General features: G+C 42.0%; 1 protein-coding gene across 1 annotated transcript; it reads left to right on the top strand.

The window, feature by feature from the left end:
• The first annotated feature begins 36,648 nt into the window (after positions 1-36,648).
• Positions 36,649-66,158, top strand: LOC138648655 (galanin peptides-like). The gene is made up of 6 exons (XM_069738444.1): positions 36,649-36,828; positions 38,491-38,571; positions 42,348-42,402; positions 53,926-54,012; positions 60,778-60,855; positions 65,917-66,158. Exons 1-6 carry the CDS (start codon positions 36,745-36,747, stop codon positions 65,976-65,978), a joined length of 447 nt encoding a protein of 148 aa, XP_069594545.1. The 5' UTR covers positions 36,649-36,744; the 3' UTR covers positions 65,979-66,158.
• Positions 66,159-72,089: the final 5,931 nt, after the last annotated feature.

The following is a 72,089-nucleotide window of genomic DNA, read 5'->3' as shown; positions in this document are numbered from 1 at the left end:
GATCGGCCGCGCTCACGGGGGGAGCGCGGCCGATCGCGGCCGGGTGTCAGCTGCTTATCGCAGCTGACATCCGGCACTATGTGCCAGGAGCGGTCACGGACCGCCCCCGGCACATTAACCCCTGGCACACCGCGATCAAAGATGATCGCGATGTGCCGGCGGTGCAGGGAAGCATCGCGCAGGGAGGGGGCTCCCTGCGTGCTTCCCTGAGCCCCCCCGCAGCAACGCGATGTGATCGCGTTGCTGCGAGGGTCTCCTCACCTCCCTCCCTGCTCGAGCCCCGGATCCAAGATGGCCGCGGATCCGGGTCCTGCAGGGAGGGAGGTGGCTTCACAGAGCCTGCTCAGAGCAGGCACTGTGAAGGCTGCAGCGCTGCATGTCAGATCAGTGATCTGACAGAGTGCTGTGCAAACTGTCAGATCACTGATCTGTGATGTCCCCCCCTGGGACAAAGTAAAAAAGTTAAAAAAAATTTTTCCAAATGTGTAAAAAAAATAAAAAAAAATATTCCAAAATAATGAAAAAAAAAAAAAATATTATTCCCATAAATACATTTCTTCATCTAAATAAAAAAAAAACCCAATAAAAGTACACATATTTAGTATCGCCGCGTCCGTAACGACCCGACCTATAAAACTGGCCCACTAGTTAACCCCTTCAGTAAACACCGTAAGAAAAAAAAAAAAAACGAGGCAAAAAACAACGCTTTATTATCATACCGCCGAACAAAAAGTGGAATAACACGCGATCAAAAGGACAGATATAAATAACCATGGTACCGCTGAAAGCGTCATATTGTCCCGCAAAAAAAGAGCCGCCATACAGCATCATCAGCAAAAAAATAAAAAAGTTATAGTCCTGAGAATAAAGCGATGCAAAAATAATTATTTTTTCTGTAAAATAGTTTTTATCGTATAAAAGCGCCAAACCATAAAAAAATGATATAAATGAGGTATCGCTGTAATCGTACTGACCCGAAGAATAAAACTGATTTATCAATTTTACCAAACGCGGAACGGTATAAACGCCTCCCCCAATAGAAATTCATGAATAGCTGGCTTTTGGTCATTCTTCCTCACAAAAATCGGAATAAAAAGCGATAAAAAAATGTCACGTGCCCAAAAATGTTTTCAATAAAAACGTCAACTCGTCCCGCAAAAAACAAGACCTCACATGACTCTGTGGACCAAAATATGGAAAAATTATAGCTCTCAAAATGTGGTATTGCAAAAAATATTTTTTGCAATAAAAAGGGTCTTTCAGTGTGTGACGGCTGCCAATCATAAAAATCCGCTAAAAAACTCGCTATAAAAGTAAATCAAACCCCCCTTCATCACCCCCTTAGTTAGGGAAAAATAAAAAAAAATGTATTTATTTCCATTTTCCCATTAGGGCTAGGGTTAGGGCTAGGGCTAGGGTTAGGGCTAGGGTTAGGGCTAGGGCTAGGGTTAGGGCTAGGGTTAGGGCTAGGGTTAGGGTTAGGGCTAGGGTTAGGGCTAGGGTTAGGGCTAGGGCTAGGGTTAGGGCTAGGGTTAGGGCTAGGGTTAGGGTTAGGGCTAGGGTTAGGGCTAGGGTTAGGGTTAGGGCTAGGGCTAGGGTTAGGGCTAGGGTTAGGGCTAGGGTTGGGGCTACAGTTAGGGTTGGGGCTAAAGTTAGGGTTAGGGTTTAGATTACATTTACAGTTGGGAATAGGGTTGGGATTAGGGTTAGGGGTGTGTCAGGGTTAGAGGTGTGGTTAGGGTTACCGTTGGAATTAGGGTTAGGGGTGTGTTTAGATTAGGGTTTCAGTTATAATTGGGGGGTTTCCACTGTTTCGGCACATCAGGGGCTCTCCAAACACGACATGGCGTCCGATCTCAATTCCAGCCAATTCTGCGTTGAAAAAGTAAAACAGTGCTCCTTCCCTTCCGAGCTCTCCTGTGTGCCCAAACAGGGGTTTACCCCAACATATGGGGTATCAGCGTACTCAGGACAAATTGGACAACAACTTTTGTGGACCAATTTCTCCTGTTACCCTTGGGAAAATACAAAACTGGGGGCTAAAAAATAATTTTTGTGGGAAAACAAAAAGATTTTTTTATTTTCACGGCTCTGCGTTATAAACTGTAGTGAAACACTTGGGGGTTCAAAGTTCTCACAACACATCTAGATAAGTTCATTGAGGGGTCTAGTTTCCAATATGGGGTCACTTGTGGGGGGTTTCTACTGTTTAGGTACATTAGGGGCTCTGCAAACGCAATGTGACGCCTGCAGACCAATCCATCTAAGTCTGCATTCCAAATGATGCTCCTTCCCTTCCGAGCCCTCCCATGCGCCCAAACGGTGGTTCCCCCCCACATATGGGGTATCAGCGTACTCAGGACAAATTGGACAACAACTTTTGGGGTCCAATTTCTCCTGTTACCCTAGGGAAAATACAAAACTGGGGGCTAAAAAATAATTTTTGTGGGAAAAAAATTTTGTTTTATTTTTATGGCTCTGCATTATAAACTTCTGTGAAGCCCTTGGTGGGTCAAAGTGCTCACCACACATCCAGATAAGTTCCTTAGGGGGTCTACTTTCCAAAATGGTGTCACTTGTGGGGGGTTTCAATGTTTAGGCACATCAGTGGCTCTCCAAACGCAACATGGCGTCCCATCTCAATTCCTGTCAATTTTGCATTGAAAAGTCAAACGGCGCTCCTTCCCTTCCGAGCTCTCCCATGCGCCCAAACAGTGGTTTACTGCCACATATGGGGTATCAGCGTACTCGGGACAAATTGGACAACAACTTTTGAGGTCCAATTTCTTCTCTTACCCTTGGAAAAATAAAAAATTGGGGGCAAAAATATAATTTTTGTGAAAAAATATGATTTTTTATTTTTACGGTTCTGCATTATAAACTTCTGTGAAGCACTTGGTGGGTCAAAGTGCTCACCACACATCCAGATAAGTTCCTTAGGGGGTCTACTTTCCAAAATGGTGTCACTTGTGGGGGGTTTCAATGTTTAGGCACATCAGTGGCTCTCCAAACGCAACATGGCGTCCCATCTCAATTCCTGTCAATTTTGCATTGAAAAGTCAAATAGCGCTCCTTCCCTTCCGAGCTCTCCCATGCGCCCAAACAGTGGTTTACTGCCACATATGGGGTATCAGCGTACTCAGGACAAATTGGACAACAACTTTTTGGGTCCAATTTCTCCTGTTACCCTTGGTAAAATAAAACAAATTGGAGCTGAAGTAAATTTTTTGTGTAAAAAAGTTAAATGTTCATTTTTATTTAAACATTCCAAAAATTCCTATTAAACACCTGAAGGGTTAATAAACTTCTTGAATGTGGTTTTGAGCACCTTGAGGGGTGCAGTTTTTAGAATGGTGTCACACTTGGGCATTTTCTATCATATAGACCCCTCAAAATGACTTCAAATGAGACGTGGTCCCTAAAAAAAAATGGTGTTGTAAAAATGAGAAATTGCTGGTCAACTTTTAACCCTTATAACTCCCTAACAAAAAAAAAAATTGGTTCCAAAATTATGCTGATGTAAAGGAGACATGTGGGAAATGTTACTTATTAAGTATTTTGTGTGACATATCTCTGTGATTTAATTGCATAAAAATTCAAAGTTTGAAAATTGCGAAATTTTCAAAATTTTCGCCAAATTTCCGTTTTTTTCACAAATAAACGCAGGTACTATCAAAGAAATTTTACCACTATCATGAAGTACAATATGTCACGAGAAAACAATGTCAGAATCACCAGGATCCGTTGAAGCGTTTCGGAGTTATAACCTCATAAAGGGACAGTGGTCAGAATTGTAAAAATTGGCCCGGTCATTAACGTGCAAACCACCCTTGGGGGTAAAGGGGTTAAGCCAGTACATGTCCGGGCCCGTCTGAAGTTTGCTAGAGAGCATTTGGATGATCCAGAGGAGTTTTGGGAGAATGTCCTATGGTCTGCTGAAACCAAACTGGAACTGTTTGGTAGAAACACAACTTGTCGTGTTTGGAGGAAAAAGAATACTGAGTTGCATCCATCAAACACCGTACCTACTGTAAAGCATGGTGGTGGAAACATCATGCTTTGGGGCTGTTTCTCTGCAAAGGGGCCAGGACGACTGATCCGGGTACATGAAAGAATAAATGGGGCCACGTATCGTGAGATTTTGAGTGCAAACCTCCTTCCATCAGCAAGGGCATTGAAGATGAAACGTGGCTGGGTCTTTCAACATGACAATGATCCAAAGCACACCGCCAGGGCAACGAAGGAGTGGCTTCGTAAGAAGCATTTCAAGGTCCTGGAGTGGCCTAGCCAGTCTCCAGATCTCAACCCTATAGAAAACCTTTGGAGGGAGTTGAAAGTCTGTGTTGCCAAGCGAAAAGCCAAAAACATCACTGCTCTAGAGGAGATCTGCATGGAGGAATGGGCCAACATACCAACAACAGTGTGTGGCAACCTTGTGAAGACTTACAGAAAACATTTGACCTCTGTCATTGCCAACAAAGGATATATTACAAAGTATTGAGATGAAATTTTGTTTCTGACCAAATACTTATTTTCCACCATAATATGCAAATAAAATGTTAAAAAAACAGACAATGTGATTTTCTGGATTTTTTTTTCTCAGTTTGTCTCCCATAGTTGAGGTCTACCTATGATGTAAATTACAGACGCCTCTCATCTTTTTAAGTGGTGGAACTTGCACTATTGCTGACTGGCTAAATACTTTTTTGCCCCACTGTATACATTATAGTCCCCATTATAGGGAGGTTCTCAAGTCTGTTTTTTTTAAACAACTTTTTCTTTGATTTTCCAAAAAATATTGCAAAAAAGAGAGAGTGAGCATTGTCTCAAATGCATAGGACATATGTAAGAGAATGGTCAGCCATAATATATTGAACAGCCATGTTGGCTCTAGCAGCCATCTTGTGGAAAGTTAGAAACTAACTGATTTTGCTTCTAAAAAGCTAATAAGATGTCCCCCTGAAAGCCCCAAGACAGATTGGAGACACAAGATAAGATCATAACCATTAGCAGGTATAGTGGACATACACACAGGTTAAATGGATCAGCTGCGGGGCAATGAGATAATAGAAACATGGTAACATATGGTGGTAAACAAGTGTATTTGTTGTAGTGATATTGGAAAACACTCATACATAGTTGTCAATATAGTAAGAATTACGGGGAAGGCTTAAGAGGTGATGTGATTAATGACAGTAGCCAAGACGAACATGGAGATTTACGAGTTCTAAGGGTACCGTCACACAGTGGCATTTTGATCGCTACGACGGCACGATCCGTGACGCTCCAGCATCGTAACAATATCGCTCCAGCGTCGTAGACTGCGGTCACACTTTGCAATGTACGACGCTGGAGCGATAATTTAATGACGTATGTGCGATGTAGAAGCCGTTGGTTACTATGCGCACATTGTATACAATATCGTGCACACCTTTGTTACACCATGCGATCATGCCGCCACAGCGGGACATTAGACGACGAAAGAAAGTTTCAAACGATCTGCTACGACGTACGATTCTCAGCGGGGTCCCTGATCGCAGGAGCGTGTCAGACACAGCGAGATCGCTGGAACGTCACGGATATATCGCTGGAACGTCACGGATCGTGCCGTCGTAGCGATCAAAGTGCCACTGTGTGACGGTACCCTAATGCAGTTTGGGGAAAAGAGCCTTAAAGTCATTACACTTAACTATTGTGTGCCTTTGTCCTTGAACATATGTTTTTCTCTGCAGTATGATGTTATCATGTATATGCACTTTTGCTGCAATGTGCTTTCTTTGTCTAAACCATGTATAAAAAGTCCCTGTTACAGTTGTTTGGGGACATAACATCGCCATTCTGCCCCCAGGCCACACCATGGCCAGACCACTGCCAGACATCCCAGCGTTACGTTGCCTGTCTGGACCCCTGTTTGCGCCTGCATGCTTTGTCTCACTGACTTTCCATGAAGCTGTTCTGCTGTGACATCTCTGAAAAAAACTTCAGTCTCAGCTTGATAAGAGGATTGTCTACATGTTCTTAAACATACACTTGGTTCAGGTAAATTCAGTAAGGCGTAATAAAAATTAAGAGGTTCATCTGTCCCTTTAAGCTTTCTATTACACTGACAATGAAGCTCTTTGTTTCATTAAACTGTCATCATTGTGTGCAAAATATTTGTTACAACGAGCACAGGTAATAAAGAAAGAAAGAACTAAAAGCATAAAACAGCCAATATGTTTAGGCTCACCTGGTGAGGTGGATCATCTAAACTTCAGGTCCAGGTGGGCACAGGGATCCTAGGTGTTGGTGGAGCAAGCAGGAAGGCAAATGGGAAGCGAGAGCATGGCTCAAACAGGAACCTTGGGAGCAGCAGGATGAGGTGAAACAAAAAGGGTTGAAGCACAGTATGCCCAGAAGGTGGAGAACTCCAAATAAAAGTATTAAAGGGGTTGTCCACTACTAGAGCAACCCGCTCTTGATAAAAAGTCTGTAATGTCTGCAATCAAATTCCAAGGGGTAGAGGAAAATTATAATATTCTAATCTTCATTTCTTAAATATTGGTTGGCTTGCAGTTCCCAAGCCTTCTCTACTTCTATCCATGTGAATGAAATATTTAATTTGGAGAATGACCTCCATCCTCGAGTGAACAATAGGTTTTAATCAGTTGGTTTGTGATAAGCAGCCATTATCTGGATGGCTATGAAAAAGCTAACTGAAGTTTATCTCGGGACGGTTACCATAATTGCTGGAATATACTGGCTGTGTCACACAGCCAACATCTGCCTCTAACAGCCAAAGCCCTGCCTGCTGCTTTTGACCTTCGTCAGCAGTATTGAAAGCTTGTGGATCGTGAGGGAGAGGGGAAAGATGCTGATCCACGCACCAATCAGGTCCCCGTGATACAATTGCCTGGTGCCAAAGGGCTGCCATGATAGCCGGTGGGCTGCTGTGACAACCGGGGGCTGCCGTGACAACCGGGGGCTGCCGTGACAGCCGGGGGGCTGCCATGACAGCCGGGGGGCTGCCATGACAGCCGGTGGTCTACTGAAGACTCCCACAGTGCCTTTCAAGATTTTGCATTTATGAAAACCAGCCCGTGGAATTGCTGTGTCCACAAAAAAAAAAAAAAGTCAAATCTATCAAATTATTAATTAGCCAAGTAACATTGCTAATGCCAAAGTATGACGTTTTCTTATTAGTAATGTACGGTATTTTTCGTCTAAACCCAGTAATTTTCAACTAAATTATTTGTTACAAACTTTTTCCATTTTATGCCCAATCTAAAATGAGTGATAGGACAGAGGTGGAGCCGTCCTTATCACCTCCGTGCCATGATGTGTAGCAGCATGATGAGGTCATCAAGCTGCTGACATCATTCTGCAGCCATCAATGCTGCGCCAAAGAAATGGCGAAGATGGAAGGGAAGAACTCTATGGACTGGAAAACTGAAGGGACTTGTTAAAGATGGTGGGGTGTTGGTGTGAGGGGACAGTATGGTGGAGGAAGTGTTCAGAGGGGAGAAAAGTCTGTTAAGGGATGCAGAGTAGAGAAGTAGTATAGAGACAGGCTCGGACTGGCCCACAGGATAACAGGTGAATCCCCCGGTGGGCCCATGTGAAAGTCTGAGCACCCAACCCCACTCTATGGGCAGTACTTAGCATAATTCACTCCTTACAGAAAAAAACAGCATATTAACCAAACTACCCAGTTCATATAGAGATATAGGTAAATATGTGAACGAGGGTAGTGCAATATTTGTACACAGGTGAAAAGTGTCCCCCCCCCCCCCCCAAAGTCAGCGTTACTGTTGGGCCCCTAGTACCCCAGTCCGACATTGCATAGGGGGACAGTATCTAGCGGTGGGATTGTGGACGTGGACAGAATGGAGGCCATATAATTCATGAGGACGACAGTTTGGTGGTTATAGTTTATTGGGGGGATGCTGTGGAGACAATGCATTATAATAGGTACAATGCGGGGGTTATATTTTGTGCTGGAAGCACAATGAAGGGAGATTTTTCAGGGGCATGGGAGATATTATAATGCCTCAGGAATAAAAATAACACTTATTTTTAAGGGTAGCATGTCAGGATGGGCTGCAGAAGGCCAGAGAAGATGGAGTTCTGCTGAAGAACTGTGGGTGTAAAATCTCATGTACTAAAGGGATGAGAATGACTCTAAATCAGAGAAAACATCACATGTAAGGTTATTTGTGATATTGACTAGGTCTCATCAGTACCGTGGTTTCTTTATGGTCTGCAGTCTGATGATGTTTGGTAACAACAGCTCATAGGATCTCTATCACTGTTGCAGGTTCATACGATACTTAGGGCTGCATGTACTGACAGTGGTTCTGTAGAGGTGTTCATGTACTGATGGTGGTTCTGGGGATCTGTTTATGTACTGACAGTTGTTCTCGTGATTAGGCCCTGAGATTTTAAAATGTGTGCACCCCTGCTATAAATATACAAGGTAATCATATACAGGTAAAAAAAAAGTTGCAAAGAACTAGTGTTTATAATTTTTGTAATATAGCTTATCAGTAAAATATGTTCCCTTCTAATCCTTTCCCTATGTTCATTCGCTTATCATTCACGCTGAAAAAAAAAGATAAAATAAGACCAGGATGGACTGAAAGGATTATATTGTCTATCTGTAAAACTATAGAATGTGAAGGAGAAGGTAAGAGCAGAGTGAGGGGCCGGGTTATGGGGGTCGCTCACACGAATGTATAATATGGCCGAGTGTTATGCGATGTTTTATCAAGCACTCGGCCCAATGTTATACTATGGGGCAGTGCAGATCTGAGATTTTTTTTTCTCATGCCGATTCAGTACAACAAAATAATTGCAGAATGCTGTGAATGCATCCAATAACCGGATCACACACACACATACAAGTCTATGGGTGAATGTGAAACATCAGATTGCACTTGGATGCCATGTGAGTACAGTCCGATGTACAGGCACAGAAAAAAAAAAATGGAGAAATTAACTTCTCCATTCCTGTGATCCAATTCTCTAATTTGAGAAAATCTCAGCACAGCAAGATGACACACGGCTTAAAATCTATCAGAGTTTGAGCCGAGTGTCGATAGTGTAAACGGCTCGATTCTCTCACATGAGAGAATTAAAGGCCGCTTGACCCTGGAAATTAAGAGATTGGCAGAAGCACACATATACTTATTAGAAAGTAGCAGCATGGGTCTATGTCACTCACTGCTGGATTCACGGCTACTCTGCTTTGTATTGCTGCATGATGTCACCCACTGCTGGATTCACAGCTACTCTGCTCTGTACTGCTGCATAATCGTCATGTTAATGCTGCTTCTGAGCATGTGCTACATAGAGACAGAAGAGTAGATATTCCTCAATCTGAGTATATATATATATATATAAATATATATAAAGCTGAGAGAGTGTGTGTGTGTGTGTGTGTGTGTGTGTGTGTGTGTGTGTGTGTGTGTGTGTGTGTGTGTGTGTGTGTGTGTGTGTGTGTGTGTGTGTGTGTGTGTGTACGTACGTCCGGGATTGGCATCTGCACCGTCGCAGCTACAGCCACAAAATTTTGCACAGTCACACGTCTGGACCCCGAGAGCGTCATAGGCTATGTTGTGAGGTGAAATTTTAACCCCGAGCGTTCCAATTCACCAAACAATTTTGCCCCTATCTACATAATGGGGAAAAAGTGAAAGGAAAAGTGTCGGAGGCAAATTGACAGCTGCCAGATGTGAACAAGGGGGACTTAAAGAGTGAGAGCGATGGCGCCAAAGAGTATATACCGTACAGTTGCTAAGGTGGGGCCCCGACATGGGATACTCACCACACACGGGAATATGAACACACACACAAAATGCGCCACACACTACCACGTGCTCGAACACATATTACCCTCAGCACACATTTCACCACAAATACATCAACCTTGCCACATAAGTCGAAACACAAAAGTCGCCGCTCAAAACTCGCCACATGCAAAACTAGGCTCACGCAAAACTAGGCTCACGCAAAACTCGCCACACGTGCAAAACTCACCTCATGGAAAACTCGCTACACGCAAAACTTGCACACGTGGAGAAATTGCCACATGCACCAAAGTTGCAACACATGCAAAAGTTGCCTCACACAAAACTTGCACATACTCAAAACGCACCACACATAAAACTTGCCACCAGCATCGGACTGGGGTGTCTGGGGCCCACAGGAGGAATTGACCCTAGGGGCCCATTCTACAGCTATATCCAAATACCTATATTGTTACAGATACAATAAATGTCATAGGGGTCTATGACTGGCACTACCTGGTCATCACGGCAGATAACTCATCACATATGTCGTTTTATGAGGTTGGCATCAGTTATGGAGCTGTTGTGATATCACAGCCCATTGTGGTCAGGGGAGATGCTGTAATATTTCGGGTGAGTGACATTACAAGGGGAGTCATTGAGGCACACAGCTTCTGACAGTACAACCTTTCCAAACATGTAAAACGCAGTATAATCACAATTATGTATCACTCAGTTGAAAGGGATTGCCCAAGACCAAAGCCGCCCATCAGTGCTCATAACAATGGGATCCAGCCCCAACATCACTGGAACGCTGCCAGTGCTGGAGGTGAATATATTTATTTTACAGTAGACAATATAGTATTTATGGAAGAGTTGTCCAAGTAGTGCTCAGCCCCTTTACGGATAGGTGATCAATATCCAACTGGCTGGGGACCCCCACTGATCAGCTGTTAGCAGCCCCCACTACCACCGGAAGTACTCCTGTACATGCTTTGTATACTATGTATTCACCTTTCCCAGCTATTGTAGCTCTGCTCCCAATCACTTTAATAAGAGCTGAGCTACAATACTCGAGAATGGCCACTACGTGTACGGACCTGTGTTGTTCCAGCTCCGCAGGGACCTGGTAAAAGCTGACAGGTGGGTCATCAATATTGTAGCCTTGGAAAAAAACCTTAATTTGCTTCTGAAGTTCTGATCATAGCAGCAATCTGGTCATCTGTACCTTTAACCATGTCCTGGCCACACAGGCACACACACACACAGACACGCAGGCACACACACACAGACACTCACACACAAACATGCAGGCACACACACACAAACACACACACACAGACACACACACACAGACACGCAGGCACACACACACAGACACACACACAAACATGCAGGCACACTCACACACAAACACACACACACAGACACACTCACACACAGACACACAAACACGCAGGCACACAAACACAGACACACACACACAAACATGCAGGCACACTCACACACAGACTCACACACAGACACACTCACACACAAACACGCAGGCACACTCACACACAAACACACTCACACAGAGACACACACACAGATACACACACACAAACACGCAGGCACACACACACAGACACACACACACAAACACACACACACAGGCACTCTCACACAGGCACACTCACACAGGCACACTCACACAGGCACACTCACACAGGCACACACACACAGACACACAGACACATTCACACACAAACACGCAGGCACACACATGCAGGCACACACACACACACAAACATGCAGGCACACTCACACACAGACTCAGACACACTCACACACAAACACGCAGGCACACTCACACAGAGACACACACACAGATACACACGCAGGCACACACACAGGCACACTCACACAGGCACACTCACACAGGCACACTCACACAGGCACACTCACACACAGACACACACACAGACACAGACACATTCACACACAAACACGCAGGCACACACACGCAGGCACACACACACACACACACAAACATGCAGGCACACTCACACACAGACACAGACACACTCACACACACACACAGAGACACACACAGATACACACACACAAACACAAACACGCAGGCACAGACACACACACACAAACACACACACACACACAGGCACTCTCACACAGGCACACTCACACAGGCACACTCACACAGGCACACTCACACAGGCACACTCACACAGGCACACTCACACAGGCACACTCACACAGGCACACAGACACATTCACACACAAACACGCAGGCACACTCACACGCAGGCACACACACACAGACACGCAGGCACACTCACACACAGACACGCAGGCACACTCACACACAGACACGCAGGCACACTCACACACAGACACGCAGGCACACTCACACAGCACAGCTCACCTCCCTGCAGCCTGTTCTTTGCCGGCAGCTTTCTATGTGAGACAACACGCTGGATGATGACGTCATCCAGCTGGGCTCTCACACAGGGAAGCAGGACGCCGGAATGTGCTGCTGCTGCCAGGGGGTGAACTGCTGTGTGTCTGACTCTGTGTGGCTGTGCCTGTGTATGTGGTGCGGACGGTGCTTTTGCGGTGCTGTGTGTATGTGGTGCGGTGGTGGGGCTTTACATGCGGGCAGCGTTAGCCTCACCCTGCGGCTAACGCTGCCCGCTATTAAAGAGAAATGGTATTCACGCTTCTCCACGCCCATAGGGGCGTGGGGAAGCGTGAATATTCATTTGGCTTTAGCAGCGGGGAAAGGATTCTGTCTCCAGCTGCTGCTAGGCTGGCACAGAGCGGGCCCCCTTGACTCAGGGGCCCCATAGCCAGTGGCTTGGGGCCCCGGGAGCAGTGGGGGCCCTTGAAGCATTGGGGGCCCTAGGCAGCTGCTGGCAAGTATGCCAGCAGGTGTCAGTGCCTGGGCCCACCGGAGAATCCTCCGGTTCTCCGGTGGGCCAGTCCAAGCCTGCTCGCCACGAGCAAAACTCGCCATGTGCAAAACTTGCTGCACAGAACTTGCTACACTAACCTGTCACATGCAACTCGACACACAAAAAGTTGCTACACGCATGTCGCCACACAAAACTCATCTCACAAAAGTCGCTACATGCATGTCGCCACACGCAACTCAACACACACAACTTGACACACGAAACTCGCCGTAAAACACACCCAAGTCTGGTATTATCCTTCAAAATAAAAATCTGATTAATAAGCAGACAAACTACAAGAGCAACAACTGTACCATATAGGAAATACGGCAGCTGTCAGTCACATGACCTGTCTATTATGTGTATGTGTGAGGTAATATATACTGCCAGGGGGGAGGGCTTCCTGTTGGCTGGAGAGTTATCAGGCTGCCAATAGCAACCAATCACAGCTCAGCTTCAATTTTGCTACAGTTAATTAATCTGAGCTCTGATTGGTTAATATAGGCAACAAAGGACATTCTCAGTATATAACAAAGCTTGTTTTAATATAAAGATGTTAATGTTTTCAAGTGTTGATATAAAAGGTTCATCCTGTATTCAGATGAGGCCGACCGCTGGCTTCGGTCTTGATGTTGTACTTGTAATGGACTTGCTTATTGTGATTTTAATTATAGTAATTATTTCTCGATCCTTTTATTTAGTACCTGAAACATTTTAAGTTAATGTTTGTTTTCAACTTTGTACTTAATTACTGTTGATTTTTAATATTTTAATTGTATAATTATAATTACCATATGCCTTTGAACCCAAAATTATAACACTTGGAGGAATACATGAAAAACAGGGGATGGAACCTCCTGTAGTACTTTCCAATATACTGTCATGAGAAAAATGTAAGTACAGCCCCATAGAATTGTGTGGTTTTATGTATCAGGACATAAGAAAAAAAAAAAACCATCTTGTTTTTTTTTTTAAAGGGCTTTAAAATTTGGAAAATTATGTTAAATAAAAGAAGAAGAGCAGGGAAGAGCAGAAGACAGCAGCTGGTAAGTATATTACTACGGACAGGGAATTCACAAATTTTTTGTTTTAGGCATTACTACTAGTGCATGATGAGCGAACGTGCTCGGATAAGGTGTTATCTGTACATGCTCGTGTACTAACCGAGTGTCTTCGGCGTGCTCGAAAAATATATTTCGAGTGCCGGTTTGTTAGGCAATCCCTGCATGGGTTGCTGCTGTCAAACTGCTGCGAGACATGCAGCCGCGGGGATTCGAACATATTATTCGAGCACGCCGAAGACTCTCAGTTAGCACCTGAGCATGCTGAGATAACACCTTATCAAAGCATGTTCACTCATCACTAGTTACTACAAAAGCCATCAGAGAAAAATTTACAAAGTTGTTGCAAAAGGCACACAAAAATTTTATGATCATATGATAATATGTGTGCATGGGGCATATACAGTATCTATTGCTCAAATCACTCTGCCTCCAAGGCCAGGGTCCACACCGATCCAATTAGGCTAATCACACTCCGAGAAGACTCTGAATACACAGTTCATTAAATTGGGGAAAGTAACAAATCTACACTGATTCAATAAAAGCGATTATTCCAGAATTTGATCTGAAAAGTTGATAAAGTTATGTCCAATGTGAAGTTGTGCAAAAATATTGTGACTTTTGGCGTTTTCACGTCAGTTTCGTCTCCGCCAAAATGGATGGTGCTGGGTTGAGACAGATCGTCTAATTCCTAATAAGGTGGAATAACACCTGTGGCACGGCGCACCGGCTTGCGTGCCACTTTCCAGACGTGCATGAACTATATAGAACAACTATATAGTTGTCTTGATGAATCGGGATCAAAGTCTTTTTTTTTTATGTTTTACCTGTTTTGTGATGCAAAAATTGCACTAAGGGTATGTGCACACGTTTCCGGTTTCCTGCAGATCCACAGCATTTTTTGCGATGCAGAAGCGCTGCAGATCCGCAAGTAATTTACAGTACAATGTAAATAAATTAGAAAAAAAAACCCGCTGTGCTAATGGTGCAGAAAATTCCGTGCGGAAACGCTGCGGATTAAAAGAAGTAGCATGTCACTTCTTTTTTGCGGATCTGCAGGGTTTTTGTGCCCATTCCATTATAGAAATCTGCAGGGTTAAAAAACGCAAAAAATCTGCAGTAAATCTGCACAAAAAAAAACGCGTCAAATCGGCACCTGCGTTTTCTGCCAAGAAATGCAGAATCCGCACAAAAAATTCCTGTAGGGTATGTGCACACGTTGCGGATTCTCTGCGGATCCGCAGCGTTTTTTGCAGTGCAGAAACGCTGCAGATCCGCGATTGATTTACAGTACAATGTAAATTATTGAGAAAAAAAAATGTTGTGCACACTTTGCGGAAACGCTGCGGTTTAAAAGAAGTAGCATGTCACTTCTTTTTTTGTGAATCTGCAGCGTTTTTGTACCCATTCCATTATAGAAAACCGCAGGGGTAAAAACCGCAGCAAAACCGCAGGTGCATTTTCTGACAGGAGAGGCAGAATCCGCACCATCCGCATGTATAAAATCACTAGATGGTGGGGAGATGGGAGGACATTTGTGACTTTTAAAAAGTTGCAATTGATGAATCAGCTGAAAACATTTAGAAACAAAATAAAATCTCTACCCACAATGGTGAACATTTAAGAAAAGAAAAAAAGGCAAACACATAAAATAGTCTTTACCAAAGATGCAAAATTAAAATATCAATAAAGCGTAAATGAAAAACACCAAAAACTAGACAAAAGAGAGGGGCAAATGCGGTAACAAATTGGACCCTATCTACTTATGAAATAATTGGTCCTATAGTGTGAGCATGAGATCAGGCCATATGGCGACAATCGCATCTGGTTCATACACTTAAATATTGATATCGCACCAAATATTAGATGTCTCCCACGTCGACAGGTGAAGACTACCCCTGGTCTGCTGGTTTTGGAGCTGGTCACAGTAATGGTCTATATCGTGAAGCTGCTGGGACTTCTTGTGCCATGATAAACTCCTCATGTGTCCTCCTGTGGTCGATCAGATCCCGTTGGTCGCTATTCACACAGGATTATTGCGACACGTGGAAATCTCCCAAGTGTCCATGAAACAATAAATGAAAGGTGGAAGGTTGCTAGATGTGTTGTTGGGTGGGAGTCCTTCATCATCATCAGCAGCACATAGTAGTCACCTCCCCACCTGTATCTAACACACAGCATGGATTACAAGGATCGGAGCCTGCTAACAAATATGCAAACACTGAGATAGCAAGAATATTTATATTACTAATTCTGAGTGATCATAAACATTCATGACAGATCGTAAGTAATAAATGTACTTTATACGGTTTAGGATTAGTGATGAGTGAACGTGTTCAGATATGGTGTAATCTGAGCATGCTCGGGTGCTAACTCAGTGTCTTCGGTGTGCGCGAATAAGACTGCCGTCACTATCAGTATTTGGTCAGTATTTTACATCAGTATTTCTCAGCCAAAACCAGGAGTGGGTGATAAATGCAGAAGTGGTGCATATGTTTCTGTTATACGTTTCCTCTAATTGTTCCACTCCTGGTTTTGGCTACAAATACTGATGTAAAATACTGACCAAATACTGCTAGTGTGACGGCAGCCTAATATGTTCCTGTCCCCGCGGCAGGGATTGCCTAACAAACATGTCACATTTTTTCTATATATTTTCTGCACTATAATACACATTAAGAACTTTCACTGATTATTGCGCTTTTCCCTTTATTTCATGCAGCTTTGATCCTACACTTTAATTTTAATTTTTTTTTCATGTGTTTTTTTACAGACTCGACACACAAGCCTATAGAGAAAAAATTGTAAAAAAAAATGCAGTTTGCTTGGACAAAGTTTTCTGCACAAAAACGTAACAGAAAAAAATCAGTATCTGCGTTATGCGAGAACACGGCTTTACAGTGCTGCAAGACTAAAATCACAATGACAAAGCTGTGTCTCGTGCCGGCACCTACTGTACATTACTGTTTCCCAGGACAGACTACATTTGGGACTAATCACAGAGCAGGTGCGAATCTTCCAATTACACTTTTCCTCTCTGCAAGACCCAGACCTTGATTTTGGCTTAGAAATACTGATGAAACACTGACGACGAAGCTAGTGTGTGAATAGACCCTAAGGCCACGTTCAGTCTTTTACCTCAGTATTTTACCTCAGTATTTTACCTCAGTATTTTACCTCAGAATTTGTAAGCCAAAACCAGGATTGTGATAAATCAGACGCTCCGGCCGCTTGATGAATCAGGTCAGTGTAGGCCAGCAAGCTCCGTGTGCTCCATGCCGGCCATAATGAATGGTCGCCCCATGGTCTGCACATACCTTAGGACAGTGTTTTTTTTCCTGGAGTGTTCTTTTTTTTTTACAGTCTTTTGATTGGACATATCCTAATCCAGAGGTTTCCATTAGAATCTGCTTTGAAGAAATAATAGGAACTTGTTTTTTTTTTTAAACCAGATGTTTTTCAACAGCTTAAAAAAAGAAAAGAGATTTTCACATAGAAATAAATGGGAAGACTATTCCAAGAGGTTTTGGGGGCAGGTGTTGAGGAGGACTTTTCAGAGGATCTACTACAAAAAGCTCAGTGGGAACATATCCTTAAACTCCTCGATAACACACACACTTAAGGGCTCGTGCAGACGACCGTATTATCAATCCGAATGTGAGCCAACAATAATTCGGATCACACTCGACCAATGTTATTCTATGGAGCCGTGTACATGACTGACTTTTTTCCTCAGACAGAGCCGGTCTGGGGAAAACATCGCAGCATGTCTGAGTTTGCTCAGATATTCAGATCACATCCATCCATTAAAGTCAATGAGTGCGTGCAAACCATCGGACTGCACTCAGATGACATCTGAATGCAGTCTACTTTCCACAGACTGACAGAATGGAGAAGATGGACAATATATTTTCTGTGATATGCATAATTGACCCGATTTTCTCGGATGAGAAAACCTAGCCTAACATTTAGGCATTAAGCATAGCAAAATCTATTTAGGGTTATTATGTTCACACGTAGCGGGTTTTTTTAGCGTTTTTTTTTAATGCAAATTTTCAGCTGCCTTTTACAGCATCAGCAAAGTCTATGAGATTTCAGAAATCTCATGCACACAGCTTGGTTTTTTGTCCTCAGTATTTTGAGCAATACCTTGTTGTTGTTTTTTTGCCAAATGCAGCATATCACTACTTTCAGTGTTTTTCATCATGGTGAAAAAACGCAGGTATCAGTTTGTGCTGCCAAAACTTGATGAAGTAGAATCAAAAAATTTTTTATGCACTAAACTTTATCAGCATGCACAAGAGACATTTGTACCCTGCCAAAAATGCAGTAAAAAAGCGCACCAAAAACACAGCAAAAATGAAGCAAAAAAAGGCAACAAAAACTAAACAAGACCTGTTTTTTTTAAAGCAAGTTTCTTACTGCCAAGAGAGCAGGTTTTGCCTGCGGAAAAAAAAACCGCAATGTGTGAACATAGCCTTAGACTGTTTTCAAACATCTACACCAGTGAATACCTGGCAAAAATATTCGCATGACACTGGTCACATCGGTTGTCTGTCGCTGCTGAACTAGAGCGCTGTGGATCACCTACTACCTGCTGGCATTGCCTGCGCCTCTTCTGGTTTGTATGCTGAAGTGACGTCATCGTTGCGTCACACCCGGCCTAATAATCAGGAGAAGCGCCCAGGACACTGACAGGTAGGAGGAAATTCACAGCGCTCTAGTTCCACAGCCAAAGACTACCGTCGTGGCCGCTGGACCAGGGTCCTGTGAGTCTTTTTCCTTAACTCTACCTGGACCCATAGGGCTTGATTTATCAGTTCCATTTTTATTTTTTGGGGTCACTTTTCTTTTTTTGTCTTGTAGTATTCTCTGGTGCCTCTTGCGCCAAATTCGTCAGAATAGCGCACGTGGTTCACGAATTTTGCGCAAAATCAAAAATGGTCTTTTTTTTACTGATTTTTATAATTTTTTGTGACTCTTTAGCAAAAAGTCACAAGTTTCATACAAAATTGCAACCAGTGGTGGGCGAGGAATGAAGCATAGGGGTCTGGAGGGCTCTAACTGCAAAGCCATGCCCTCTGCACTTGTGGCTCATTTACATAAACATTGGAAAAGATATTACTCGGTAATGGGATAAAGCATTGATAAAAACCCGTATTAGGCTACGTTCCCACCATGAGCTTTTGATTTTGCAGATTTTCTGCACCCATTAAAGAGTATATCCAGGACTTAAAAAAAAATTAAATGTGCCTAAGCACTAACAGGCAGGAAGTTGCTACCTAGCTGACTGTTGTGCCCAGCACCGTTCTCCACCAGTACAGACTTCCGTTGACATCATGTCAACAGAGCAACAGTTTCTCTTCCTGTTGACAAGGCGGGACTACTGTGTCATGCTGATTGACAGCCGGCTTCCCCAATTAGTAATTAACCACTCCTGCCAGAGTTTCAGCTGCTTCCTGTCAGCAGAGCAGTGGTTTGTCTTCCTGTTGACGGGGTGGGACTACTGGTGTCATGCTGATTGACAGCCAGCTCTCTGCTGCCTAATTGGGGAAGCCAGATGTCAATCAGCATGACACCAGTAGTCCCACCCTGTCAACAGGAAGACAAACCACTGCTCTGCTGACAGGAAGCAGCTGAATCTCAGGCAGGACTGCTTAATTACTAATTGGGGAAGCCGGCTGTCAATCAGCATGACAGCAGTAGTCCCACCTTGTCAACAGGAAGACAAACCGCTGCTCTGTTGACAGGACGCAGCTGAATCTCTGGCAGGAGCGGTCAATGACCGGCGCCAGGTACAACAGACAAACAGTTGTCTCTGATAGCAACTAAATGCCTTTTTTAATGTCCCGGATATCCCCTTTAAGTAAGGCTGGTTTCACATTTGCATTTTTTGCCGCTGCGTTTTAGCGCAAAGAAGCATGCATTTTTTTTCCTATAATTAACATTAAAAACGCATGCTTTTTTTGCATGCATTTTGCCGCGTTTGACGACGCATGCGTCGTTTCTATGCTTGCGTTTTTTTGCGGAAATGCAACATGTAGTAATTTCTAGAGGGGTTTTTGTGCCGCAAAAAAACGCATGCTTTTTTTGCGGCAAAAAAACGTATTGCTGTCTATGTAAACCCATGTGTTTTTAAACACATGCGTTTGCTTGCGTTTTTAAACGCATGCGTTTTAATAGAAAAAAAACAAGAATACACACTGATTAGCCACCCCCACCATAAAGGTGATAAAGGGATCCAAACCCTAACCCTAACCCTAGGGATCCTAACCCTAACGCTAGCTATTTCTGTTTATAGTGGGTTTTCTAGTTGATTTTGATGATTGGCAGCTGTCACACACTTCTCATCATGCGTTTCAAAAACGCAAACGCAGGAAAAAACGCATGTAAACACGTCAAAACGCCACGTTTTTTTTTACCACATGCAAAAACGCATGTGTCTCAAAAACGCAGCGTTTGCACGCGTTTACATGGTTTCTTGTATTTTTTTTTTAAATACGCAGTGTAAAAAGCTCACTAAAAACCCATTGTGGGAGCGTAGCCTTAGATGAACCTAAGGCATACTGGATGACTTTGGGATGTACTAAAACCTGATGACAGGTTCCCTTTAAGGGTATTCAAGTTAGGCCGGGGACACACACAACGTATAAAAAAACGGTCCGTTTTTGACGGACGAGAATCGCACAAATGTTACCAAAACAGTGATCCGTGTGCAGTGCGAGGATTCGATTTTCTCGCATCAAATGATCCGTGTGACATCCGTATGGCATCCGTATGGTGAGATTTTCTCACGCACTTGCAAAATGAGCAAATAATGGCTGAGCCTTTCCTGTCACCTGCCCAATGCCTGAGAATTTCTCGCAAGTCACACTGATGGTCCGTGTGCTGTGCTATTTTTTCTCCCCCCCATAGACTTTCATTGGCGATTCTCGGCCGAGAAACGCTGACAATCGCAGCATGCTGCGATTTCACTCGGATCCTGAATACGGCCGAGAAAATATCAAATGATGGGAGCTGCCCCATTGCTTAATATTGGGACGAGTGCTATGCGATTTTTTATCGCATTGCACTCGTCCGTATTACGGTCTAGTGTGACCCCGGCCTTAAATGCGTGCTAATATAAAATAAAATCAATGTGAAATCTAGAAATAATTACATTTTTTAATAATAGAAAAATCTATCAAAATAATAAGAAATGCATCGTATCACTTTTCAACTTTGACAAACTTGTTAAACCTATTAGTGACGCAAACGAAGAAGAAAACAAGTTTTTTTTTGTTTGTTTTTTTTTAACGTACAATTGCATATTAGTCTGTTGCTTTTTTTTAGTCTCCGGTGAGATTATAGCCCCTTTTTCTATTTTCTTAAAAACAATAAACACTTTCTATTGTTGAGGTCTTGTTAATTATCCTCCAACCTCTGACATTGTGAATTAGCAGCATTTAAAAAAAAAAAAAAAAAAAACCCTTTCTGATGGTTCCAAAGGAGCGAGGTCCAAAAATAGCTAATAATGCTCTTATACGGGCGAATAATGGTCCATTATTTGGCCATTGAAAAAAAACCCAGTGCATCGTGTTTTGATGTCAATATTACTATATTCAGAGCAGTGTCCACTCATGTCTTTATAATTCATTAAACAGACGTCAGATTCTAACTGGGTCATATATATTGTGTATTTGTACTAATGCACCATTAGAAATGTGTTTTTAATGATGTACATGGAAGATGATCGCTTATGTCACTGTGTAATGGACCACGTTGCATGTTCTTGTAGCAGACATTATAATCTATCATACAGTGTCATTACTGAATTAGGAATTAATATTCTAAATGACTTAACTTGCATTCAATTTATCCTATTCCTGGACCATCATCACAATTATATCACAACCGGGCAGTCCTTTTCAGTTTGGTCGCATTGTATTGCACCTGTTTGTAACATTTTCTTTTTTTTCTCTTTAATAGAATATTCGTATTTTCTCATCCTATTCATAGCTGTCATGCATTTTGCAATTTTCACAAATCGCTATTAAACCATATTAAACCATATATATATATAATGATAATCATTCCCTGGGATGGATGATTTATGTGTTTGTCAAGATTTATTTCAAAGGAAGACGAGTACCATTAATACATGAGTCTTAAACACCACTGCAGTCTACCTTCTATTAGCGGAATATTGGATATTTGTGTTCCATGCCACTTCTATCCACCATACCTGAACTCTGGGAAGAAGTAAAAATGTAATTATTCTAAGTTTTAAAAGTGAACCTAACTGGAGATTTAAGGAGCCTGAAACGATGGATATGTTATTTCATCCATGGACAGAGCATGAAATAAGTATTGGTGCTTTTAACATGAAATTCTCACCAGATGTCGGTAACAACCCATCCAATCCACACAGAAATCAAACCATAGATGTCCATAAATAATTATGAGTAGTAAAGAAGAAATGACAGGAAAAAAAGCATTTAACATGTGAAAAAAAAGATGTAAAAACAGCCATGGAATGTCATGCACCAGCTAAAATCTATCAGGAATTAGAAAGCAATCTTGACACTTATTGGAAAAATAATACCAGCTAGTTCAGCTGATAAAAAGATGTCTCATTACAAAGGTGCCACACAAGAAACATCTCATGGTGAGTAAAACCAGTGAGCATTCTCAAGACCTTTGCAACCTTATTGTTGCAAAACATGCTGATGGCATTGATTACAGTAGAATTTCTAAACTACTGATGGTTTCAGTGAGCACTGTTGGGGCTATAATCTGTAAGTGGAAAAAACATAATTTCACCATAAAACGGCTACGCCCAGGTGTACCCTGCAAGATTTTAGACAGAGAAGAGAAAATAATTATATGAAGAGTTGTCCAAGAGCCAAAGACAACTAGTGGAGAGATACAGAAAGACCTAGAATCAGCATTTCGAATTGTTTCAAAGAAAACAATAAGTAAATGCACTCAATCTCCATGGTCCGTACGCACGCACACCATACAAGACTCCATTGCTGAACAAAAGTATGTTCAAGCGCTTTTAAAGTTTGCTCAACATTTAGACAAGCCTGTGAAATACTGGAAGAATAGAGTCTGGTCAGATGAGACAAAAATTCAACTCTTTGGAACTGCATAACACCCCCCAAAAAAACCATGCCAACAGTGAAGTTTGGACGTGATAGCATCATGGTGTTGGGATGTTTTTCAGCATATGGCACTGGTAAACCATATAATTGAAGTAAAGATTAATGGACAAATGTACTAAGACATTATTGATATAAATCTGCTGCAATCTACCAGGATGATGAAATGAGGGTGGACATTTTAGCAAGTCAATGATCTCAGAGCCACACAGCCAAGGAAACTCTTAATTGGTTTCCAAGAAAGAAAATAAAACTGCTAGAATGGCCGAGCGAATCACCGGACCTGAATCCAATAGAAAACGTATGGAAGGAACTGAAGCTCAGAGTTCATAGAAGGAGCCCATGGGACCTTCAGGATTTGAAGAGTGTTTGTGTGGAAGAAAGGGCCAAAATCACACCTGAGCAATGCCTGTGACTAGTTTCTCCATACAGGAAGCGTCTTGAAGCTGTCTTTACCAACAAAGCCTTTTGTATGAAGTATTATTAATAAATTTCAGTAAGAGTGTTAAATACTTATTCCTGTGTCATTTTCCATTATTACACACAACTTAACTTATGGACTTTATTTGTGAATTTCATGTCAATTAGCAAAATTAGAAATATATTTATTTAGAAAATTGGTGACGTGTTCAAAATTTATTTTACCAGCTCTATGTGTCACTCAACAAGTGATGTGATTTATAACATTAGGCCAAAGAATACAACAAGGAGATCTATTTTTGCTTCATCGATCCATCTGATCAGCCTCATTAGGAACCTTTACATCGGCCAAGGAGCAACAGTCCGAACGGAACATGGCAACATAACATGGCTCAAAGTAGAGTTGAGGAATCAGGCAAGACTGCTTCCTATCAACATTTCTCTTCAATTTATATGCAGAAGCTATTTTTGGAAAAAGAAGAATCAAGATTGCTGGACGAATCATCAACAATATGCAGACAATACAACATTGATAGCAACAAGCGTAGATGGAATGAAGGATTTATTACGGAGCGTCAAGTTGGAACATGGGACTGTAACTCAGTGCAAAGAAGACAAAGATATTGACTACTGACAAATATGACCCGGACTTATTTGAGACGGATGGCGATAAACAGGAAGTTGTACAGGGCTTCAACCAACTCAGATCGATGATAACTCAAGATGGAGCGATGAAATCAGAAACCAATAGTAATGGACAAGTAAAAAATTAGGCCACTGGAAAAGGTCTTCAAATCGAGGAACATTTAACTGGCGACAAGTACACTGCTCGTACATCTAGTGACCTTTTCTGTGGTAACATACACATGCAAAACCTGGATGATCAAGACAGAAGAATATTTGACGCTTTCAAAATGTGGTGCTGGACCAAGGATTTTATCAATTTCATGGATGGCAAGAAGAACAAATAAATCAATTTTGGATCAAATAAAGCCAGACATGTCACTTGAAGTAAAGATCATCAACTTATGACTTACTTACTTTGGACACATCATACAAAGAGAGCAATCACTGGAGAAGGACACCATGGTAGGAAGAATAGAAGGAACAAGGTGAAAAGGAAGACCAGCAACCTGATAGTATAAATCCATCAAGATAACGGCAGAGAAGACCCTGGTGGACCTATCTAGGCTTGAACAAGATCGACATTCCTACAAAGTGTTCATCCATCAAGTCACCATGGCTCAAGATCAAACCAAAAGATGTTGAAAAAAAAGTGTCACTCAGAAACGTTGCAGACATATAGGTCTCCTGACGAAGAAGTGGGTACACTTCAAAACGCGTTGAAAATAAAACTGCATTATCTACTCCATTATCTCAAGTGTTTTCTGACATCTTTATCTGTTTAGATGCCATCAGCAGAGCACATCCGCTTCTCTTCTGTACATCTCTTCATTTCTAAGTTGGGTCCACGTACCTGCAGAACAGCAGCAACTGAACCTTTTATTTCTGAGCCCTTCTAAGTGTTGGGCTTCCTCACAACACCAACAAGTGAGCAGTTTCTGCATACTTAAATGATGTCTGGATAATGCCCTTTTCGCACTTCATTGTCCCTCTAGTTTTATTCAACTTGGAAAGGCAGCAGTATTTCAGAGAAAACAAACTTTAAGAAGCCATCTGGAGACCATGGATCTCAGATGGCTAGTCCAAGAGGCAGGTCCTCGCCAACGTTCCCTCACCCCAGTCCTTTGAAAAAAAGTTTCTCCCAAGGTGTATGTATAGAGAGAAACCTGTTATGATAGGCAATTCAGTAACACAATGTACATAGCGATCAGAGCACATACAGTGATCTGACAATAACCCAAAATAATATAACGAGCTCTGAGACGTGGAAACTCTGTAGACCGCAATTCCTGATCCTCTCCAAACACAACTAGAGGCAGCTGTGGATTGCGCCTAACGCTCCCTATGCAACTCGGCACAGCCTGAGAAACTAACTAGCCTGAAGATAGAAAAATAAGCCTACCTTGCCTCAGAGAAATACCCCAAAGGAAAAGGCAGCCCCCCACATATGACTGTGAGTAAGATGAAAAGACAAACGTAGGGATGAAATAGATTCAGCAAAGTGAGGCCCGATATTCTAGACAGAACGAGGATAGGAAAGATAACTTTGCGGTCTACACAAAACCCTAAAGAAAACCACGCAAAGGGGGCAAAAAGACCCTCCGTACCGAACTAACGGCACGGAGGTACACCCTTTGCGTCCCAGAGCTTCCAGCAAAACAAATAGACAAGCTGGACAGAAAAAATAGCAACAAATAGCAAAGAAGCACTTAGCTATGCAAAGCAGCAGGCCACAGGAATGATCCAGAGAAACACAAGTCCAACACTGGAACATTGACAGGAAGCATGGATCAAAGCATCAGGTGGAGTTAAGTAGAGAAGCAGCTAACGACCTCACCAGATCACCTGAGGGAGGAAACTCAGAAGCTGCAGTACCACTTTCCTCCACAAACGGAAGCTCCCAGAGAGAATCAGCCGAAGTACCACTTGTGACCACAGGAGTGAACTCTGCCACAGAATTCACAACAGAAACCTGTCAGTCAAAGGCTGGTATCAGATAGCAACTCATACAAGATGAAGTACACCCCCCCAAGTATCTGATAACACCCACTTGGACATAACTAAAGTTAACTCATTAGGTGCCAAATACTATAATTGCTAATATCTCCGCGACGGGGAGGCAAAATGCAAAAATAACGTTTTATTCCATTCTTCAGACACTATTATATTGTATGCCCTGTTCAGCTTGAAAAATTTGGTCAAAGGGTCCTCTTTAAGTGGGAAAGCTAATTTGAAGCAGCCAATGTAGCCCATCTTACTCACTGCCTTGCGTTCTAGTTATCACTTGTATAGAGAGATAGAAAATATATTTAGAAAAACAGAACAGCACCTTTAAGAAATGGAGGTGAAAATCCTCCCTGGTATAAATTAACCATCCAGATTAAGCTTGAAAAAAAGTTCGCAAATTGCAACCGAAACATCACCACAAAAGGCTTACAACTAAATAATCAACTTTTTGTACACTTATTTGGTGTTTTCCCTGTACTTTTTTTTTTTTCATAGAATGATCAATGGGACTATCGGAGATAGTTGAGTACAGCACCAAAAGGGATTGTATACATTTTTTACAGTAATTTTCCTTTTTAAGTCGATATTAAGTACTAAATGCATAAGTCGAATTTAATAAATAGTTTGACATTTTTCATTTTTTTTATTTTAGTTTTGTGTTGTTTTAAGTGGATAGGGAATGACTTACATCTAAAGTATGAGCTGTAAAAATTGCAAACGGCAATTATTGAGCATGCAATATAAAGTACAATGCAAAAAAAAATCTAGCATTTTTGTTCAACTGAAACTTTGAACCATATATAAAAATAAATACCATAATACACCTCTCATATGAGCCGCTGTCACCCCAATCCTCAAAGCCACTGACCTGGCAAGTGACTGTTCCCTTTGCAATTATGGAAGCTGTCGTTCGTCAATGTTAAGATGTCTGATCAAATTTTCATTGTGACATATTCTAAAGACAATTTATTTTCAAAAATGAATTATACCATTGGTAATTGGGAACTGGCGGCAATGATGCTGATTAGAATGGCTCCACCATATGGAAGGAAAGCAGCATACCTTTCAAGAATATATTTGTAAATCTAAAAATGTAGAGAAATGACATTCTATGTATTGACTTCCATTCAGGGGATCACTCAATTAGCAACCAGGTTCGTAAAAGGAAAAGTGCATGTGAAAGCCAAAGCAACAAACTTTTGAAAGTTTCCGTCCCACTGCTGGAGTCATGGGCCATTATTAGTATTATGTATACATCGGAGCATAAAAAAGATGAAGAAATGGTGCTGATGTGCAGTGAAGATGTAGCTCAGTATCCTTCTTTCATGGACTAAAAACCTTCTATCCCTTTTTATCCCCTTCATAACAGGAGGTATTTTTGTTTTTGCGTTTTCGTTTTTTGCTCCCCTTCTTCCCAGAGCCATAACTATTTTATTTTTTCCTTTTCCGTCAATAGGGCCATGTGATGGCTTGTTTTTTAGCGAGACAAGTTGTACTTTTGAACGACACTACTTGTTTAATATATCATGTACTGGAAAACTGGAAAAAAAATTCCAAGTGCGGTGAAATTGGAAAAAAATGGAATCCCACAGTCGTTGTTTTTTTTTTTATTGCTTTTTTACTATGTTCGCTAAATGCTAAAACTGACCTGTCATTATGATTCTCCAGGTCATTACGAGTTCATAGACACCAAACATGTTTAGGTTCTTTTTTATCTACGTGCTGAAAAAGAAATTCCAAACTTTGTTAAGAAAAAATTGCGCCATTTTCCGATACCGTAGCGTCTCCATTTTTCGTGATTTTGGCTTGGGTGAGGGCTTATTTTTTGTGTGCCGAGCTGACATTTTTATTGATACCATTTTGGTGCAGATACAATCTTTTGATCGCCAGTTATTGCATTTTAATGCAATGTCGCGGCGACCAAAAAAACATAATTCTGGCGTTTTTGACTTTTTTTCTTGCCGTTTAGCGATGATGTTAATCCTTTTTTCTGTTGATTAAGGACGCGGCGATACCAAATATGTGTATGTTTGATTTCTTTTTATTGTTTTATTTTGAATGGGGAGAAAAGGGGGGTGATTTGAACTTACATAATTTTTTTAAAACTTTTTTTTTACTTTTGCCATGCTGCAATAGTCACCATAGGAGACTAGAAGCTGTCATAACCCGATGGGCTCTCCTACATACAGGTGATGATCAAATCGCCTGTATGTAGCCGAATTACTCACTTGCTATGAGTGTCGACCACCAGGCAGCGCTCATAGCAATCCAGCAGTGACAACCATAGAGGTATGCAGGAGAGCACTGGTTGTCATGTGATGGGGTCACCGATGGGCGAATTTCCGGCGCGAATTCCGGAAGCTAATGTTAAATGCCGCTGTTTCGGGCACATGTCAGCATTCTGTAATGCTGTAGATAAGCCCCCGATGTATCCTGAAAGATGACAAAAAGAGGTTAGATTATACTCACCCAGGGGCGGTCCCGCTGCAGTCCGGTCCGATGGGCGTCGCGGTCCAGTCCGGGGCCTCCCATCTTATTACGATCATGTCATCTTCTTGTATTCATGCTGCGGCTCCGGCACAGGCGTATTTTGGGAAAGGTCAGAGAGGCCGGCGCCTACACACTGCAGTACTTTGCTCTGCCCTTAACAGGGCAGACTAAGTACGCCTGCGCCGGAGCCGCAGCCTGAAGAAGAGGACGTCATCCTATGAAGATGGGAGGTGCCAGACCGGACTGCGACGCCCTTCGCATCGGACCGCCCCCAGGTGAGCATAATCTAACCTCTTTTTCTCATCTTTCAGGATACAGAATGCTGTAGATAAGCCCCTGATGCCGGCGGGCTTAAGGTACCTTCACACTGAACGATATCGCTAGCGATTCGTGACGTTGCAGCGTCCTGGCTAGCGATATCGTTGAGTGTGACACGCAGCAGCGATCTGGATCCTGCTGTGCCATCGTTGGTCGGCGCAGAAAGTCCAGAACTTTATTTCGTCGCTGGACTCCCGCAGACATCGCTGAATCGGCGTGTGTGACGCCAATTCAGCGATGTCTTCACTGGTAACCAGGGTAATCATCGGGTTACTAAGCGCAGGGCCACGCTTAGTAACCCGATGTTTGCCCTGGTTACCAGTGTAAATGTAAAAAAAACCAAACACTACATACTTACATTCCGGTGTCTGTCCCCTGGCGCTGTGCTTCTCTGCACTGTGTAAGCGCCGGCCGGGAAGCACAGCGGTGACGTCACCGCTGTGCTCTGCTTTCCGGCTGGCGCTTAGTGCAGAGAAGCAGAGCGCCGGGGGACAGACATCAGAATGTAAGTATGTAGTGTTTTTTTTTTTTTTACGTTTACGCTGGTAACCAGGGTAAACATCGGGTTACTAAGCGCGGCCTGTGATGTAGCGATGTCCTTGCTGTGCAGTGAATAGGCAGTGACCCATATAAAGTTCAAACAAAGTTCTGTTTATTTCACAGCATACTCACAAACCGGAAAAGAAAACAAACAAGTCCTTCGGTATGCAGCCGGGAAAAAATAACAACAGTCCACAGTCCGCTGCCGTGAGCGTATTACACCCCCCCCCCCCCCCCCCCGTGTACGCTGGGGTGTCTGGCTTTTCAGGCTCTGCCTGGCCCGTGTTTCTCCACACGGAAGGAGCTCTGCACAAGCCTCCTGCTAGGTCTGAATCCCAGACCAGACTGACACACCCAAACTCTCTTGCTGGGGTTTTTTTTTCTATCCTCCAGATTCTATGGCTATGGGCCACTATAAGATCTGGGCTGGAGGAAACGGACCGGCCCACTACCATCCTGCAGTCCGTTTCAAAATAAAAGCCCATACCAGGTTTTCCTGAATAAATTCTGGGACAAATAACTTGACCCAGTTCACACTTACTTTTATTCTTCCCTGTGTCTCACAGGCAACCTGCTGTGAGCACAGGGCACTCCAGCGGATCTAATATGCTTCTAAGCACATCCTGGGGGACACATAGCGACCCTCGCATATGACACCGGTCACTGCCTCACATACCCCCCCCCCCTCTGTTCAGACTTGTGGGGTTGAACATTTGTCAGCATACATGGTGCCCGTGACAGGGCATCTGCATTTCCCTGTGATTTCCCAGCCCGATGTTCCACAGAGAAGCTGAAGTTTTGTAGGGACAAGAACCATCTGGTGACTCGGGCATTCCTTTCCTTTGCATTTCTCATCCAGACAAAGGGTGAATGGTCTGTTACCAACCGAAATTGACGCCCGAGCAAATAGTAGCGTAGGGACTCCAAGGCCCATTTAATCGCCAAGCACTCCTTCTCCACTACGCTATAATTTTTCTCTGCCGGGGTCAGTTTCCTGCTTAAATAGGTGACTGAATGCTCATCCCCGTTCACCTCTTGCGACAGCACCGCTCCTAAGCCTACCTCTGAGGCATCGGTTTGCACAATAAAGGTTTTCTTGAAGTCGGGGCTGATGAGGACTGGCTGTCCACACAACGCCGACTTCAGAGACTGGAACGCTTCCTCTGCTTGAGGATTCCACTTGACCATCACCGTTTTCTTCCCTTTTAACAGGTCCGTTAGGGAAGCCGATTTACCAGCAAAATTGGGTATAAACCGACGGTAATACCCAATGATGCCAAGGAATGCCCTCGCTTGTTTGTAACTTAAGGGCTTGGGCCAGTTTTGAATGGCCTCAATTTTGTTCACTTGAGGTTTGATAACCCCCCGGCCGATCACGTATCCCAAGTACCGGGCTTCCGTGAGACCTATCGCACATTTCTTTGTGTTTGCTGTTAATCCTGCGGCTCTAAGAGACATGTATATGTAGATATGTAGCTTACAGTCCCCACCTCAATGTACAACTATTTATGGCTCATATTTGTTTCAGCAAAATGCATTAAAAAAAAAGCCTGAACAAATATGGCTCTGGTATGCTTAATGCGCTTGGCGCCCAACTTAGATCCAGATATATCATGGAAATTCTTTTATTCACAATCCTTTTATAGGACAATCCATATCTAAGTAAATGTTTTTGGTCATTGCGCCTTCACCACAACCCTAGATTATCAGTATTGTCCACTGAATGGATGAGATTCTTTCCCACATTACCAAGGGCTATCATACATTTTTCCATGGCGCAAAAACAGAAAATCTAATGCTCCGATGCATGTCTGACAATGGTTATTTAAATTCGAATTGTCCTGTGATTCTATGAATGAAACTGATTTACTCATTATCTTTTGATGAGTATGGAGACTTTACATCACACAAAAGTTTGTCTCCTGGAACATGCTTAAAAGCCTTGTGTAAGGACGGAGGTCACTTTATTATTTATATATTTTTCCATTGCGTTACTAAAGAGTAGAACAAATATTTCCAAGGAAAAACACTAAAAAAAACTATACCTGACTACACGGTTTCTTGGTAAAAAAAAAGGAGGGTAAAACGTGGATTTAAACTGCGCTGCTGAATGATCCAAGGTCCAAATATGTAGCCATTAGATCGTGTATTTATTCAACGCGTTTCAAAGTACAAGACTTCTTCATCAGGACACCACAAGAAGTCTTGTACTTTGAAACGCGTTGAATAAATCTGCTATGACTGGGCAGTTAACTTACAGGGTTACAGTCTGTTTAGAAAGGATCGTAAAAATCGGAGAGGAGGAGGGGTTTGTCTCTATGTAAAGTCTTGTCTAAAGTCCACTTTAAGGGAGGATATTAGCGAAGGAAATGAGGATGTCGAGTCCATATGGGTCGAAATTCATGGAGGGAAAAATGGTAACAAAATTCTCATTGGGGTCTGTTACAAACCCCCAAATATAACAGAAACCATGGAAAGTCTACTTCTAAAGCAGATAGATGAAGCTGCAACCCATAATGAGGTCCTGGTTATGGGGGACTTTAACTACCCGGATATTAACTGGGAAACAGAAACCTGTGAAACCCATAAAGGCAACAGGTTTCTGCTAATAACCAAGAAAAATTATCTTTCACAATTGGTGCAGAATCCAACCAGAGGAGCAGCACTTTTAGACCTAATACTATCTAATAGACCTGACAGAATAACAAATCTGCAGGTGGTTGGGCATCTAGGAAATAGCGACCACAATATTGTACAGTTTCACCTGTCTTTCACTAGGGGGACTTGTCAGGGAGTCACAAAAACATTGAACTTTAGGAAGGCAAAGTTTGACCAGCTTAGAGATGCCCTTAATCTGGTAGACTGGGACAATATCCTCAGAAATAAGAATACAGATAATAAGTGGGAAATGTTTAAGAACATCCTAAATAGGCAGTGTAAGCGGTTTATACCTTGTGGGAATAAAAGGACTAGAAATAGGAAAAACCCAATGTGGCTAAACAAAGAAGTAAGACAGGCAATTAACAGTAAAAAGAAAGCATTTGCACTACTAAAGCAGGATGGCACCATTGAAGCTCTAAAAAACTATAGGGAGAAAAATACTTTATCTAAAAAACTAATTAAAGCTGCCAAAAAGGAAACAGAGAAGCACATTGCTAAGGAGAGTAAAACTAATCCCAAACTGTTCTTCAACTATATCAATAGTAAAAGAATAAAAACTGAAAATGTAGGCCCCTTAAAAAATAGTGAGGAAAGAATGGTTGTAGATGACGAGGAAAAAGCTAACATATTAAACACCTTCTTCTCCACGGTATTCACGGTGGAAAATGAAATGCTAGGTGAAATCCCAAGAAACAATGAAAACCCTATATTAAGGGTCACCAATCTAACCCAAGAAGAGGTGCGAAACCGGCTAAATAAGATTAAAATAGATAAATCTCCGGGTCCGGATGGCATACACCCACGAGTACTAAGAGAACTAAGTAATGTAATAGATAAACCATTATTTCTTATTTTTAGGGACTCTATAGCGACAGGGTCTGTTCCGCAGGACTGGCGCATAGCAAATGTGGTGCCAATATTCAAAAAGAGCTCTAAAAGTGAACCTGGAAATTATAGGCCAGTAAGTCTAACCTCTATTGTTGGTAAAATATTTGAAGGGTTTCTGAGGGATGTTATTCTGGATTATCTCAATGAGAATAACTGTTTAACTCCATATCAGCATGGGTTTATGAGAAATCGCTCCTGTCAAACCAATCTAATCAGTTTTTATGAAGAGGTAAGCTATAGGCTGGACCACGGTGAGTCATTGGACGTGGTATATCTCGATTTTTCCAAAGCGTTTGATACCGTGCCGCACAAGAGGTTGGTACACAAAATGAGAATGCTTGGTCTGGGGGAAAATGTGTGTAAATGGGTTAGTAACTGGCTTAGTGATAGAAAGCAGAGGGTGGTTATAAATGGTATAGTCTCTAACTGGGTCGCTGTGACCAGTGGGGTACCGCAGGGGTCAGTATTGGGACCTGTTCTCTTCAACATATTCATTAATGATCTGGTAGAAGGTTTACACAGTAAAATATCGATATTTGCAGATGATACAAAACTATGTAAAGCAGTTAATACAAGAGAAGATAGTATTCTGCTACAGATGGATCTGGATAAGTTGGAAACTTGGGCTGAAAGGTGGCAGATGAGGTTTAACAATGATAAATGTAAGGTTATACACATGGGAAGAAGGAATCAATATCACCATTACACACTGAATGGGAAACCACTGGGTAAATCTGACAGGGAGAAGGACTTGGGGATCCTAGTTAATGATAAACTTACCTGGAGCAGCCAGTGCCAGGCAGCAGCTGCCAAGGCAAACAGGATCATGGGGTGCATTAAAAGAGGTCTGGATACACATGATGAGAGCATTATACTGCCTCTGTACAAATCCCTAGTTAGACCGCACATGGAGTACTGTGTCCAGTTTTGGGCACCGGTGCTCAGGAAGGATATAATGGAACTAGAGAGAGTACAAAGGAGGGCAACAAAATTAATAAAGGGGATGGGAGAACTACAATACCCAGATAGATTAGCGAAATTAGGATTATTTAGTCTAGAAAAAAGACGACTGAGGGGCGATCTAATAACAATGTATAAGTATATAAGGGGACAATACAAATATCTCGCTGAAGATCTGTTTATACCAAGGAAGGTGACGGGCACAAGGGGGCATTCTTTGCGTCTGGAGGAGAGAAGGTTTTTCCACCAACATAGAAGAGGATTCTTTACTGTTAGGGCAGTGAGAATCTGGAATTGCTTGCCTGAGGAGGTGGTGATGGCGAACTCAGTCGAGGGGTTCAAGAGAGGCCTGGATGTCTTCCTGGAGCAGAACAATATTGTATCATACAATTATTAGGTTCTGTAGAAGGACGTAGATCTGGGGATTTATTATGATGGAATATAGGCTGAACTGGATGGACAAATGTCTTTTTTCGGCCTTACTAACTATGTTACTATGTTACTATGATCTAATGGCTACATATTTGGACCTTGGATCATTCAGCAGTGCAGTTTAAATCCACGTTTTTCCCCTCTTTTTTTTACCTCTGTTGGTTACGCGTGGACTGGTGGATCTGCTGCAGCAGGATATATCTATGAGCCTTTCCTTCGGCTCAAATTGGTGAGTAGAATCTGATCTATCTAATCAACTGTATCTCGGATAAGACCCTATTGCGCTCTTTTCTTCAGCAGCATTTTTTTTACACAGTTTCATGAGCAGAGGTTGGATGGTAAGGGTATGTTCACTATATGTTTTGGCCACTCATCGATGACCTTATCAAGGATTCCATCTAAACAACCAAAGAATCGGGATTGAAACATGTCCTCTATAAAGTCGAAAACATGCAACCTTGGACTCTCTTTGATAATCGAAGTCTACGGATCATCCGAATCTCATTTATCGACGGAGTCGTGAGTGTGTTGCCAAAAAGTAATGTGAACCTCAACTTATTCGCCACGTTAACACACGAAAATGCTTAACTAGTATTGTCAAGAAAATGCAGATACAGGAAAAGAAGAACTTATTGACCGGTATTTACTTGTGACGATATGTTCCGGCTCAGAGCAGTCATGGCTGGTGATTCTCCTTCGTCACATCGACAAAGCAGCTCCTTCTCTTCTGCTCTGTGAATCGGGCAGGTCTGCCGATATCCTGCTGATTGACACCTGGTTCACTAACTGTGGTTGTTTGAGGTCAAATGAAGCCAGAGAATCACCGTCTGAGCCCAGACAGATTGTAGCTGGGCAAAACAGGCAAGTACTTAACAACTACCTGCCGGTAAGTTCTTAGCACCACAGCCAAAAAACTCCAAAGTCCCAGATATTCCCTTTAACCATAGAGATTGATTAACAAGCCTATCGGCGCAGCTTGCTATACACAACTTGAATTTAAACAAGTCATCAATTAAGGGATAACAAAGCTAGAATTGAATCTAAACGACTCACGGTCCTGTGTTCAGACATCGGGCAGGATTAGAACCTCATGTCCATGCCTATATTCAGCAATTTTTCATGGGTCCAACGATTTGGGGGATTTGCATCTTATAAAAGTTGAGATGAGATGTTAACGCCTCGTCCTTAAAACTATAATAGATTCATGGACAAACTGGAAAACTTCACCTAAACTCAATCTCAAAACCCCCTGGCTTCACAAATTCGACCTAACAGAACCGTCAAGATCCTCATGATGCGAAATGTATCGTAGTATTTTACCTAAACGTCTATCAGTCAGTACGCAGTTACCCTGATGACTCCTGCACCCCACTCACCTTCACATATAGTTTACATACTCTTTAGTTTCCTACTTAAGGAACATGTGATTTCGTATAAGTACATAATGATAATGGCTGCCACCCACATCCTGCATTTCTAGGAAATAGACTGACCACTTCTAATAAGCAAAATGCCATTTGCATGATGACCAGAACATCAGTTAACTCCACGGGATGGAAGTAAAATGAGCATTTTTCACATACGTATTTGATGATTAAGTTAAATAATAAATACAAAACCGATAAACGGCAAAAATCCCACAGTAACAAAAAAAATACAAGAAAATATAATTATAACAGCGTATTCCAGAACATGACGACAGTATGGCTTCATCCATCCTCCTTAGTCTTTAAGGACATAGTGTGCATTTATTATATTGTTATAATTTGGGTGATATATTCTAGTTTTGACTTTTTTGACGTTTTCTGGAAGAATCGACGTGGAGTAATATTTACTCATCTCCTCTGTAAGTCACAAATCTTTATAGTACAACGTTCTTCTAATGTGATGACGATCTTATGGAGAAGCTGTGAAGGCGCTACGTATAATGCCTTTTTTATTCATCGCTTACCCTTCTCATCATTCTTAAGAGATAGATTGGTTCTTTTTTATTCCTCTAGCCGGACATAAACATATTTACATTTCTATAACCAGAGGCAGAGTAATATAATATAATGTCCCCATTCATTATCTTGTGTGTATCGAAGGAAGAAGGAAGTGGCCAAAGAAGAGGAGGCAAGTAGGATGAAGCTTCTTGGACTGGTACAAACTGTCCACCCTAATCACAGGTAATTGCCAGGGCTGTTATTTGTCTTTTGCCTTCATATTGCTTCAAAGTACCTTTAATTGAATTGCTGTAATTTTTGCCCTCCCTTAATGCAGTGACTTGTGGAGTGGAAATGATCCAGTGACGTCTGACTCCATCACATGCGCCCTTGGGGAGGGAGACCGGTCCATATGAACCTGGTGCTGACCATAAATAGCCAATCCCCACGGCAGCTCCGACAAACGCCCAGGGGAGACCTGCCTATCCTACAATGCACTGAGATTCCTGCTGTCATTTTTCTTGGACAAGTCTGCAGAGCACAACTCCTTCTGTATGCCAGCTGGAAGCACCTGTAGCCCTCCACTGCCAGACACAAGACAGAGAAACTGCAGACACCGAGCCGCAAGTCGCATCAAGGTCTGTCTGATCTCCTCCAATATCATTCTTACGTTTTATTTTATATTGTGTGTGATGCAGGTTATGTATTTCCAAGTTTAGTCATTCATTCTTTTGTTTTTTTCTTTTTTAGTGTTCTCTTTTCATTCTTCTGTTTTTTTCTTTTCTTTCTTCTTCTTTCTCATTCTTTTTTTTTCTTTCTTCTCTTTTTTTCCTTACTTTTTTTTTACTTTCTCCTTCCTTTCTCTCTTGTTCTCTTGTTCTCTTGTTCTCTCTATCATTCTTTCTTTCTTATTATATCCAAGATGTGTAATACAGTTATAGATTAATTTTATAGAACAATATTTATCATTTTTTTTTATTCTTCTTTGCTTTTTTCTCTGTCTTCCTCTCATTCTTTTACTTTTCTTTCTTTCTTTCTCTTGTTTTCTTTCTCTATGTATATTCCAAATGTTAAATACAGTTATAACCTACTTTTATAGAACAATATTTGTATCTTATTTTTTATTCTTTTCTACTTTTTTCCTTCTCTTTCTTCCATCATTTTTTCTTTTTCACTCATTCTTCTTCTTCTTTTTTCTCTTTATTTCTTTTTTGCTCTTTCTTTTCTCTTTTTATGTATATTCAGAACAATAATTGTAATTTAATTTTTATTTTTACTTCTTTGTTTTTTCCCTTTTTCTTTTTTTCTCCACATTTTTCTTTCTTTGTGTTTCTTTCCTTTTCTTTCTTTCTCTCGTCCTTTCCCTTTTTCTTTTCCCTCTTTCTTTCTATGTATATTCAAGATTCATTATACAGTTATAACTTACTTTTATGGAACAATATTTGTAATGTATTTGTTATTCTTTACTGCCTTTTATCTTTCTTTCTTTCTTTTTCATTCTTTCTTTCTCTCTTTCTTTCTCTCTCATTCTTTCTTTCTCTCTTTATTTTTCTCTCATTCTTTCATTCTTTCTCTTGTCTTTACTTTTCTCTCATTCTTTCTTTGTAGGTTTTCAAGACGTTTAATACAGTTATAACTCACTTTTCTATAACAATATTTTAATTGTTTGTGTTCTTCAGTAATTGACATTCCCTTTGCGATACACGCTAAATATTACAGTTATATTAAATATTACTATTTGCACAAGATTTTCACATTGCTGATTTATTGTATATGAAATATTGAAAAAGATGCCCTGTCCTGTGATCCTTGATGATATCAGATGTTCGACAGTAGTGACATTTTAGGTCAAGCACATTCAACAAGGGCGCAAGAGTTTGACGTGACCTAAAGATTTCTGACCAACCCTTGACTTAATTTCAATATATAAACTTGAGCGTATTATATAAAAATATAGATACTGTCATTTGTAATTCTACAAAGTAGTGCACATGAGCCAGGAGTAATAAGGTGGCTGGAGGAACATGTGCCTTGGTTCTGGGAACCAACATGGAGACTTGTAAAGTTGTAAGTTGGGAGGGCACCAAATCGAATTGTTGTCCAAGTTAAGACAAGTCTATGTACATTTCTGTTTATATCTCTATTTAAAAATTTTTTTTGCTTTCTTGTTAAAGGGTAATATAATTCATCCAATCACTATTTGAACCTGCATTTGCAGCGAGATTTATACTTTTTTGAGTATTGTCTCCTTTTCCTTTGTTACTAAGACTTTTTTGTTTTCTTTTACCATGTTCATCCAGATGGAAAAGTGCACAGGTCTACTGTTCGTATCTTTAATATTGTGTGCCACTATCTCACAGACATTTGGACTAGTCTTAACCGTAAGTATATTTTCTAATATGTAATTCACAAACCAAATAATAATTCTTCTCCTGACCCATGGGAAGTGCTAATTAAATGCTTGAGGGCAGGGCATTATTAACGTATATGGTTATTTGTGAGGGCATAGATTTTTTAGGTATTGTAAGGGTCATGAATGTGCATTATAGAAAGGTCTCTCTTAACTGATGGAGCTTTTTACTTACCGCATGTGTTTTATATTAGATGACAACTCTCTATTTACTATAAGAAAGATATACCATTACCAATTGACCCCACATCCTTAGCATTGGTATTATGGATGAAAGCTCATTCATTTAAAGGGGTTGTCAACTATTTTAATATTGATGACCCATACTTAGTATAAGCCATCAATATCAGATCAGTGGGGGTCCAAAATCCAATACGTTATCACAAGCAATCAGCTGTTAACATTGTGCAAAACGCAACATCACAGCTCTGTACGCGGTACTGTGACCGATCACAAGTACTGCAGATCAATTCCTATTGAAATGAATTGGAGCGTGAATAGGAGTGTATGGCACTGTGCTATTCCAGATGTGTAAACTGTATTTGTTTACAATTACAGATTGTTGGGATGTTGGATTTTGGACCGCCACTGATCTTATATTCGACTTTTATGTCCTTTAGTAAGGATAGATCATCAATATCTAAGTAGTTGACAACCCCTTTAAATGAATGAGTTTTCCTCTATGATATAAATGCTGAGGATGTGGAGTATCACCCTCAAATTTTAACATGACTTTTTTAGGTAAGATTAGAGAATATGGTTACTACTTGGGCCACACTAAAAGTAGCGGTAGACAATAGCAAACACTGACTGACCAAACCTCTCCCGAGTATGCAGACATAATGCCAAAAAGGCACAATCTCACTGTCCTGTTTCCTGGGAGAAGTGGTAATTAATAGAGATGATTTAATATATTGAAATCAATATCTGCCAGGTTTGATAAATTAAAAGAAAAAAAATTGACTTGCAGCAAATCGATTTACCATAAATTGCAATATTGCAAAGCCCCCAATTGCCCTGAAAAGACTTGTGCAACACTCTGAGATCTCTTTTTGCTGAACTAGACCATTTTCAAGCTCTTTAAAGTAAAGTAGCCCTAGTAATGTTAATGTGACCTCACTATAGACAGGGATGTAAACCTGGATGTAAACCAATAGCCCATTTAATAAAACAACGCACTGACAGACTTTTCATGTTTTGTAAAATAAAAAAAGTTCAAAAGTTATCTCTCTTAGCCATTTGTGATCAGGTTGACCATTTTGTGCAAAATACTGACTCATGCTGACTATGTCACTGTCAGAGGTAACATCCTGCTGTACTAAGATGAGTGACGTGCCATATCCAATAATGCCCATCACTTCCTCTCAAAAAATAGTAAGGAATTTTGCAATTTTCACAGTGCCAAGTAAACTCATGAATCAGCTTAGTCTTTTTCTGCACTACCCTCATCAAACGAAGAAAATAGTGCATACACCCCATGCAATTCACATTGTGAAACACAATATCTTTTAGCTAAAAGGGGTTGTCCACATCCTAAAAATATCTGTAAATATGTTCATCATATAAACTGATTGAGCTAATATACTTTTATTGCCATTGGTGCCCTGATCTTGAGCTATCAGCATCATGCAGGGTTTCTGCAGGTCCATTTTAGGTTCCGTGTTCAACATATGGGTGTATTTTCTGTGTCGGCACATCATCAGAAAATATAAATGGTAGTTGTGCTTTTCAGTAACTTGATCTCATTTGATAGATAAGGTGCTGAAAAGACAATGAGTAAATTACTTCATTTCTAAATTATGTTTTTTTTACCCCAAAAAAAATCATTCCAAAATGTGGAACACTGGACCCTTCTGTCTAATTTATTGACCCTTTTATGTAATTTGTCCACTTTCTGTTGTCGAGGGTAATCCTTTCTAGCAGCAGAGACGAATAGACAAGTTACAGGAAGTGCAGGATGTGGGGGCAGGTCTCTATTACTTTACAGGAAGTGGGGGTGCCATTATCTCTACAGGAAGTGGGGGCATATCTTTATTGCTCAACAGGAAGTCGGGACAGTTATCTCTCCAAAGGACGTTGGGGTGTCATTCTCTCTACAGGAAGTGGGTGCGTGGTTTTATCTCTACAGGAAGTGGGGGTGTCATTCTCTCTACAGGAAGTGGGTGCGTGGTTTTATCTCTACAGGAAGTGGGGGTGTCATTCTCTCTACAGGAAGTGGGTGCGTGGTTTTATCTCTACAGGAAGTGGGGGTGTCATTCTCTCTACAGGAAGTGGGTGCGTGGTTTTATCTCTACAGGAAGTGGGGGTGTCATTCTCTCTACAGGAAGTGGGTGCGTGGTTTTATCTCTACAGGAAGTGGGGGTGTCATTCTCTCTACAGGAAGTGGGTGCGTGGTTTTATCTCTCTACAGGAAGTGGGGGTGTCATTCTCTCTACAGGAAGTGGGTGCGTGGTTTTATCTCTCTACAGGAAGTGGGCTTTGTCTCCCTGCTCCACCTCTTCTATCTGTCAAACTGTAAACAGGCAAAACAAACTGTTGGGCTTTCAGTTCAGTGCAGTTAAACATGCATGATGGGAGGCGAGAAGAAAAGACATTATGGTACCTCTAATGGTGGAGAAATGCAGATAACATATTAGGCATTTCTTCTATAGATAAAACAAAACTGGTTTTGGTAAACCTTTCTTCCTAAGGATAATATAAATTGCAGAGGAACATCAGACAGCAGCACATACATAGTTTTTTTTTAGTATGTCACATATGAATATATACATATATGTAACAATAAACATCAATAAACAAAGTAACCCATACTGTATCCTCACCCATCCCTTGTAGACTGTGAGCCCTCGCGGGCAGGGTCCTCTCTCCTCCTGTATCAGTTGTGACTTGTATTGTTTAAGATTATTGTACCTGTTTTTATTATGTATACCCCTCCTCACATGTAAAGCGCCATGGAATAAATGGCGATATAACAATAAATAATAATAATAATACTGTAATTAGTTTAAATTTTGACCAAAATACGCAAGCTCGTAACCCAAGTCATGGTCCCCACGCTTACGAGTCATACTCTAAACAATAGTAGCAAAAAAAGAGGATTCAGAGATCCTCCAAAAATTCCGAAAAATAGCAAAAATGGCAGAGATGCTTACCTGCCAAGGCCTCCCAACAAATGCACTATCCTCTTTTTGTGCTAGTATTGATTAGAGTAGGACTCATAAGCGAGGGGACCCGTGACGTGGGTTACGAGCTTGCATATTTTGGCCAAAATATAAACTAATACCTCACATATTTTTATATGTGTTTTTTGCACTTTTTTGGGGTGCTGTTGGGCTCATCCTGTTTTGTAAACTGTGGTGTCTGTTCGCATGGGATGCATTTTAATAGCGCTGGGCAGCCCGCCTGTGCTAATAGAAGGGTGTCACTACTAGGCTGTTAACCTGGATGCTGTGCAGTGCCATAGTGTGAACAGCGCCACACACAAGTCTCTTATGCGCAGTAATATGCCAAGCAGCCACCCCCTCCATTAATTTGGTAGGTTGTGAGTGGCTGCCTCATCGGTATCTCTGCACCTGTGTTGCCGCCATCTTAACCATATGGGTCCACTGCATCCTGATAATGCATATGTTTGGAGGTCTAGGCAGGTAAGCATCGCTGCCTTTTTTGCTATTTATTTGATATCAGGGTAAACTGAGTAGTCTATAAATCTCATTAAGCTTATTAGATAATTGATGATTGTTTTTACAGGGGAAAGAGAAACGTGGCTGGACATTGAATAGTGCTGGTTATCTCTTAGGACCACGTAAGTAGTACCATTATTTTACATTTTATACTTTATTTTGGGACTAAAATGTACCAGATGTATAGTAGATATTTGTTATTTTGTCACTGTTCCATGTTATATTCCATTGAAAGCTGGACAAAAAAAATTTCCTCCATGATCAGTATAACCCAGATATGTCCAGTTTTAAAGGTCCATGTACACACTAGATAAAGGTCAGTCTGTCTGATTGTTCTCCTAAGAAGTAATTTCGGGGGTACATAAGGATCAAGTGTTTGAAATTCAACTTCAAGATCCAAAGGGGAGATCAGCTGCTCATAGACAACATAGAAATGCTCGGCCGAGCATTCCTGTGTATGGGAGAATTGGGTGAGATTACAGTCAATTGGCCAACAGGTATCAAGCGTGTATGGCCATTTTTCTGACTCCATAACTAGGCTGCGAGTATGGGGCTCCTGAGACAGAATTTCCTGTCTGTCTCTATGTACTAGTACTCGCACAAACAGATTTAATCAGATACCTGATCTTGACTGTAGATTCCCGTATGAAGATTCCAGAAGAAAGTTTATTTTCAAGCTGAATTCTTTTTGTTATGCACAGTTACAGTAGGTAAAAAAGACTATTCTAAATCAGAGATGCAAAGACATGCACTTCTTAACATGGCTGACATACACCATCTGGCAAGAAGAAGGGAGGGGTTACTGATATTAGAGCAGAGGAGACAGACAGGGAGAGAGACAGGACAAACTTCTAAATGGCAACGTAACCGTAATAATACAATACAATACTGTATGATGCCCAAATTGTGAGATATGACAATAGTGATGAGCGAGTGTACTGTTGGTTGGGTAATCCCGAGCACGCTTGGGTGACCTCCGAGTATTTATGACTGCTCGGAGATTTAGTTTTCATCACGGCAGCTGAGTGATTTACAGCTAGTAGCCTGCTTAATTACATGTGGGGATTCCCTAGCAACCAGGCAACCCCCACATGTACTCAGCCTGGTTAGTAGATTTAAATCATTCAACTGCCGCAATGAAAACTAAATCTCTGAACACTAACAAATACTTGGAGGTCACCAGAGCGTGCTCGGGAAAACCCAAGCAACGAGTATACTCGCTCATCACTACATGACAACCATCTTAAGAGACATTGACATTTATCGAAGGTATACCTATACTAGAAGTTGGCTTTAAATGGATTTTTGGTTTATATGCAATTTTATGGATAATTGTGGAATCCTTTAGTTTGGGACATGTCATACCATATGTGTAATGATGACGGCAGAGGTTATAATGAAATAGAGATGAAGATGTTCAGTATTTCGGGAGGGTGGCTCTTAGAAACATCATCCGATGGGCCCAAGGTCCTCCAATCTTTGATCACTAGTTCTTATTAGAAGATTTTTTTGGTTTTTTTAGAATTTTAGGTTTGGATTATCTTCCAATTTTTAAAATCGCACTTACCTGAATCTCAGCAATGCCGGAGTGTTGGAACTGTATTTTGCCAACTCTAGCATGATCCTTGATGTAAGTGGTGCCATGCTTACCTCTAACATCTGTATAAATTCTTCATCTGCTAAATCTGGAAATATTCATCAGTGGGAGTATGAGAGCAGCCCAAACAACCAGAGAATAGATCCACAGAGGAACACCATACAGGGAATAAATTATAAAATGCCTTTATTATATACCCCCTGATAAAGAACAAAGGTCCGAAACGCGCGTCGGGGTGCGTTATATAGGACGTGGCAACCCTGGAAGGTAATACTCACCATATATTTCCCTGTTTACACTCCCTATTTTTTGATGGCACTCTACACTTTATTTCAATCTTATTAGGTGATTGATTCATTGTGATGTGGCACAAGGCACTTTGGCCTATATATAAAACACATTTTTTGTGTATATGAGGTTTTTTATACTATTTTTCTGCATAGTTGCACTTTTTTTACCTCCACTTCTCAGGTACTTATCATGTAAACAGGGTTGCCATTACGTTGTATATTAGAGCATATATATAAGCTGGCTCACAGTCCTATTATGGGCACGAATGCTTGATCAATGTTGTTGCCATTTGTATATAATAAAGGCATTTTATAATTTACTAGATGGTGGCCTGATTCTAACGCATCGGGTATTCTAGTATCTGTATGTAGTTTATTTACAAAGTTTTCAGAATAATGCAATTTACACACAGGATTAGCAATTTACACACAATTACCGAAGCGTGGTTCAAATTGCCATGTAGTATATTGCCCAGTCACGTAGTATATTGCCCAGTCACGTAGTATATTACCCAGCCACATAGTTTATTGCACAGCCATGTAGTATGTAGCACAGCCCATGTAGTATATTGCCCAGCCACGTAGTATATTGCACAGCCATGTAGTATATAGGACAGCCACGTAGTATATTGCTTAGCCACATAGTATATTGCTCAGCCACGTAGTATATAGCACAGACACGTAGTATATAGCACAGACACGTAGTATATAGCACAGACACGTAGTATATTGCTCAGCCACTTAGTATATTGCCCAGCCACGTAGTATGTAGCACAGCCCACGTAGTATATTGCCCAGCCACGTAGTATATTGCACAGCCATGTAGTATATGGGACAGCCACGTAGCATATTGCTCAGCCACATAGTATATTGCTCAGCCACGTAGTATATAGCACAGCCATGTAGTATATTGCTCAGCCACGCAGTATATTGCCCAGACATGTAGTATATAGCACAGACACGTAGTGTATAGCACAGACACGTAGTATATAGCACAGACACGTAGTATATTGCTCAGCCACGTAGTATATTGCCCAGCCACGTAATATATTGCACAGCCACGTAATATATTGCACAGCCACGTAGTATATAGCACAGAGACGTAGTATATAACACTGCCCATGCAGTATATAACACAGGCAACATAGTATATAGCACAGCGATGTAGTATATTGCCCAGCCACGTAAAATATACCACAGCCATGTAGTATATAGCACAACCACGTAATATATTGCACAGCCACATAGTATATTGCACAGCCACATAGTATATAGCACAGAGACATAGTATATAACATAACCCATGCAGTATATAACACAGGCCACGTAGTATATAGCACAGCGATGTAGTATATAGCACAGACACGTAGTATATAGCACAGACACGTAGTATATAGCACAGACACGTAGTATATTGCCCAGCCACGTAGTATATTGCCCAGCCACGTAATATATTGCACAGCCATGTAGTATATTGCACAGCCGCGCAGTATATAGTACAGCCACGTAGTATATAGCACAGAGACATAGTATATAGCACTGCCCATGTAGTATATAACCCAGGCCATGTAGTATAGAGAACAGCAATGTAGTATATTGCCCAGCCACGAAATATATTGCACAGCCACGTAGTATATAGCACAGCCCACATAGTATATAGCACAGAGATGTAGTATATAACACAGCCCATGCAGTATCTAACACAGCCCACGTAGTATATAGCAATGTGAGCACCATATCTCTGTTAAAAAAAGAATTAAAATTAAAAATAGTTATATACTCACCCTCCGTCGCCCCCCCCCCCGGATCCAGCCGAAGCGTTTACCGGTCCCAAGAGTGCATTGCGATCTCGCGAGACCGCTACGTCATCATCTCGCGAGACCGCAATGCATGGACCGGTCACCGGAGTGTCGCGAGGAGCGGGAAAGGCCTCGGCTGGATCCAGAAGGTGAGTATATAATGATTTTTTATTTTATTTATTATTTTTAACATTAGATATTTTTACTATTGATGCTGCATAGGCAGCATCAATAGTAAAAAGTTGGTCACACATGGTTAATAGCGGCGTTAATGGAGTGCGTTACACCGCGGCATAACGCGGTCTGTTAACGCTGCCATTAACCCTCTGTGAGCGTTGACTGGAGGGGAGTATGGAGCGGGCACTGACTGCGGGGAGTAAGGAGTGGCCGTTTTGCCGCTGGACTGTGCCCATCGCTGATTAATCGTGGCCGTTTTGCCGTGACCAATCAGCGACTTGGGATTTCCGTGACAGACAGAAAGACAGACGGAAGTGACCCTTAGACGATTATATATATAGATTCCCTGTATGGTGTTCCTCTGTGGATCTATTGTCTGGTTGTTTGGGCTGCTCTCCTTGTCTGGGTAGTAATCACCCATTTTTCACAGAGCACTGGTACGGTATGGTTTTATACTTATATATACACATATATGTGTGTGTATGTCTATGTATATATATATATATATATATATATTATTGTTTTATTATTTTAGGGTTATTTGCAGTGTATCTGTGATTTTAATAATCAGTGGGAGTATGTAGTAGTATTGATAGCTGATAAGGTTATGGCATTATTCCGAGCAAGGCTATGACTGTATCATGCTATAAAGCAAGCTGATGCAAAGAAGCTTTGAAGACTTGATGTCATGGCACCCCATCCAAGTTAGCTTTATCCATATCCTGCTGGAAATCTGCACCTCGCACCTATAACTATGGCAAAAAGTGCCCAATAGAAATGAACAAACACATTTCAGTTGAACTGAATTCTACAAATATCCACATTTGCCAAAATGCGGATTTTTTTGTGATTCGAATCGGTGTGGATTCAGCAAAATGGTGCCAACTGGCCGCCATTTTTCTGCAGCGGAGTGGGCCATTAAAATGTTAAAAAAATCTTTATACTCACCTTTACAGACCTCAGACCACTCAACCACCCCCTGCCCTCTTCACTGATTACAGATCTGGTCCTGTTCACCTGTTCACAGATGCCAGGCACACCTCTATACGCTCCGGGACTACAGAGGGTGTACGGCATAATTCACTATAAGTAACGCTGTACACCCTCTGTTCATTTCATAAAGGGGCTGCAGAAGCAGGGGGCCCTCTTTGTGGGTGGGGCCCTGGGATTTGCCCTCCCATAACACCTGCCCAGCCAAAAATACAGGCTGCTTTTCTGCAGGGTGGGCCCCCGGCCCTGCCGGTCACGTTCACAGTCTGGACCTCTGCGATCGCAATCATTACGCCCCTGATTCCAATACTCAACGCCACCCATCCAGTCCTTGCTGCATCTTCTGATCCCCCGCTGCTCGCGATGGTATCCTTGGGCCTCTGAAGCTGTGCTAGAGGACTTCTGGCTATCATGGTGCCGGGAGCGGTTCGGCGCATGAGAGCAGGAAGGTCACGGTGCACATCGTGACGTCAGTATGCTATTAAATACCTACACAATTGTGCAGAACCCTCCAGGGCGCCATGACAGTGGAAGTACAGAACAATGCGTGAAAGGCCCTAAGAATCCACCATGAGCGGCGGAAGATCAGAAGATGCAGCAAGAACTGGACGGAGGAGTGGAGTATCCGGAGAGGTGGGCAGAGGGTGTGTATGGGGATTTTTTTAACATTTTTTATATATTATGTTTATTCGCTCTGGCATAATAAGAGACATTAAATTGGCAGAGAACAAGGTCCCTACAAATTGAATTTCCCGGGAAAAAAAACACGATAACAGGCGAATTCGAATTTTGCCTTATTTGCTAATGTCTAACTCTCTACGATATATTCCTTCTAAAGGAACCTACAAGGGATTAGGGGACATTCATGACATGAGGAGAAAAGGTGATCCAGCATCTAAACAGGAAAGGCTTCTTTACGGTTAGTGCAGTCAGACTGTGGAATGCCTGACAACACGAGGTAGTAATGACAGAAACTATATCAGCATGTATAAAAGGCTTTTTCTGTAACTAATGGCAATATGGGTTTTACATAATCTAGTTATAAAGTATAATTGATCAAGAATGGTTGAGTTTGATGGACGTATGAATTTTTTTTCAACCAACAATGTAAGAATAAATCTTGCGTTTTTGTTAAAGAGGTTGTCCACTTTCATCAATCTTCTGCCCGAAGGCTGTTAGGTGTAAAAAAAAAACCTAACTGGGCTTCACTTACCCTCCCCAGGTTCAGCACTATGTCTCCGCCGCTGACCTGGTCTGCTGTTTGGCTGCAGTGGGTGATGTCACATCAACAGCACTTCAGTCATTTAACAGGGATCAGTGCAGCAGCGGAGATACATTGCTGAACCTGGGGAGGGTAAGTAATGCTCAGTTTGTTTTTTTACACATAACTGAGTCTATGAGCAGAAGTTTGATGACATTTGATGTACATGTTCGGGGGATGTTCACGCTGAATTGATAGTTGGGCTTCCTAGGAGTTTGCTAATAACGCAGTGCAATACTGCAGTATTGCAGTGTAACATATAGGAAATTAATCATAAATTTAAGTCCCTGAAGGAAACTAATTAAAACATGTTAAAAAACTAAAAAGCAATATATAAAAATAACAAATAGAAAAGTTTAATTGTTTCATTTATTACCCCTTTCCTATAATATAATTAGCAAAATCTAAAAAAAAAAATCAATGCAGATTTGGTAGTATTGTGTATGTCATTGTCCGAACTGATTAAATATTTAAAAAAAAATATCCAAAATGATTAATGTGAACATGGAAAAAAATGAAAATAATAGTCGTTGTAGTTTTGGTCAAGTCAACTGTTAAGAAAAAAAAAGTATTATGGAGCCCAAAATGGTATTAATAAAAATTACAGGTCACCCCACAAAAAACAGCTCTCATACCACTCTATCAACCAAAAAATTTTAATTTTTAAAGCAAACTAAAAAAAAAACGTAATAAATTTGGTTCCACTGTTACTGCACGACTCATAAAGCAAAATTATCAGGTTTTACCATTTTATTGCAACATGAATGTGTAAAAAAGACCCCAAAAAACAACAGCAGAATTGTTGTTTTTTTTTATTTTAATTCCCACCACTAGGAATTTTTGTTACTGTTTTTCAGTAGATTATTTGGTAAAAAGAAAGGTGTCATTAAAAACTACAACTTGCTCAAAGGCTTTATCGAGAAAATCTAAAAGAGAACGAATAAAAAAGAAAAAGTGTCTCTCGAAAGAAAGGGTGCAAAAGACGTGAGGATAAAAAAAAGGATAAGGTTAAGAAAAACATACGTGTTTAAATAAATGTTAAGTACTAACTGGACCTGGTTTCTATGCGTATTAGTTTGCAAACAGTGATCCCGATTGATCTGTTAATAAGTTATTTAAAGGATTTGTCCCATGTTCTTCGCTAGGTGCGTTCTGCTCCGCTGCCTCCCGCTCTCCTGCTTCTCGGGGGCGGGTTCTATTGCTTGACTGACAGTTGGGCAGGTTCTCCCGCTTGATTGACAGATCCAACTAGCAGCATTGTTGCACAACTTGCGCCCCCGATGCTGCTATACAGAAGCACTGAGGCTAGATGGGATCAGGCGCTAACGCCATGTTCCGGTGATCCTACCCTGCTTTTAGGGCAGCCCTTACAAGCTCTATTGGAAAGGGCTCGTAAGCGCTGTGCATGTTAGGCCACCGCAGCAAAATTGCAGTGGTAGCCGGTAACCTAGGCAGTGAGCAGTAAACAATAAAATCAACTTTTTGAGAATGGAGAGGACTTTTAATAACAAGTAAATTGCAAAGTTGCTTATTTTTACATGCACTTTGCAACTTTACCCATAAACATTGGAATAACCTTATAGTCAGGTTGCAGCAGATATGGCCACCAGTGGAGTACTTGATGCTCAAGGCCCTCAATGCAAAATCTTGCCACTTACTGCAAGTCTTCATTAGCATTAGATTTTTTTTATTTAGGCCAAACAGACTTTTTAAGACCCAAGAGCCTGGGTGGGATTGAAACCCCTGCACCTATTGTAGTTACGCCCCTGAGGACCACGCAACTTATTAGCCGTACATGCACACATTTTCAGCAGTGTGGAGACCCACTGTCTAACACAAGGCTGCATGTAGTGAACTCGGGTCTGCGTGGGTAAAGAACTCTTGCAGACACACTCAAACATATTTTTGAGTACGCCGAAGTCACTCGGTTAGGACCCGAGCATGCTCAGATAACACCTCATTCGATCACATTCGCTCATCACTAATCAGGGCATGATAGGAAATACCATGGAAATTTATTTACACACATATCCATGCAGTAGTTTCTGCTGTGCACTTAGTGACATGTGGACATGGGCGTAAATAAAAAAAATTAGGGTTATAATTTCAGAATTGTCCTTTATAAATGGTGCAGGACTTTATTTTCCTGTTTCATGTCACTAGATTGAATCTCCGGTAGTGATTCTGCACTCGTTTTAATTAACGTGATGAAAGTGGCGTAATGTGGATCTGTTACTGCCAGATGCCGGCTCGGTTAGACTGGCTAATGGCCTTCATCCTTTATATCAGGTCGTATTGATCATCTTTTACTGGTTAAGAAAATTCCCATTGCAATGGGACAAGAAGATTCCCCCGGGGACTGTATGTAGGTTAGGACCGGGCCATATTTATGTGAGCGTACCTACTAAATAATTAATCCTTAATATTCAAAATCCAAATAGAAGATAATAAAATACTTAAACTGACTTTGCATCAAACCTGGATAGACCCTTTCACTTCTAATAATTCCCAATGACAAGGCTATTAGAGTGGGAAAAGTATATTTCGAAAAAGCAAAAAATAAAATAATTAAAAAAATATTAAAAAGAGGCATAAAAGTTGCAGAAATTGTATAGATTTTGGTGCAGAATTTTCTATACATTTGCTGCTTTGGATAAAACAAAATAAAAATTCTGTACTAACCTCCTCTGCCGTTTCTGGTGCTCTGACAGTCTCAACCCGGTGTACTAATCTCCTCTGCTGTTTCTGGTGCTCTGACAGTCTCAACCCGGTGTACTAATCTCCTCTGCTGTTTCTGGTGCTCTGACAGTCTCAACCCGGTGTACTAATCTCCTTTGCTGTTTCTGGTGCTCTGACAGTCTCAACCCGGTGTACTAATCTCCTTTGCTGTTTCTGGTGCTCTGACAGTCTCAACCCGGTGTACTAATCTCCTCTGCTGTTTCTGGTGCTCTGACAGTCTCAACCCGGTGTACTAATCTCCTTTGCTGTTTCTGGTGCTCTGACAGTCTCAACCCGGTGTACTAATCTCCTCTGCTGTTTCTGGTGCTCTGACAGTCTCAACCCGGTGTACTAATCTCCTTTGCTGTTTCTGGTGCTCTGACAGTCTCAACCCGGTGTACTAATCTCCTTTGCTGTTTCTGGTGCTCTGACAGTCTCAACCCGGTGTACTAATCTCCTCTGCTGTTTCTGGTGCTCTGACAGTCTCAACCCGGTATAGTAATCTCCTCTGCTGTTTCTGGTGCTCTGACAGTCTCAACCAGGTGTACTAATCTCCTCTGCTGTTTCTGGTGCTCTGACAGTCTCAACCCGGTGTACTAATCTCCTCTGCTGTTTCTGGTGCTCTGACAGTCTCAAACCAGTGTACTAATCTCCTCTGCTGTTTCTGGTGCTCTGACAGTCTCAACCCGGGGAAAGGGAAGGTGAGTATAGTGCGGAGATTTCATTTTCAATTTTGCTATTTTTTTTAAAGAGATGCAGATGTTATGGTGATAAACCTCCAAATCCTCAATAGTTTTTGGGGGGAGGGTGTGGGATTTCTATTTTCCCCAAGAACTCAATGGCTATGTTCACACGACTTCTTTTTCAAGTGGATTCTGCTGAGGAAACCACCTGAAAAGTCTATGAAAAAACATTCGAAAGACAGAACATTTGTATTTCTACGTAAAAAACAACTCACGGTTCACATGTTCAGGCTTTCAAACGTTTTATAACCACTTCAGGTTTCTAAAAACACTAATGGTATTTTCCGCTCGGAAAATATTCTGTACTTTACAATATAATTCAAATGGAAAGCTCAAAAGATGCTCAGGAGATGACTGGATGTTTTTTGCCATCGTTTTTGCTTTCTTCATTATTCAATGGAGTGAAAAAAAGCAACCGGAAAACAAAAGTAAACAAAAACTTTTCTAATGAGAAGTAAAGAGTGAACCGGCAAAAAGAGTGCACTGTCAGTGCTTATTGTAAGGAGAACAGAGATCAGCCATGTCCCCAAAAGTGACATCTGTTTTGGGCGCAGTGCTGGTCTCTGCTTTTCCTGGTAACTGGGTTATCTCCTTATAACGCACACTGACTTCACACTCTCTTGCAGGCTCGTCACTTCTCATAAGAGCCGGCGAGGGAGCGCACTGTCACTGTGCATTGAAAGTATTATCACAAAGTGAGCTTGGACTAGCCCAGCCCCTGAAATGGATGTCACTGATAACGCTTTGTTTTAGGGTGGGGACCAGGGTCAGACTGAAGAACATTGGGCCCACCAGTGGATTTGATTCTGAGGGCCCACCTTCCCCCCCCCCACTGAAGAGCCCCATAGCAACTGCAAGGTTGGCACTATAAAGTCTCCTGAAGGAGAAGCCAGGGCCCACCGGAGGATTCTCCGGTTCTCTGGTGGGCCAGTCCAACCCTGGTGGGGACAGAGGCTATGGCAGTGACCGCAGTCTCTGCCCACTGATGAAGTTCAGTTTGAGCATCCTAGCATTCACAGGAGATTCTCAAACAAAGCACCATAAAAACGAAGGTAGGTGAAAAAATATATATAGGGCAATTAGAGAGAGAACGATAGGGAGTCATTAATTAAAGTATATTATCAAAGAGATTACATTATTACATTATATAGGTAAACATTTAGAATTAAAATCAGTATTAGTTTTGGACCACCCCTTTAACCTTGCTTCCGTGTAGGCACAGTTCCCCCACACAGTATGATGTCCCCACACAAGCATCACGTCCCTGCTGTTACTGTCTCTGCTGCCAGTTTAGGTAGTGCCTGAAGGACCTGTCAAGAACCTCAGGTCCCGTGACATAATCATGTGACCTGAAGGTTTTTGTACGACCTTTAGTTTCTAGGAATGGTGAAGAAGTGATCCGTCAGCTCCTTGCTCCACCATTATATTCCACAGTATTTTTGTTTTGATCACACAGATGCAGTTGAAGTTAGGGACATAACCCCTGCCTCCGAGGACAGGTCCCCAAATAAGGGACTGTTCTGCTGGGACCACGATGGTTAGGAGTTATGGTCATGTATAAAGGATTTCCTTAAAGCATATTTTTTCGCCAAGGATATACAATGACGGCCTATTTCTAGGGCAGGTAATGAAAGTGTGATTGGTATAAGTCCCGCCCCTGAGGATCTCCACGATTACCAAATCTCTGGATTTTGTGTCTGATCCTGCAGATCTGACCCATTCACCTGAAGAAAGTCGAGCTCCAGTCTATGCAGCCTCCATAAACATTCAGTATTGGAGCGGACATTCATTTTCTCCTAATAGTTAATACTTTTTTATGTTTGCAGCTCTGCTCCTTCTCTTGTACCAATTCTGCGCATTCCAACCATTTACCTGTATACTGTTAATAATTATCTTGTTTCATAAAGCAATCCCTATCGTTTGCTTGTGCATCTTTATAGCCTGTGTCCTATTTATTACATTACAGAAATGAGTTATCATATTTATATTTTATGTTTAAAAAACGACATGACGCATCCATTATATTCGGAAACCGTCCGAAGTAACTGCAACTATTGATTTATTTACCAGATGCCGTAGATAATCACAGATCTTTTAATGACAAACATGGATTAGCCGGGAAACGTGATCTCCAACCAGAAGAGGATGTAAAGTCAGGTAATGGGCGCTCTCGTTATATGGTCACTCATTGGTTCATGGTAACTAATTACTGCCACCTAGTGGCCGCCAATAAAACCACATCACCGATCACCCACAAGCTTCTTTTACCAGTAAGATAGAAATGTTATTATATACATGGTATTTTATTCCAATTTTGGTAATGTGATCATCATGGTCATAGCTGTATTAATAAAATGAATGTAAATGTGTATTTTCCTTGAAGAAAGTCGGGATTTGGTTATATTATTATAATAATGGTTAATTTACTTTTCCTGTAATGATTACGGCAAATTTTAGATATGATATAATATTTTATAAATACATGATCAAACCGAAAATGATACATAATTACTAGTAAATAACAATATTGTGACAAAAAATGACAAAGTAATATTATTATTATTATCCATAATAATAATAAAAAGCATACTGAGAAAACTGAAAATTATTATTATTATTATTATTATTATTATTATTTTTATTAATAATAAAAAGCATACTGAAAAAAATGAAAATTATTATTATTATTATTATATATTTAATAATAATAAAAAGCATACTGAAAAAAATGAAAATTATTATTATTATTATTATTATATATTTAATAATAATAAAAAGCATACTGAGAAAACTGAAAATTATTATTATTATTATTATTATTATTATTATTATTATTATATATTTAATAATAATAAAAAGCATACTGAGAAAACTGAAAATTATTATTATTATTATTATTATATATTTACTAATAATAAAAAGCATACTGAGAAAACTGAAAATTATTATTATTATTATATATTTATTAATAATAAAAAGCATACTGAGAAAACTGAAAATTATTATTATTATTATTATATATTTAATAATAATAAAAAGCATACTGAGAAAACTGAAATTTATTATTATTATTGATAATAATAATAATAATAATAATAGTAATAGTAATAACAATAATGAGAAAATAAAACCTATTATTAATAATAATTATGTTAATACTAATAAAAATGTAATTATATTGAGAAAAACATGAAACCTATTATTATTAAGTATAATAATATTGATGAAAAGAAAATGAATATTAATAATACTAATATGATAATATAATTGATGCAAATATTAATAAAAAATACGATTATCGTATATTGAGAAAAACCTGAAACTTATTGTGGTTAAGTATAATAATATTGATAACAAAATATAATTAACATTAATAATAATGTGATAATAATAATAATAATTATTATTATCAAAACTATATTGAGAAAAACTGAAAATTATGGAAAACTCTTTCATTTAATTTGATAGAAAATACAATATCTTTAGAGAGGCACCATATAAATGCGCAGTGTCTGCGGCTCAATAATATACAGCATGGCTTTGTGTGTGAGCCCCAATAAACCATTTTTGTCTATGTGAATGATATATTCAGTAATAAGAAGACATTTCTGTTCTGTTAGAAGCAGCATTGGTGAAGAATCACTTTCTTTGCCAGACACCTCCCCAGAGGAGCATGTGAGCAACACCCCTCTATAAAGACTAATAACAATTAGCATATTGGGTGCAGTACATAAAAATCCCCTCATTTCTAAAGGGGCATGTTGGCAGGGCTTCTTTAAGGTGAATTTCCCCCCTTACACGCCATTAATAGTTCAGCAGTCACGCACACATTCATTTTATTGTGGTCGGAGCTCAGTTTTTCTAATACAAAGCTCCAGATCTCTGCGGGAGCTTGGACATCTGGAGCAGTAGTGAAGACCAGCGCTGGACCTGGGGTGGGTGAGTGAACTACAGTTTGTTTGTTTTTTAAACAACCTATAGCCGGGGGACAGGGGTTTTCCAGTTTTGGAAACTTCTTTAATGATAAAAGTCTGGCTTATAGCAGTCACTAGTAGAGGAGCTTACAAACTTACTGCATACATTTCTACGGTACGCTCAACGATAACACGCAAAGCTTCTATGCTCCCGCTAGTGGCAGCCATACATCACCATTACAAATCTATTAAAGGGAATCCGTCACCAAGTGTTTGCTGCCCCATCTCAGAGTAACTTGATGTAGGGACTGAGACCCTGATTCCAGCAATTTGTCACTTACTGGTCTGCTTACTGCAGCATTGATAAAATCTCTGATTTATCTGCTGCAGATCTACCTGTTCTCCGAACCAGGAGTTTGATATGTAATCTGAGAGCAGCATGATGTAGGGGCTTTGACCCTGATTCTACCGACATGTCACTTACTGGTCGGCTTGCTGTCATTTTGATACAATCCCTGTTTTCTCTGCTGTAGAGAAAATGCTGAGCTCTGTATAACCCCACCCACACCACCGGTTGGCAGCTTTCTGTGTACACTGTGCATAGGCAGAAAGCTGTCAATCAGTGTAGGGGCGGGGTTACACAGAGCAGTAGGACTACATGGCAGTAGGTTTACTTGTCCTCTAGATAATATCACTATTTTAACATTACAAAACTAAAGCAAGCAACCCAGTAAGTAACACATCACTGGAATCAGGTTCTCTGTCTCTACATCATGCTGCTCTTAGATTAGGCTGGCAAAAATCTGCTGAGAGATTCCTTTCAAAAGGTTCACTCTATGGCTATATGCTGTATATAGACAGACATTATAATTATATATAATATATATATAATATATACTGTATATAGTATGACAATTGTTATAATCCATATTCCCTCTCGTTTCCTATTGTTTTTGCATTATTTTACTATTATCATACTGCAGTATCAGATTATTACTCTACGTCCGGCACCAGTGTGACACCAGTACTCCCTAACATAAAGCCCCGTCCCAGCATACATAGTCTTAAAGAAAGTTGGAGCCAAGTTAATGATTATTGCCGGTTACACATGACGGAATCATTAAAATGTTGAAATACAATTGGGAAGTATGTACAATATTTAACCTGAATGTGACCCCAGCGATGGGAGATACAATTGGATTATTTGTCTACAATTAAGAAATAAGATCCAGATGCCATTTGTTTTATTCCATGTCAGATTATTGCATTTAGAGTTTTCGTAGATGTTGAAACATAACATACGTTAGTTCATTCATTTATGTATCATATATACTGTACATATATATTATATGTTTGTATCCTCTGTAGCTTGTATAGGAGCAGGAATAATTGATGTTAATAATAGTATTTATAGTATCGGTCACAGGTAACAAATAAATCATGCTTTGGACAGATATAAATGAAAGGGTTGTTCTCAACATCACAAGATCCTTTTGAAAGCGGAGGGAATTTTTAAGTTCATGTTTACTGTTCATTGCCTAGGTTACCTGCCACCTCTGCAGTCTAGCAGCAGTGGCCGAGCATGTGCAGTGCATACAAGCTCTTTTTAATAGAGCTTTTAAACACTGACTCAGATTGCTAGAGTGCAGAATTTGGTCAGCTTCTCCGATGCTTCAGTGTCCCTGCTCTTCTCTGATGCTTCAGTGTCCCTGTCGTTCTCCGATGCTTCAGTCAGTGTCCCTGCCCTTCTCCAATGCTTCAGTGTCCCTGCCCTTCTCCAATGCTTCAGTGTCCCTGCCCTTCTCCGATGCTTCAGTGTCCCTGCCCTTCTCCGATGCTTCAGTGTCCCTGCCCTTCTCCAATGCTTCAGTGTCCCTGCCCTTCTCCGATGCTTCAGTGTTACTGGCCTTCTCCGATGCTTCAGTGTCCCTGCCCTTCTCCGATGCTTCAGTGTCCCTGCCCTTCTCCGATGCTTCAGTGTCCCTGCCCTTCTCCGATGCTTCAGTATCCCTGCCCTTCTCCAATGCTTCAGTGTCCCTGCCCTTCTCCGATGCTTCAGTGTCCCTGCCCTTCTCCGATGCTTCAGTGTCCCTGCCCTTCTCCAATGCTTCAGTGTCCCTGCCCTTCTCCGATGCTTCAGTGTCCCTGCCCTTCTCCGATGCTTCAGTATCCCTGCCCTTCTCCGATGCTTCAGTGTTACTGGCCTTCTCCGATGCTTCAGTGTCCCTGCCCTTCTCCGATGCTTCAGTATCCCTGCCCTTCTCCAATGCTTCAGTGTCCCTGCCCTTCTCCAATGCTTCAGTGTCCCTGCCCTTCTCCGATGCTTCAGTGTTACTGGCCTTCTCCGATGCTTCAGTGTCCCTGCCCTTCTCCGATGCTTCAGTGTCCCTGCCCTTCTCCAATGCTTCAGTGTCCCTGCCTTTCTCCAATGCTTCAGTGTCCCTGCCGTTCTCCAATGCTTCAGTGTCCCTGCCCTTCTCCGATGCTTCAGTGTCCCTGCCCTTCTCCAGTGCTTCAGTGTCCCTGCCTTTCTCCGATGCTTCAGTGTCCCTGCTCTTCTCCGATGCTTCTGCAGCGCCCCAGAGTCCTGGTCGTTGCAGTAATGTCGCTCTGCCGCTAAGGGGAGTGATGTTATGTCTGATTGCACTAAAGGAGTTCATCTGACCAGGTATCACAGCACACATTACACTTCACACTCCGGCCACTAGGGGGAGCAAAAGGCTCTATGTATTAGGCCACTCCTCACACTGGTAAAACTAGGGGTTGAATAGGAAGTTAGGACAGAACGCAGCCTGGGAGAGATCCAGGGAGGACCTGTCAGGGGTGGGTTCCTGACAGGGGCCTAGCAGAATGAATAGAAAGCAACGGAACCGTGCCTGCACTACCTTGCGGCGGTATCCTAGGAAAGGACAAGAAGAGAAGGATATTGTGGAAAGTGAGAAACAAGATCAAGCACAAAGGAGAGCCAGTAGGAGTCGTGCCCCGAGAATGGCAACTTCCTACTGAGGCGCGTAGCCGGTGACCGGAACACTGAGGAAGTAACTGACTCTATGCCTTACTTCAAATACCGCAGGACAGTTAATTATAGGTTGGCTGTCTACCATACATCACCTAAGCAGACATAGGGGGCAAGCGTGGAGAGGGGCGTCTCTAGGGTCCCAGAATAGCTCCGAGCCTTCCTGTCAAACGGGTGCATCCTATCCAGATAACTTGGGGGATGAAGAGAGAGAGAGAAAGAGAAAGAACGAGAACAGAAGGTCGCGTCACGAACCCTTGACAAACTACCATCACTCCTTTTATTGGACGCCCCTTAGCAGGGTCACGGACCGGGTCCAGCCACCGTGACAACCCCAGAACTGAGACAGAGAGGACCGGTACCAAGTAACCTGCGGCCCTGTGTCTGGGGGCGCTCCACTTCAATGCCCCGCACTTCTCCGATGCTTCAGTGTCCCTGCTCTTCTCCGATGCTTCAGTGTCACTGCCCTTCTATGATGCTTCAATGACCCTGCCCTTCTCCGATGCTTCAGTGTCCCTGCCCTTCTCCGATGCTTCAGTGTCCCTGCCCTTCTCCAATGCTTCAGTGTCCCTGCCCTTCTCCGATGCTTCAGTGTCCCTGCCCTTCTCCAGTGCTTCAGTGTCCCTGCCCTTCTCCAATGAATCAGTGTCCCTGCCCTTCTCCGATGCTTCAGTGTCCCTGCCCTTCTCCGATTAATCAGTGTCCCTGCCCTTCTCCGATGCTTCAGTGTCCCTGCCCTTCTCCGATGCTTCAGTGTCCCTGCCCTTCTCCACGCATTCTCAATGGGACCGCAGAGCGTTGCGTTAAGGTTTGATCGAGAATGAATTGAGCAGCTGTCGGGCTTCTGACCTGCCTCGCCATTTTGTAAGGCTACATTCACATTAGCGTTGTGCGGGGCAGCGTCGGTGACGGTTTTTGCATGCACAATGCAGCTTTTTGTGACGCATGCGTTCATTTTTGCATGATTTTTGGCACAGAAAAAAACTGCATCATGCAGCGTCCTCTGCGCCCTGACAGTTGCACCAAAATGACGCATGCGTCACAAAACGCAAGACAACGCATGTCCATGCGCCCCCCATGTTAAATATAGGGGCGCATGACGCATGCGTCACCGCGGCTGCGCCCGACGTTGCCCCGCACAATGCTAATGTGAACGTAGCCTAACAAGGATGAACGTTATGGCCATCAATGCAGGTCCCAGCGGTGTGAGACACCTGACAACCAGCAAGTTATCACCTATCTGTCCATGCATGGGAGAATGAAATCTATGTCAGCTACAATGTATGTCTCGCGCATTTTATAGTAAATCTGTATGCTCCTTTTTGCAAAAGTCACGCCGATTTTTTTTATTTTTTTTAAAAGTCCTACAAAACGTTGCTCAAATAGTACTTGCAACACATTTTCGTGCTTTTTGACGGTGTTATGGGGATGATAAATGCCCGTTCAAATGCACAAGTGTCAAGTTGGACTGGAAAGTGGAATAACGTTAGGCATGAGCCAAAAAAAAAAATAAAACAAATAGACAAAAACGGCATTTTTGCATTTTGTTTTTCTTAGATAATAGATGGGATTGTTTTCAATGCTTTTCAATTTCTTCATGGATTTATCAAATATAACAAAAATAAAATTATTAACCTATCCTAAGCCAGTTTTGATATTAGTACCGCCATAGATAGTCTCATGTGCGATGAGAAGAGAAGACTGGAAACTGATCAAATAAAAAAAAAAGGGTGACAGTGAAGAGCAGCATGAATTACAAAAAGGGTACATCATTACAGAGAGCTATGTGTTACTATGTGTTATGATAAAATGCTGCTGCATTTTGCATTATAAGCCGAGCTTGGGAGAGAAGAGTCCAGACACGAGGAAAAGAGTCAAGTGGGCGGTCCCTACATGGAGAGGAAAAAAAGGAAAACATAAAAAGCACAGACACGTCTCTAAGCCTTTCTTTACATATAACTAATGCATTATAATTTTTTTTATGTTTTCCAGGAAACTTTTTTAGAACCATGTCCGACGAGAATGTCCTGCGTACGCTGATTGAATTTTTAACATATTTACACCTGAAAGGTAAGTGCGGCCCTGTACAATGTTTTGTCTACCCCAAATTCGTGAAAAAGCTTAAATGGTCCTATACACCACCTATCTAAGGATATGATCTGCCAGATGATCTACTGATGGATACATTATTTCTCAGGAGCCGCACAAACAATTGTAGTGGCGAACGTGCTGGGATAAGGTGTTATCTGAGCATGCTCTGGTGCTAACCGAGTGACTTCAGCATGCTCAAAAACTAGGTTCAATTCGCCACGGCTGCATGTCTGATGGCTGTTCAGCAACCGCAACACATGCAGGCATAGCCTAACAGACAATCGCTGCAAGTGTTGTGTCTTTTGAACAGTCATGAGACATGCAGCCGCAAGGACTCAAACCTAGTTTTCGAACACGCCGAAGACACTCTATTAGCACTTGAGCATGCTCAGATAACACCTTATCCGAGTACGTTCACTCATCACTACACTACACAGTATGATGCCCCTCACACACACAGTATGATGCCCCTCCCATACAGTATGATGCCCCTCACGCACAGTAAGATGCCCCTCACACACAATATGATGCCACTCCCACACAGTATGATACCCCTCACACACAGTATGATGTCCCTCACACACAATATGATGCCACTCCCACACAGTATGATGCCCCTCACATACAGTATGATGTCCTCACACACAGTATGATGCCACTCACACACAGTATGATGTCCCTCACACACAGTATGATGTCCTCACACACAGTATGATGCCACTCACACACAGTATGATGTCCCTCACACACAGTATGATGTCCTCACACACAGTATGATGCCCCTCACACACAGTATGATGTCCCTCACATACAGTATGATGTCCTCACACACAGTATGATGCCACTCACACACAGTATGATGTCCCTCACACACAGTATGTCCCTCACACACAGTATGATGCCCCTCACACACAGTATGATGTCCCTCACATACAGTATGATGTCCTCACACACAATATGATGCCCCTCACACACAGTATGATGCCCCTCACACACAGTATGTCCCTCACACACAGTATGATGCCACTCACACACAGTATGATGTCCTCACTCACAGTATGATGCCACTCACACACAGTATGATGTCCCTCACACACAGTATGATGTCCTCACACACAGTATGATGTCCTCACACACAGTATGATGCCACTCACACACAGTATGATGTCCTCACACACAGTATGATGCCCCTCACACACAGTATGATGTCCCTCACACACAGTATGATGCCCCTCACACACAGTATGATGTCCTCACACACAGTATGATGCCACTCACACACAGTATGATGTCCCTCACACACAGTATGATGTCCTCACACACAGTATGATGTCCTCACACACAGTATGATGCCACTCACACACAGTATGATGTCCCTCACACACAGTATGATGTCCCTCACACACAGTATGATGTCCTCACACACAGTATGATGTCCTCACACACAGTATGATGCCCCTCACATACAGTATGATGTCCTCACACACAGTATGATGCCACTCACACACAGTATGATGTCCCTCACACACAGTATGATGTCCTCACACACAGTATGATGTCCCTCACACACAGTATGATGTCCTCACACACAGTATGATGCCACTCACACACAGTATGATGTCCCTCACACACAGTATGATGTCCTCACACACAGTATGATGTCCTCACACACAGTATGATGCCACTCACACACAGTATGATGTCCCTCACACACAGTATGATGTCCCTCACACACAGTATGATGTCCTCACACACAGTATGATGTCCTCACACACAGTATGATGCCCCTCACATACAGTATGATGTCCTCACACACAGTATGATGCCACTCACACACAGTATGATGTCCCTCACACACAGTATGATGTCCTCACACACAGTATGATGTCCCTCACACACAGTATGATGTCCTCACACACAGTATGATGCCACTCACACACAGTATGATGTCCCTCACATACAGTATGATGTCCTCACACACAGTATGATGTCCTCACACACAGTATGATGTCCTCACACACAGTATGATGTCCCTCACACACAGTATGATGTCCTCACACACAGTATGATGCCACTCACACACAGTATGATGTCCCTCACACACAGTATGATGTCCTCACACACAGTATGATGCCCCTCACACACAGTATGATGCCCCTCACATACAGTATGATGCCCCTCACATACAGTATGATGCCCCCCACACACAGTATGATGTCCTCACACACAGTATGATGCCACTCACACACAGTATGATGTCCCTCACACACAGTATGATGTCCTCACACACAGTATGATGTCCTCACACACAGTATGATGCCACTCACACACAGTATGATGTCCCTCACACACAGTATGATGTCCCTCACACACAGTATGATGTCCTCACACACAGTATGATGTCCTCACACACAGTATGATGCCCCTCACATACAGTATGATGTCCTCACACACAGTATGATGCCACTCACACACAGTATGATGTCCCTCACACACAGTATGATGTCCTCACACACAGTATGATGCCACTCACACACAGTATGATGTCCCTCACATACAGTATGATGTCCTCACACACAGTATGATGTCCTCACACACAGTATGATGCCCCTCACACACAGTATGATGCCCCTCACACACAGTATGATGCCCCTCACATACAGTATGATGCCCCTCACATACAGTATGATGCCCCTCACACACAGTATGATGCCCCTCACACACACAGTATGATGTCCTCACACACAGTATGATGCCCCTCACATACAGTATGATGCCCCTCACACACAGTATGATGCCCCTCACACACAGTATGATGTCCTCACACACAGTATGATGCCCCTCACATACAGTATGATGCCCCTCACATACAGTACGATGCCCCTCACACACAGTATGATGTCCCTCACACACAGTATGATGTCCTCACACACAGTATATGCCCCTCACATACAGTATGATGCCCCTCACATACAGTACGATGCCCCTTGGCTCACACACAGTATGATGTCCCTCACACACAGTATGATGCCCCTCACACACAGTATATGCCCCTCACATACAGTACGATGCCCCTTGGCTCACACACAGTATGATGTCCCTCACACACAGTATTATGCCCCTCACACACAGTATATGCTCCTCACACACAGTATGATGCCACTCACACACAGTATGATGCCCCTCACACACAGTATATGCCCCTCACACACAGTATATGCCCCTCACACACAGTATATGCTCCTCACACACAGTATGATGCCCCTCAGACACAGTATATGCCCCTCACACACAGTATGATGTCCTCACACACAGTATATGCCCCTCACACACAGTATGATGTCCTCACACACAGTATGATGTCCTCACACACAGTATATGCCCCTCACACACAGTATGATGTCCTCACACACAGTATGATGTCCTCACACACAGTATATGCCTCTCACACACAGTATGATGCCACTCACAGACAGTATGATGCCCCTCAAACACAGTATATGCCCCTCACACACAGTATGATGCCCGTCACACACAGTATTATGCCGCTCACACACAGCATGATGCCCCTGACACACAGTATGACACACCTCACACACAGTATGATGTCCCTCACACGCATTATGATGCCCCTCACACACAATATGATGCCCCTCACACGCAGTATGATGCCCCTCACACGCAGTATGATGCCCCTCACACACAGTATATGCCCCTCACACACAGTATGATGCCCCTCACACACAGTATGATGCCCCTCACACACAGTGTAACGCCCCTGACACACAGTATGATGCCCCACAAACACAGTATGATGCCCCTCACACACAGTATGATGCCCATCACACACAGCATGATGCCCCTGACACACAGTATGATGCCCCTCACACACAGTGCATTCCCCCAAGCAGTATGATGCACCATAGTCAACCTCACCCACAATATGATGCCCCTACAGTACATTGTCCCCCACACAGTATGATGCCCCCACACTGCCACACACAATATGACTCCCCCCACATAGTAAGATGCCCCAGCCACCCCACACACACACATTATAAGGCCCCCACAGTGGTCCTGATAGAGATGAGTGAACCTGAACAGTAAAGTTTGGGGTTCGTACCAAACCCTTAGTGTCCGGTGCTGAACTCCAAACACGGACTTCTCCTGGAAGTCCATTTTGGTATTCAGAGTTCACATTGCCATATATTCTTTCATGCGAGAGAATCGAGGCGTTTATACTAATAAGGTGCAGAGAAGACGGAGAATATAATTTCTCCATCTTCTCTTTGAGCGTACATGGGACTGCACTGGGATGACATCTGACTGTAGTCCAGTGTTTCACACACACCCATAGACTTGTATGGGTGCGGGTTATTGTTCATTCATGCCAAATCGGCAATATTGCAGATCTGCACTGCTCCGTAGAATACCATTGAGCAGAGTGCTATCCAATAAACCATCAGAGAGCACTCGGCCATATTATACACTCACGTGAGCGAGCCCTAAAAGTGATCTGTTACCAGGACAGGCTGTCCAGTCACGTTTCCTCCCATCTCGGGACTACTTCCATGGCATTATCGTGGATTCCTTTGAAGCTTAGTCCTTCACACAAGTCCCTGGACATGTCATATACATTATGTTAGTGCTGTTGAACCCCTACAAAGAAGTCCAAATTCACAATTGTAATTTCAAAATGCCATATGAAAAAAAAGCTTTTTGACAGGGTGATCAATGAGTGGAACAGGCGGCCACGAGAGGTGGTGAGTTCTCCTTCAATGGAAGTCTTCAGACAGAGACTTGACAGACATCTGTCTGAGATGGTATAGTGAACCCTGCATTGAGCAGGGGATTGGACCAGATGACCCACCAGGTCCCTTCCAACTCTAATATTCTATGATTTGACGTTCTAAGGACCTCAGTAAGATGCAAAGTTTAAAGATAACTGTCCGGATGAGTAAATCATATGAATTATAATCTATAAACCACTATTCCCAGTAATCTATAGCTCTCAATCTGACTTTTTTCCCTTTCTTTCAGAATCCGGTGCACTTGATAATTTAACTTCTCCAATGTCCTCAGAAGAAACAAACCAGTTGTGAAAAAATAAATCCTTTGTATTTGATTCTATAATGATGAAATGACCAATCCAATAAATGTTTTCACTCACTGTCCATAAAGCTCCACTTATAAATATATTCCGATGATATTACAGTGTATTTTTGCTTACGTAAAATGAAGCTATACAATAAAAAATAGCAGCTGCTGTTTGATGTTATTCACTGCCAGTCGTCATTAATGACCACGCTCTACGTCTACATCTTTCAGTTCATATTCATGGTCTCCGATTCATCAAAGTAATTTCACCAGAAATCTGGCAAAAAAAAAAAAATTGCTTTGAAAAGTTCCTAAATTTTTGGGCAAAGCTTCTGCAGCTTTTGACCTTTTCACGCCAGTTTCTCCCTGCTCCAACAAAATGGGCGCAGCTAGGGCGAGACAGGGGCTCTGCGGGGGCGGGATATGGGTGACATCACAGTTGGTCTAATTCGTGATTAGCTGTGGTGGTTTTTCCCACAGACAACACTCGGACTGAAAATACATTTGCGTGAACTTAGCTATAAAGTAAAATTGATACACATGTTAATATATGGCTTCCAGGTAATGATCCACAAATTCATAAAAAAAAGAAATTCTTAGATCTATTATTATTAAAAATGTTATTATAGTGTATTGGTCACAACTGATCTATCAAACCTTATACATTATTAAGTAGATCTTTTAGACCTGCTGAGGCTGGTGTATTGACTTTGAAAATATACATCAGAAGGGGTGTGTGGTCCTAATATCAAGATGAGCATTTTAAGAGTCCATTACTCGATTTAATATGAAAATTGAAAACTCTCAAAAAGGATTGTATGGCCCTTCTGCCAAGGATTTTCAGAGTAAACACATCAACCTCATCAAGTCTAACGGATCTATTTGACGATGTATGCAGTTTGTATAGAGATACCTGGTAGCAGATTTACTTTAATGGCTTCACAGTGTTGCAGAAACCACAGTACCATAATGATCAATAATTAAGCAATTTGTAATTAATTTCTAATGATAGAGCGGAAAGCGACAGGAATATTTAGGAAGCAGCTGCCTGGCAAATGCTCCTCAGGTGCTCTGCCCGCTCGTGGACTAAGATTGACTCTGGCTGTAGTGATCAGTCGTTCAATTAAATGGCCCAGGAAGAAAAAAAAAAGAGATCATTTTCATCAGTCTGCTGGACCCAATTGCCATCCACGTGTCTGTTTTCTCGCGCATGCACATGCCCCCCTCCCAGCATGTGGGGAGCATGCGCAGGGTCAAATATCTCTAACACCCATCTGGCCAGGTCAATTACCATACGGTACAGGAAAGTTATAAAATTTATTTTTTTGTATTTGCAAAGTGAGCTGAGGCTTATGTACAGATTGCTGGACTGCCGTAGAAGAGGAGTTGAAGGTGGTGGCTTTAGTTTACATTGGAAAAACAGGTTCCCTTAAAAAAAAAAAAGCATTATTTGTGCAATATTTTTGGCAATTTATTAGTTTGCAATTCAACCAGAACCTAAAATTAAGATTTCTCAAAAGACAAGTATCATAGCCAAAAACAATCAGAAGCAGAAGCAAAATTGGAACATCAATAAAGTTTTACTTTTTTTTTTTAAAAAAAGGTAAAGTTTAAAATACAGACTGTCACCCCAACACCCCAAAAATAAACCTTTAGCTTAATTCTCGGCCGTCTGCCTTCACTAACCTGGGACAGAGCTCACTGATAGCGCGGTCCTGTAATAGGAGCCACCGAAGCAACAAGTCCGTTCATTGCTGCACAGTTTGGTCACAGAAGAAACTTGTGAGAGTAGATTATATGGGGTAATTCAACTTTTATCTTCACAGAACATGAGGTACATGCATCAGCTTCTTAATACAGCATAACAGGAAGTCTGAAGGACCTTTTACCAGAGAGAAAGTGAAACCAAAGTACAACAAGTATATGCATTACATTCAACTAAGCATATAACAGTGACAACATCTCCATCTACTGTCAGAAAAGTGTAAACTCCTCCTACACACAAATAAGTCTGTATCTGTTTCATATCTGCCAACATTCATGACATTTGATCCTTCTTGAATCTTCCTCATCTGTGAGTTATATTACTGAGAAATGGAAGGAACCACAGCAACTCAGCCACGAAGTGGAGACCCCATAACGTTACAGAGCGGGGGGTTGAGTGCTGAGGAGCAGAAGGCAGAAAAGTCGCCAACGCTCTGCTGACAGCATAACTGCAGAGTTCAGGCCTCCTCTGGTATTAACATCAGCACAAACACTGTGCTCCAGGAGCCAAGCATCCGCATTCAAGCCTTATACCACCAAGCACAATGCCAAGTGTTGAAATGAGTGGTATTAAGCAGGTCACCACTGGACGCATGAGTGGTAGAACCATTTGCGGTGTGATAAATCACACTTCTCTATCTGGCAATCTCATGGAAAACCTGGGTTTGGAGAATATCAAAGGGACGTCAAAGTAAAGATTGGTGGAGGAGGGGTAATGCCAAAGGGCTGGTCCATAAGATCAAGTGAAGTGAAATCTTAATGTTTTAGCATTCCAAGATATTTCAGAGATGTGTATGTTTCCATCTTTATGGGAACCTGTTTGAGCATATGGTGTGTTGATACCAATGTTGGAACCTGCACTGTGGGTGGTGAGGACACTGTCCTTAGGAATTATCTACTCTAGCTTGACAACCACCACACCCCATTGCCTGCTACAATTTTCCTTAATGTACTTATGCCAGCTACTTTTCCCCATGACAGCCACTTATCCCCACCTTGGGCAGTATGCTCCATGGCAGTCTGAATCCACAATGCCCTCCCCCCTTTGTGCTAGCCACCATATCCAAGTAATATTAGGAGTAGGATGAGGATGCATCCTCTAGGTCCCGGAGTCTAGGACCATCATCATTAGCAACAATGAGGGACCTATCTCCTGCCGGGCTCACATGTGACCACAGAAAATCGCTTTCCTATGTAGCACTTGATATTGGTTGACTTCTATGGTCTCTTCCAAGACTTTCTGCACATTGTTGAAGGTTCTTCCCCTTCTTTACATGGTGTTGCTTTGCATAACTGGAGACCTCTCGGGAGCATTAGGCCTTCATGTTTCTCAGGTGTTATCAGCTCTGTGAATACATTGTCGCGAGATCGGTGCTCATATAGGATTTCACGTTACTTTATAAGACATCTCAGAACACGTCCTGACGGTTAGGTTTATTTTCATCCGCCACGGCTTTTGCGCGCTTGAGATGCTGACAACATCAACACTGACGAGACAGAATAGTGTTCTTGTAATAAAGAAAAGTTTTGCAAAAAGGCATAGATTGAGTTTGCTGAATGCAGACTGACATTTTTCATTAGTCTGGATCTAGGCGTGAATACTAAATGGAATATTTACAAACTGAGTAGAAACAAATGTGGAATTCCAATCATTTGTATGTTAAAGGGATGCTCCCAGAATAGCAAATTATCTCCTGTCCATAGGGCAGGAGATTACTTTCTGATTGCTGGGGGGGTGGGAGGGAGACTGTTGGGACCCACTTGTGATCCTGAGGAGGGGGCTCTGGACCCATGAATTCTGCAGAGCAAAGTCTTGGATGGATTGGAGGTGCGCCTGCTCCACCACAGGTCCATTCATTGGACCTCTGGACCAACCAGTGTACTTGGCTTTCCCTTAGATAGCCAGTTTCATGGACCACGAATGGAGTGGAGGTCAATCATGTCCACCTCTATTCCACTCAAGTTCTTGTGGTTCGAGACAGCTAGTATTACTTGGGATCTCAGTGGTCAGACTCCAATCGATCAGTAAGCTGTCCCCTATCCTAAGTAAAGGGGATTACTTGCATTTCTAGGAATATCTCTTTAATGAGAAGTAATATCCAATGTGTTCATGTGACAGCACTGAGGATTTATTATCTCCCCAAGCCATGTGAGCATTTGTGCCATAATGGCAACAAATCACAACAGTGTGGTGTGCCATGACAGTTGTAGTACTACATTGCAAGCAGTGAAGGAAAACTTGATTCAATATGAAAGTGGGTGAAGGAGGAGACTGAACATTCCGACACTCTCTTGAGCAACGCCATTGTTATGGACTGACCTGAGTTGGAGTAGTGATATTGCAACCACTAGGGGCAGCACCAGCAGGTAGCGTAGTCAGGGAATCGCCAAAGGTCAGTACTCGGAGCAGCAGTGTAGTTGGGGGATAAGCAGGAATCATAGTCAGGACATAGCCAGAAGTCGGTACATGGAGCAGCAGTATACAGTAGTTGGGAGGATAACCAGGAATCGTAGTCAGGAAATAGCCAGAGGTCGATACACGGCAGCAGCAGTAGCATCTTGAGGATAAGCAGCAGGTGGGAAGAAGCTAGACTAAAGGCTGGGAGCTCAATAATCTTGCAAGGAAGGAAGTGCAGTGCTAGGTTTAAGTAGGGTTTTCAATCAGGAGATCACAGGGTAGAGCCAATCAGGAATCGGAGCGGAGACAAACAGGAACTCAGGGTGGAGACCATCAGTAACGTAACATACACAGGTACTAGTATCTGTTTAGCATGGAACTGTCCAGCGAGCTAAATAGCTCAGAGAAAAGAGCTGTCGCCCAGTGCACAAGAGCTGCTTGGTTTGAGTCCTGACAGCCATGTTGGCGAATAATGGGACCCTATTTATTATAGAAGCAGAGAGAAAAGTGCCGGGTAGTGTGTGTGGCAGCAGGGGAATGTAAAGCCATAGGGACCTTCTGTCCAGTGTGCAGCAGTTATTGAGGTCCCAATGCCAGTGCCCAAGTTTACCATATTGAAAGAAGCATCTGAGGGTGACAGGCCTGCACAACATATGGCTCGCAGAACTGTCTGGGATGCGACAGCTCCTTCTTCCCATATTCAAATGTATTTGCATTTGAAAAACGTGAATACATTTGAACACTGCAGCACCGGGACTGGTGGATAGAAAGCACTCTGCTGATTCAATCACATTGCTGCCAGGGCCGCACAAGCAGTGGAGACATTGGGCACTGGTAAGTGCTCCATTGAGGAACTGAAGATTACATGTCATGTTATTTTACATGAGGGGCCGGGGGAGAGAAGGGTTGTGTTACTACAAATGCACATAATGTGACAATTTGAGACATTTTGGGCAATTTAAGACATTATAGGGAAATTTGGGACATTATGGGACAATTAGGGGGGATTGTGAAAGGGGGCATAGTATAACAAGGAACAATGGGGTGAGGGGACTTGTAAAGAGGCACTTTGGGGTAGATATGGAAAGGGGCAGTATGTGGGGGACGTTATGTAGAGGGTTTGTGTGGAGATATTATGTGGGAGAGATATTGTATAGAGGAGCAGTGTAAGGGATATTTTGGAGAGGAGCAGTGTGTGGGGATATTATAAAGATGAGCAGAGTAGGGGGATATTTTGGAGAAGGGCAGTGTGTAAGAAGTATTTTATAGAGGACATTCATGTACTGATGTTGGTTCTGTTGCTGAATTCATGTGCTGAATTCATGTACTGACTGTGTTTCTGGCACTGCAATCATATACTAACTGTGTTTCTGGTGCTGCATTCATGAACTGATGGTGGATCTGATGATGTATTCATGTACTAATGGTAGATCTGGTGCTGCATTAATGTAACGATGGTGGTTGTGATGCTGCATTCATGTACTGATGGTGGTTCTGGTGCTGCACTCTTGCTGACAATGGTTCTGATCTTGTGCACATGTATCAATTCATAACCTGTTTCATGGCTCTGTTAAAAATTTAAAAAAGTGTCAAAACTTAGAGATTTGAGATTATGATGAGTATTTGGCAAGCTTCTGCTCCAAAAAACTCAGTTTAAGTTAGCGTGTGTTTATACTGATTTTTATGGAGCAGAAACTGAGCAGAAACTCTCCAAATCCTTCTCGAATGCTCAAAATTTGTTTCTGGCTATGTATTATTGCACTGATGGAGGTTTTGGTGATGTATTCATGTAATTACCCCTGTAAAAAAAAATTGAGGTCCATGGGATTGGTTCAGTATGGCATTGTGGCCATTGGACCAATAAATGTTATGCACCCCTAATCTAGGAAGTAGTCCATCCTAGCCTGCCTCCTTGAACTGTGGTCCATTTCATGGATTAAGTAGGAGCGGCAAA

This window comes from Ranitomeya imitator, chromosome 9, assembly GCF_032444005.1.
Source record: "Ranitomeya imitator isolate aRanImi1 chromosome 9, aRanImi1.pri, whole genome shotgun sequence".
NCBI classification, from domain to species: domain Eukaryota; kingdom Metazoa; phylum Chordata; class Amphibia; order Anura; family Dendrobatidae; genus Ranitomeya; species Ranitomeya imitator.
This window is presented reverse-complemented; position numbering and strand designations above follow the sequence as displayed.

Coding starts and splice junctions, on each gene's coding strand:
- LOC138648655 (XM_069738444.1), top strand. CDS start 36,745: ATGCCAGCTGGAAGCACCTGTAGCCCTCCACTGCCAGACACAAGACAG. Junction 36,829..38,490: donor GAGCCGCAAGTCGCATCAAG/GTCTGTCTGATC, acceptor ATGTTCATCCAG/ATGGAAAAGTGCACAGGTCT. Junction 42,403..53,925: donor TGGTTATCTCTTAGGACCAC/GTAAGTAGTACC, acceptor TTTATTTACCAG/ATGCCGTAGATAATCACAGA.